Here is a 72,089-nt window from a genome sequence, read left to right as displayed (position 1 = left end):
CATAGATCATGATTCAAAGTGAATGTTTTAAGAGTTGTTTTTCCACTAGGAATAGAATAGCTCTTCAGCGACGCAAATGGCCATTTTGTTGTCAACTACACCACCATGTGGTCATTTGTGGTACAGCTTAGGCGCTGAAAACCATCTGTTGACTGTACCGGGTGACTCTCTCGGTTTACACTAGGTGGCAGTAAAGACCTAAAAATCTGCTGCGGCAGAACGCTGCACTGTGATGTTGTTCAAGTCACTCAGTCACCGAAGTCACTGAACCCGATAATCATTATTCATTTTCGAATCAACTGCCTGCCTGTGACTGCAGCCACACAGCCTACCTACCCATCTTAACATTAACGCTCCGTCAACTCCTTGTATGAAACATTTAGAATATGCACCTGCAAAGTAATGAGCCATCGACTCAAGAGGTCTGCTTGATGGATCGGGCAGACCAGGTAAACAAACACATGCAATACATATATCGGAAGGCAAAAGCCAACAGTAATGCAACATATTTTTGCTTTTTGTTGATCATTTGATTGGTCTCGTAAGTCATACAATCGTCAGTGGTGTAAAGCCTTCCCCTGCTGGGCCTGCACCAGTGGGTCCACTATTTTGGCCTATTGTATAGTAACTACTGTAACCTATTTCTACACTGTTACTAGTTAGACAGGGAAATGGTAAATAGCTGGTATTGGTAGGGTGTGGAGCAGTGAGCAAGGCCAGGGCACATCATTGGGCATGAATCCACTTCACTCAGCACACTACAGCGCTGTATTTCACTCATATCCAGTTGTTTGACTGGCAGTAAAAACTGTAATGATGTAACTTTTCCGAGACTATCACTACCAATTAGTGTTGCTACACCACACATGCACACACACACACACACGCGCGCGCAGACACACACACACACACACAGACACACACACACACACACACACACACACACACACACACACACACACACACACACACACACACACACACACACACACACACACACACACACACACACACACACACACACACACACACACACACACACACACACACACACACACACACACACACACACACACACACACACACACACACAACCCATAATTAAGACATAAAGCTTACATAAACATAGAAATATAATATCTTAAGACTCATTTAGCGGTGAGCGGTGAAGTAAACGTTTCTCCTATTGCATCTGTCAGTTCTCTCAAGCTGATTGCCCTTGCTCTCTGTTCCCTCCCTCCCTTCTTCACTCTCTTTCCTTCTCCCCCCGGCTGATGAAATATGGTGCAGGAAGATGAGTGAAACCCTGCCTGTTGGGAAACACATGGGCTGTTGGAGGAGAGGTCTGGAGGGGATGGAGAGACAGGCTGCAGCAGCAGGTAGTAATAATGCAAGCCGTCTTGAAGCAGAGCAAACCTGGACCTGGTTTTCTTCTTCTCCAGAAGAGAGAGGGTGTAGAATAACACTGTCTGTCCTGGTTGAATGTACCTGAGCGGGGCTAACACCTGTCTATTGGTTGATATAGGGATGAATTCCAGTACAGCAGTGGCAACCCAAAAGGCAATAAATAACTATAGGATTGAAATTCCAAGATGGCTTAGCAGTTCAGACGTCATTTCTGTTTCGTATTGTCGTGTCCTGTATATATATATATTTACACCTTTCTTCGCATATCTTTTATATATTTTATTATCCAAGAACTCAACTACAAAAGCTTTCCTGCAAAAGCTTTCCTGCAACCCGCTTCACCAATTACAAAAAAGTATTATTTACCTCAAATCTGAAAATCCACCGTGGAAGCTAGCCAGGGGCTAATTCAGAAGCTAGCCAGAAAGCTAACCAGAAGCTATCCGATAGCTAGCCAGAAGCTAATCTGTAGCTGCCCAGAAATTAGCCGGTCTGCTGGCTAGCGTTGGTGTCTCAGCTGCCCACGTTTTGTGGTCATCAGCTATTCCTTTAGCTCGATAATCTACCGGCACTTTTGTGCAACGCGACTCGGACCGGAGCATTCCGGGACTTTTTTTTCTCTCAGTTTCCCCGGATTTCAGCCGCAGGCTCTGGACATTTGCAGCTAGCTAGCTGCAAACCGTGTGACTATTGGCTTACGTCGATCCCGGAGCAAACTCAAATCATTCCGGAGCTAGCCAGCTGAGGAGTTCCATCAGCCATTCCTGGGCTACAGTCACCTATCCGGACCCGTTTTTTTTTGTTTTGTTGTTGCTGCAGATACGGAGCCCCGCCGGGCCTTCACGACTGACTGCCGACGTTATCTGCCCGAGGGAGTTATCCAACTGGCACCTCCGTCCCGACGTTACCTGAACGCTTATCTGGGGCCCGCTAACCGTTAGCTGTCTTACCGGCTGCTATCTGAATAAGTATATCGGACAATTATTATTATTATTTTTTTTTTCTTTTTTTTTTCTTGGGTCACTATATCTATTTTGCCAATTTGGATTGATCCCCTCTACCACACGGAACCCCACTAACCTACCGACGGAAACGCACGAGGTATCTACAAATAGACTTCCATACTATGCTATCTCGCTACCGATAGCCATCTACCCGGCCAGCTGTCTGGATCGCCGTGACCCCAACCAACCTCTACTCACTGGACCCTTATTGATCACTCGATTAAGCATGCCTCTCCTTAATGTAAATATGCCTTGTCCATTGCTGTTCTGGTTAGTGTTTATTGGCTTATTTCACTGTAGAGCCTCTAGCCCTGCTCACTATACCATATCCAACCTCACAGTTCCACCACCCACATATGCGATGACATCACCTGGTTTCAATGATGTTTCTAGAGACAATATCTCTCTCATCATCACTCAATACCTAGGTTTACCTCCACTGTATTCACATCCTACCATACCTTTGTCTGTACATTATTCCTTTAAGCTATTTTATCGCCCCCAGAAACTTCCTTTTACTCTCTGCTCTAGAAGTTCTAGACGACCAATTCTCATAGCTTTTAGCCGTACCCTTATCCTACTCCTCCTCTGTTCCTCTGGTGATGTAGAGGTGAATCCAGGCCCTGCAGTACCTAGCTCCACTCCTATTCCCCAGGCGCTCTCTTTTGATGACTTCTGTAACCGTAATAGCCTTGGCTTCATGCATGTTAACATTAGAAGCCTCCTCCCTAAGTTTGTTTTGTTCACTGCTTTCGCACACTCTGCCAACCCGGATGTTTTAGCCGTGTCTGAATCCTGGCTTAGAAAGACCACCAAAAATTCTGACATTTTCATCCCCAACTACAAGATTTTCAGACAAGATAGAACGGCCAAAGGGGGCGGTGTTGCAATCTATTGCAAAGATTGCCTGCAGAGTTCTGTTTTACTATCCAGGTCTGTTCCCAAACAATTTGAACTTCTACTTTTAAAAATCCACCTCTCTAAAAACAAGTCTCTCACCGTTGCCGCCTGCTATAGACCACCCTCTGCCCCCAGCTGTGCTCTGGACACTATATGTGAACTGATTGCCCCCCATCTATCTTCAGAGCTCGTGCTGCTAGGCGACCTAAATTTTAACATGCTTAACACCCCAGCCACCCTACAATCTAAGCTTGATGCCCTCAATCTCACACAAATTATCAATGAACCTACCAGGTACCACCCCAATTCCGTAAACACGGGTACCCTCATAGATATCATCCTAACAAACTTGCCCTCCAAATACACCTCTGCTGTTTTCAACCAAGATCTCAGCGATCACTGCCTCATTGCCTGCATCCGTAATGGGTCAGCGGTCAAACGACCTCCACTCATCACTGTCAAACGCTCCCTGAAACACTTCAGCGAGCAGGCCTTTCTAATCGACCTGGCCGAGGTATCCTGGAAGGATATTGATCTCATCCCGTCAGTAGAGGATGCCTGGACATTTTTTTTAAAATGCCTTCCTCACCATCTTGAATAAGCATGCCCCATTCAAGAAATTTAGAACCAGGAACAGATATAGCCCTTGGTTCTCTCCTGACCTGACTGCCCTTAACCAACAGAAAAACATCCTATGGCGTTCTGCATTAGCATCGAACAGCCCCCGTGATATGCAACTTTTCAGGGAAGCTAGAAACCAGTATACACAGGCAGTTAGAAAAGCCAAGGCTAGCTTTTTCAAGCAGAAATTTGCTTCCTGCAACACAAATTCAAAAAAGTTCTGGGACACTGTAAAGTCCATGGAGAATAAGAACACCTCCTCCCAGCTTCCAACTGCTCTGAAGATAGGAAACACTGTCACCACCGACAAATCCACTATAATTGAGAATTTCAATAAGCATTTTTCTACGGCTGGCCATGCTTTCCACCTGGCTACCCCTACCCCGGACAACAGCACTGCCCTCCCCTCTGCTACTCGCCCAAGCCTTCCCCATTTCTCTTTCTCCCAAATACAGTCAGCTGATGTTCTAAAAGAGCTGCAAAATCTGGACCCTTACAAATCAGCCGGGCTAGATAATCTGGACCCTTTCTTTCTAAAACTATCTGCTGAAATTGTTGCCACCCCTATTACTAGCCTTTTCAACCTCTCTTTCGTGTCGTCTGAGATTCCCAAAGATTGGAAAGCAGCTGCGGTTATCCCCCTCTTCAAAGGGGGGGACACTCTTGACCCTAACAGCTACAGACCTATATCTATCCTACCCTGCCTTTCTAAGGTCTTCGAAAGCCAAGTCAACAAACAGATTACCGACCATTTCGAATCCCACCATACCTTCTCCGCTATGCAATCTGGTTTCAGAGCTGGTCATGGGTGCACCTCAGCCACGCTCAAGGTCATAAACGATATCTTAACCGCCATCGATAGGAAACAATACTGTGCAGCCGTATTCATTGACCTGGCCAAGGCTTTTGACTCTGTCAATCACCACATCCTCATCGGCAGACTCGACAGCCTTGGTTTCTCTAATGATTGCCTCGCCTGGTTCACCAACTACTTCTCTGATCGAGTTCAGTGTGTCAAATCGGAGGGTCTGTTGTCCGGGCCTCTGGCAGTCTCCATGGGGGTGCCACAGGGTTCAATTCTTGGACCGACTCTCTTCTCTGTATACATCAATGATGTCGCTCTTGCTGCTGGTGATTCTCTGATCCACCTCTACGCAGACGACACTATTCTGTATACTTCTGGCCCTTCTTTTGACACCGTGTTAACAACCCTCCAGGCGAGCTTCAATGCCATACAACTCTCCTTCCGTGGCCTCCAATTGCTCTTAAATACAAGTAAAACTAAATGCATGCTCTTCAACCGATCGCTGCCTGCACCTGCCCGCCTGTCCAACATCACTACCCTGGACGGCTCTGACTTACTACAAATACCTAGGTGTCTGGTTAGACTGTAAACTCTCCTTCCAGACTCACATCAAACATCTCCAATCCAAAGTTAAATCTAGAATTGGCTTCCTATTCCGCAACAAAGCATCCTTCACTCATGCTGCCAAACATACCCTTGTAAAACTGACCATCCTACCAATCCTCGACTTCGGTGATGTCATTTACAAAATAGCCTCCAAAACCCTACTCAATAAATTGGATGCAGTCTATCACAGTGCCATCCGTTTTGTCACCAAAGCCCCATATACTACCCACCACTGCGACCTGTACACTCTCGTTGGCTGGCCCTCGCTTCATACTCGTCGCCAAACCCACTGGTTCCAGGTCATCTACAAGACCCTGCTAGGTAAAGTCCCCCCTTATCTCAGCTCGCTGGTCACCATAGCAACACCTACCTGTAGCACGCGCTCCAGCAGGTTTATCTCTCTGGTCACCCCCAAAACCAATTATTCCTTTGGCCGCCTCTCCTTCCAGTTCTCTGCTGCCAATGACTGGAACGAACTACAAAAATCTCTGAAACTGGAAACACTTATCTCCCTCACTAGCTTTAAGCACCAGCTGTCAGAGCAGCTCATAGATTACTGCACCTGTACATAGCCCATCTATAATTTAGCCCAAACAACTACCTCTTTACCTACTGTATTTATTTATTTATTTTGCTCCTTTGCACCCCATTATTTCTGTCTCTACTTTGCGCTTTCTTCCACTGCAAACCAACCATTCCAGTGTTTTTAGTTTTTATTTTACTTGCTGTGTTGTATTTACTTCGCCACCATGGCCTTTTTATATTTTTATTTATTTATACATATATTTGTTTGCCTTCACCTCCCTTATCTCACCTCACTTGCTCACATTGTATATAGACTTATTTTTTTTCACTGTATCATTGACTATATGTTTGTTTTACTCCATGTGTAACTATGTGTTGTTGTATGTGTCGAACTGCTTTGCTTTATCTTGGCCAGGTCGCAATTGTAAATGAGAACGTGTTCTCAATCTGCCTACCTGGTTAAATAAAGGTTAAATAAAAATAAATAAAAAATAGGAGATCTGTGAAGAAATTGGACACTTGTTTTGTACTGTCCATGGATATTCTTCTCAGAGCATCACGTCCACTGATCACATTGAAAGAGAGTATAAAGAGACTAACAAGAGATATTCAAATCGCAAGACCTTCACGTGTTTGAATGTGCGATTGAGGCCTACATCCGATGGGCATGAAGTCCTGTATAATTTTTTTACGGACGAAAAGAGCAATCCGACATGACAGGACGTGTACTACATTAGACTAGACTAGGACTGTCCGTCTGTGTCCAGTTTGTCCGTTTGTCCAGGCGAGTTGGGAATGCAGATTTATGAGCGCGTGCGCCCGTGCAGATGTGGACCGGACAGCAAGTGGTTCGGCGTGTCCCCCTGGTGTGAGTCCACCCTTCCACCCCCCCCCCGCCCCCCGGTCCCCCCCTCCCCCCCATCCACCCATCATGCGGCAGGCAGCATCCCTGCTGGGCCGGGCTTGTTTATCTCTTCCGAAAGCGGCCATGATTAATGAGGCCCTGAACACATCCTCTTTCCCCTGGCTGGACCTGTGGAGCCATACAGCTGAGTAAACAGCCCCCTCTCTGTCCCCCTCTACTCCCCCTGATCGGCATTATTCCACCCTGCCTGCCCAGGACCTGCCCCGGCATGGCAGGCCCAGCCTGGGGAGGTACAGCTACAGGTAGCCAGCCAACAGAGACAACATGCATACACATACAAAAGTAAGCACATGTAAGAGAATGCGCATACACTCATGCATGTAGCCACACACGCATACTGATTTAAAAAAAAAATTGTATAGTACTAAACAACAGCCAACGACTCCCACCGTGCTCATTCAACGGCTACACTGCCATACTTACCATAGCCTTCCCATTGTCTGCTGGAAAGGGAACATAGCCCAGGAGGACTAAAGCCAGTGCTACAATCGGCTGCAGTCTAGAATCAATGCAGGACATGTTCATAAGAAGGCTACAAGCCTAAAACACACCCGATCATGGACAATTGACACACACCCACTCCTGCTCAGAAGTTCCACCGAGAGGTTTAGACGGTCGCTCTTATTCACAGCCATGAGGCTTTTTAATGAGTGTAATGATTAACTGATTTTATGGTGTCTTCTCATTATGAATGTTGTTGTTGCTTGTTTCCCCAGATTAGGATAGACAACAGCATTTCTTACCTCTTAAGGATTAGCCCCTTTTTTATTTATTTTTTGCCTAAAATGACATACCCACATCTAACTGCTTGTAGCTCAGGCCCTGAAGCAAGGATATGCATATTCTTGGTACCATTGGAAAGGAACCACTTTTGAAGTTTATGGAAATGTGAAAGGAGTGTAGTAGAATATAACACAAAAATCTGGTAAACGATAATACAAAGAAAAAAACAACCGTTCTTTTTGTATTTTTTTGTACCATAATCTTTGAAATGCAAGATAAAGGCCATAATGTATTATTCCAGCCCATGTGCAATTTAGATTTTGGCCACTAGATGGCAGCAGTGTATGTGCAAAGTTTTAGACTGATCCAATGAAGCATTGCATTTCTGTTCAAAATTCTGTATCAAGACAGCCCAAATGTGCCTAATTTGTTTATTAAAAGCTTTTCATGTTCAAAATTGTGCACTCTCCTCAAACAATAGCATGGTATTATTTCACTGTAATAGCTACTGTAAATTGGACAGTGCAGTTAGATGAACAAGAATTTAAGCTTTCTGCCAATATCAGATATGTCTTGTCCTGGGAAATGTTATTGTTACTTACAACCTCATGCTAATCGCATTAGCCTACGTTTGCTCAACCTTCCCGTGGAAGGGACACCGATCCCGAAGAAGATTTATTAAAACCTTTGAGTCAGACTATCTTTAATGGATACTGAAGTGCAGGTGCGTGTCATTGTTACTTGTCCTTGTAATTTATTGATGATGCTGAGTTATAAAACAATTTCCCATGTTGGGATCTACTCTGCTCTGTTCTACTCTACTCTATTCTTCTCTGCTCTGCTCTGCTCTGCTCTACTCTACTCTACTCTACTCTGCTATTATTCTCTGCTATACTCTACTCTATTCTTCTCTGCTCTGATCTACTCTACTCTACTCTATTCTTCTCTAATCTACTCTACTGTGCTCTACTCTACTCTATTCGTCTCTACTCTACCCTACTGTGCTCTACTCTATTCTTCTCTACTCTACTCTGCTCTGCTCTACTCTTCTATATTCTCCTCTACTCTATTCTACTCTATTGTGCTCTACTCTACTCTATTCTTCTCTGCTCTACTCTACTTTGGCTATATTGGGGTGAAGTGTCAAACCAAGATGTACCACAAACCACCAGAACATGGGTAGAGGTAGAACCTTATAGTATTGCTTTCCATATGTATTTTGATGCACTTGGGTTTAATTGATCTGCAACAGATATTAGTCATTGATTATGTGGAAAGCTATATATTGAAGACATCCATTGCTGTTGGGGAAACATTTGACATTCTTGGAAGCAAATAGTAGTGTTATTTATCCTTGTAATTCAGTGTGCAGTGTGCAGAGCAAGACCAGATTATTTTAGAGACTTTCGTCTGGCAGTGAGTTTTAAGATGGATTTCTTAATCACTGCATCTTAACAGGCCGGTAAACAAAAATAGATATCGAGTCACAAAAAGCATGACTTGTGTGGAGAAAACAACTTAATCACCTATAGTACATGGAATTTAGAGTAGATTTATTTAGGCTAGTCACAATCACAATTGCCACTAATTTGATCAACACCAAAAAAAACTTCCATGCCTGTAAATTCCTTACGTATCTAATCTAACCTAAAGTTTGGATCAATGTTTTTAGACTTGTATATTTGTTTTCTCATGTGTTTGTTTACGTAGATTTCCGCAAAGCTCCAGTCTTTGTTTGGGAAGACAGTGGTGCCAAAAGTTTATTTCTCATGCGATTCTGCAGTGTCAAAGGTCGTGCTCTATACTCATCAGGTGGGTTTCCCCAGTTACTGACAGGAACTAAATTTAGTGGCCCTTACGCCCGCTATCCTCCTCTTTTTCACAGTTGAAGGGACAAGGGTGCCATATACAGCAGTCACTTTGCATTTGGCCCATTTGTCCACAGGCATTTCCTCTTCCTCGTGTGTTTGTTTTTCACTGGTCAAAGTGTCGGACCTGACACCATTGTGGGGGGGTGAGGGACATTGTAGGAGTGTGTGGGAATTTCCTATTGGCCCCAGGCATGGCGTGGGGTGAAGGAGCGTGGGTGTGTTTGCATGTGTGTGTGTGTGTGTGTGTGTGTGTGTGTTTGCGTGCTTGCTTGCGTGTGTAATGGATACGGTGGTCTCCAGCAGCAGGGGCCTTCTTCCCATGGTTTGTTGGGGCCCTCTCCAGTCTGTCTGTTGGGGGCCTGTCCAGTCTGTCTGCCCTTGGTTGTCCCGTCTGCCTGGCCCCTGCCTGGTCTGAGGTGTGGGGTGAAGGATGGGGAGCAGGCCGAGGTGCAGCCATTACTGGTGACATGGCCAGGAGACGTGGGTAGACACACGCAGACACAGACAAACACTGATATGGTGTTCTGGGGGGAATCTGTCTCCCTCTTCATCACCCTCATCACTGGATCCACTTCCTCTCCCTGCCTGGAGACCCGGAAGAGAGGAACCGCTGTGTCTGAGACGAGACTGAGAAGCATCTGGGGCAAGGTGTGTGTGGAACCTGATGATTTCTTCTTGTAGCTATATTTCTGTGTGTGAGTCCGTGTGTGTGTGTATTTGTGCATGTGCACGTGTGTCTGACATGTTTCTTTGGGCATTGTTATGTGTATATGCAGGTATTTGTGAGGTTGGCTGACTGTGTCCTGTCTGTCTGCGGGCTGTCCCCCAAGGGCTAGGGCTGGTTGGAAAAGCTACATTGACGCTCTTCCTCTCCCTCTCTTTCATTCTCTCTCTCTCTCTCTCTCTCTCGTTCTTTCTCTCTCCCCTCTCTCTCCAGCCCAGGAGAGGAGAACACAAACTGAGGTGCTGCCTGCGTGAGGCACACATCCTCGCTTCCTCTGAAACTTCCAGCAGCTCCACTTTTTTCCTGTCCAAATTCCACAGCCATTAAACTTTCCTGGCAAGCGTTCAGAAAACAACCAAGAGCAAAAACCACCCCCAGACCCCCAGTCCCTCCCCCACTCCCCACCCCTCCTTTGGATAGCACAGATCTTGCGGCCTGGCTCCCTTAAAATAAAGATACAGTATGACTTCATTCTTGTTTTCGCTTGCCGATCGGGTTTCCTCCATAGTGTCTACTGGTGATCACAAAAGGTCACGGTGAGGTGTGCATGAGTGTTGAGCGCGGGGGGCTCCCTTCCCATTCCCCCTGTCTCAGTCAGACGTGTCTGGTGGTGCTCTGCTTCCATCCAGCATCAGAGCTGAGATGATAGAAAACATGGCTGGATTAGTGCAGGGTGAATATTCAATCAGGGCTGTGAGTTTAAGGCTGTTTGACTGGTGGTGTTGCTTTGGTTCAGTTCACTGGTAGCCGTTACAGCACAAACAATATGGCCGCCCTCTTAGTGATACAACAGAACTACTGTGCTGGACATCGTCTTGATTTGGAAATGGTTCGCTTTTCAGAGAAAATTTTGTTCAATAGAGTTGTCAATGTAGCCTTCACAGAAGTATCAATATTGTATATTCTGTCCATACTGTAGACTGTCATTTTGAGAGAGAATAGCTAGATGTTAGCACAAGCATGAGAAATAACACACGAAAACCATACCATCGTTAAACTCACCAACTACCATACTGTACAGCTACAGTATAAACCTTACTTTGTAAACGTTCCTGTATTAAGCACTAACCACAGTCTGTCCAAGACAAACCCCAGCACTTACTCTTAAATGAGGAAAAAATGGATAGGAGCAGATGAGGTGGGAACCAGTCTGACGCACTACCCACAACCCTCTTCACCCCCGTCCTTGCCCCTCCTTGAACAAACTTTAATGTGGGTTTGGTGTTGAGCCTCCAAATGTTCTCTCTGTCACTTACCTCAGAGCTTTATCTTTTTAACAATCCCAAACCCCAAGGGATTTAGTGGACGAGCCCAGCTGCTTGGACTTGTAAAACCTACAGAGGGAAATTGAGAGAGAGAGATAAGGAGAGAGAGTGAAAGGGGAGAGTGGTCTGGTCTGGGTCTGGGGCTGTGTGGGAGAGTTCCCCCAACCTCGCCAGGTCTTAAGGAGAAAAATCTGGAACTGCCTGTGTTTGTCAGACCCAGAGATTGAGAGAGAGAGGGAACGAGGGAAGAGAAGAAGGCAGGGGATGGGTGTAGGGCCAGGGAATTACAGCGCTCGTCAAAAACAAGAAGACTTGACAGGACGGAGGATAAGAGAGGCTGACACCTGCGGCGGAAGCCCCCGGCCAGCCTGCCTTAGGTCTGGCCTGTGGTACGGCTTCTCTCTGCTGTGGTGCTCTGCACTGGGTTGATCTGTCCTGTAATAACTCAGGGGCCTAAGGGGCCAGGGGCGTGAAAGGTGATATAGCCTGGCAGGAGTTGGTTTACATCCAGAGAGCCCTGACCAACAGTCCTGGATGCTGGGCCTGGCCACGTCCCTCCCGCCAGAGACAGACAGAGAAGCAAATTTGAGCGTGATCACTGTAAGACTAGATTTCCTGTTTTTGGGTTTGTGTGGAGATTCATGGAATGGGAAAGGATGGAGTGATGATTCTTAGAGTTGGCTAGAGCTGGTGATGATGATGGATATGGTAAAGATGGTGCTTTTAACCTCCGCTTGCCCAGCTTTTTGGCAGGAGAAATAAAGAAGTAGTACATGCCTTGATCAAAATCTTTAACACCCATTAGCACTACTTCCATTACGCCTTGAGAGGTCTCTATGTGCGTTTTGTATGCCATGTTTGCTCGTATGATGTAAGCAGAAATACCTGTAGTGGGTAAAAAAAGTATCCTCTCCGACTACCCTACCCTAGCCCCAGTGGTGGACTTACAATTAGGACACTGGTTTTCAATCCTAGTCACACCTGATTCAAATCATCAACTCATCAAAAGGCTTTGATGATTTGAATCAGGTGTGTAAAAATGTCCACCCCTTTGGGTCCCCGGGACCAGGATTGAGAACCACTGAATTAAGCAACTCAGGCGATTACCTGGGGCCTCACATAATCAGGGGGCATCATTTAATAATTTCTGTTAACTTGTCTTTCTCCTCCGCTCGAGTCCCTCCTCCGCTCTTGAGTAACCTCCACCGTGCGCTATTTAGCGGTCGTGATAAACGGAGTGGCTTCTGTTTTCGTCCTCTGAATTTCCCTCTAGCTTTTGAATTTTGGCTATTAGCTATTACCTCATTCCTGACAGCTTCAACTCTTGTACATGTTTTCTGTTTCCTTCTACAACGCTTACAAGCTGAGCAGGAGTCAGGACATGTTAGAAGGGACACGTTAGAACACAATGCCTACCCTACCCTATCCTACAATACATTTGCCTACTCCGCCCCCTTCCCTTATTTATTATTGAACCTTTATTTAACTAGGCAAGTCAGTTAAGAACAAATTCTTATTTACAATGACGGCCTAACCCGTCAAACCTGGGCCAATTGTACGCCGCCCTATGGGACTCCCAATCACGGCCGGATGTGATATAGCCTGGATTCAAACCAGGGACTGTAGTGACTCCTCTCGCTCTGAGATGCAGTGCCTAAGACCGCTGCGCCACTCGGGAGCAAAATGATCTTAGCCCCTCGACATAATCATCTACCCGTGTTGTTAAAGGGTCTGTTATGCTGTTGTCTTTTCTCCTCTGCTCCTCTCTGAATGGTGTAGACTAGTGTTTACAGAGTGGTGGGTAAATATTGACTCATGTCCACACTGGCTGGCACAGATGGTCTCAGTAGCTACTAGCTGGCCGTGATCCCGATCTACAGTGTAAATACGCAAACAAACAGCACAGTGACCCCAAGGTTGTTTTGATAGTGTTCATTCAGCCTGCTGACTACCAGAACAAACTGTCCCTACAGGGGCTCAGAACTGCTGGTAGTCAATGATACTCACTTAGGGACTGACGGAAATGTACAGATTGGTTACCTGGAGGAAAATTGGGGAGGGTCATGGTTTTTCAATTTCAATCAAGGGGAGGGTTTAGTATATTTTTAAAAATCTAATCCTGGGGAGGGTCATGTAATTTGTAATTGATGAAATTTCTATTTTTCTCAGTGTTTTAGAATTAGTTGCTTATTAGGCTATATATTTCTGATTCTGCGCTGGGCACGCAATATTAATTGCGCCTATAGGCTATATAGTGTGTTCTCAATCAAATGATCCATAGCCTATAGGCTATAGGCTACGATGTGCATGCTCGGAAGAAGCATAGAGCAAAGTTATTTTTCTGAGATGCCTGCTGGGATGTTGTAAATAGGCTGCATTACACACTGCAATGGATATTCCAACCCTGAGCCCTGGCCTGTTCTGCTCTTGCTGATCAAAAACTTTTTTGTGTGCTGCCTAACCAATAGCTGTGCTGTGTAGGGCTACAGTGGAAGTTCAGGAGGAGAGTCAAAGGTGTCCTGCCCACGATATATTTAGTTATTGACCTCACAATAAGCCAGATTCGAGTAACTTACTTTGTGGTGCTGAAACTGAAAGCAGCAGTCATTCGGAAATGGACAGCTCATGGTGCTGAAAGTAAGAAAATTCGAGTAGGCATAATTAATTTCAACCATCTTAATTTTAATTAGACTTAACTAACAACAAGAGGTCTTTGTGTTGGAGCCTATTTCTTCCTGTTGAGGAAATAAGAGGTAGACCTACCTGTTTGACAGACAATTCCTCCACCCACCATGCCCTCTTTAAATAGCCTAGCTCTGTGTCAGTGAAGGGCTGTTAAATTAAAAGACTCGAATTGAGGGGGTTTGAGAGGGTATGCCATAGGCCTACCTTTTATTCATGAAATAAAGCACAGGCCTACTCCTTGTTAGTTTACGATTTTGAAGAAAGTAAAACGAATCCGATTATATAAAGTGATCTTTGGTCAGCGATGCTTTAAGCTAGAAACAAGCTGTAAAATACCCGGGAAAGACGTGACTCCGATGAATATGGGGATATCATTGATTCCTTTCTTTGACATTCCGAGGCTGAGCTACAACCTTCTATAGCCGAGGAGACCAACAACAAAAAAATACTTTGCTTGCGAGGCAATCTTATTCTGTCACTATCAATTGATGAAGCTATTCACATTCTGTACGATAGAAGTTGTTTAAACCCTGACAGCTTTTAGGGAAACACGTGTGGCCTCTCCTTGGGTGAATCCACAGAAGAAGAGTAGCAAGCAGTTAAAGCGTCCATTTTTCTGTGACAGGTTTTGCCTACTCTGTCTTCAGTGGAAAGGTAGGACTAACTTTTGAAGCAACCACGCTCTGATTCCTAATGAAGTCTCGGAATGTATTATTTGCAAACAAGACACATTGATTTGGAAACATATGATACAACGAGCACATTTTAAATGTAACTAGGCATGTCAGTCAAGAACAAATCCTTATTTACAAGGACAGCCTACCAGGGAACAGTGGGTTAAATGCCTTGTTCAGGGCCAGAACAAGAGATTAATACTTTGTTAGCTCAGGGATTCGATCCAGCAACCTTTTGACTCGCGGCCCAACGCTCTAACCACTAGGCTACCTGCCACACCACATGTAGGCCTAGCTCTCTGTCCATTCTTAGCCTGTAATTTCAGTAATTTGTGTGGTATTAAAAAGATTCTGCTGATATAGAAAATTACATAATATTGCATGAAATGTAAAAAATTATAAATAATCTCACTGCAAGTACGATGATAGATTCATGCAATGCTTTTGATATAAAAGAGATCTTTCCACCCCTACTCTTGTCCATGGTGGTCTGCGAACCCACAACCTTCTGGCTCGCAGCCCTGTGCGCTATCAAAATTCCTGTGTTTCCGTGTAATCCTTACAGTACAAAGAACAGTGCATAATTAAGGCTCTGGTCTGTCCAAGAAGTGAGTGTAAACGGTAGACATGTTCTCTGCTATCCAGTTTGTTTTAATTACAATTTTGGGTGTAGGGGAGGGTCACTTGTTTGTTTTTTCAAGTGTACAGGGAGGGTTTAGGTAAAATATATTTTGCTGAAGGGAGGGTCATCCGTTTTCATTTCAGAGAGGTCCGATTTTCTCCATGTTACCCTTATTATAAATAACGTTCACTCTCTTGGCTTAGACAACGTTGGATTTTAGGTGGACTTTATTGAAATATAATGGAATGTATAATTTGAGTTATACATTTTTCTTGTTTGAAGCTGCAATATGTACATTGTTGGGCGACCCAGCCAAATTCACATAGAAATTTGAGTTATAGAGCTGTCATCCTCATCGAAAGCAAGTCTAAGAAGCAGGCATCTCTTCTATGTGCACTATTTCTATGCTTCCCATTCTTCTGTTTAGTTTTTGCTTCTTTTACTTTCTGTTTTGTACATCAGCTTCAAACAGCTGAAAATCCAATATTTTTTTGTTATTGAAAATACATTTCACAAGTTTAGATGGTACAATGATTCTCTATACTCTACATTTCTTGTTTTGTCACAAACTGAAATTAGGCGAACTATTAGAAATTGATCAACCAGGAAATGGCAGAGCGAGTTCTGCATGTTGTGCCTTTGAGTTAAATATTTTTGCTTGACTTTCAAAAATACAATATTTAGTCAATAAAAAGTAGGTAAGTCACCTGAAAGCAAAGACGTTGGGACAGAATGTCTGCAGTGTATATCACCACCATCCCTGAAAGCCAGTTCCTCTTACCAGCAGAAGAAAACACTCGAATCTAAGTTGTTACATTACACTTTCTCCTTCTCCCTTTACCTCTGTGATATACTGAAGATCATTCCCACAGTTCTGTGTAGTGTCTGTCTGTCTGTCTGTCTGTCTGTCTGTCTGTCTGTCTGTCTGTGTCTGTCTGTCTGTCTGTCTGTCTGTCTGTCTGTCTGTCTGTCTGTCTGTCTGTCTGTCTGTCTGTCTGTCTGTCTGTCTGTCTGTCTGTCTGTCTGTCTGTCTGTCTGCGTTCTATTTATGTGCCTGCCTGCATGTGTGTGTGTGTGTCATAGTGAAAGGTCTGTTAGGACATTCCCACCAGGCCCCACTCCCTCCAGGGAGAAGCCAGGAGTTAAGTCCCACTCTGAGGCCAGAGGGTGTGTACTGTGGAGGTTCCCGGTCACAAACAATGACCCCGGCCGGGCTGACAATGGACTCACACACATATTGTTATGGTTTGGCCCTACTCTTGGTCCCACTGTGATGGATGACTTTCCTCATTCTTTTTGTCTGGCGTGTGCGGCTCTCCGGACCCCAGCGGACCACCGGGACCTGCCCTCACTCCCTGTACCACTGTGACGTTCTTTTTCTATCCTACTCTATTGTGTTTTTCCAATGCTGGCATTGGCTTCTGGCTTCTGGTAGTGCTCAGCTATCTGCTTTCAAACAATAGAAAGGAATGGGAAAGGCTGCAATGTCTTCTGTTTACTACAACTATAAAAGAAGAGGCAGAGGCATCCGGGAACAGACTCTTGTGACATGGCCACAGCCATATCCATCATTCTCGACAGCCACCAGAATCCAAGTACAATAGATCTGATGAATCTAAATCAAATCAAATGTTATTTGTCACATGCGCCGAATACAAGTGTAGACTTGCTTACTTACAAGCCCTTCCCCAGCAATGCAGTTAAAAAGTATGAAAATTAGCAATTAGCAAAAGATTATAGTAACACAATAAAATTACTAAATAAAATAACAACGAGACTATATACAGGCTATACAGTATACAAGAAGTACGGGTACCGATTCAGTGTACTGGGGTACGTGGTAGTTGGGGTGACTGATCGAGGTAATATGTACATGTAGGTAGGGGTGAAAAGCATAAAGTCCAGGTAACCATTTGATTAAATGTTCAGCAGTCTTATGAATTTGGGGTAGAAGCTGTTGAGGAGTATGTTTGGTCGCAGACTTGGCACTCCGGTACCGCTTGCCGTGCATTAGCAGAGAGAACAGAAACTCCAGGTTCCAATTGCGGAGGGAGGTGTTTAATCCCAGGGTCCTTAGCTTAGTGATGAGCTTGGAGGACACTATGGTGTTGAACACTGAGCTGTAGTCAATGAACAGCATTCTCACTTAGGTGTTCCTTTTGTCCAGGTGGGAAAGGGTGGTGTGGAGTGCAATAGAGATTGCGTCATCTGTGGATCTGTTGGGGCAGTATGCAAATTGGAGTGGGTCCAGTGTGTCTGGGATGATGGTGGTGATGTGAGCCATGACCAGCCTTTCAAAGCATTTCATGGCTACAGATGTGAGTGCTACAGGGCGATAGTCATTTCGACAGGTTACCTTGGCGTTCTTGGACACAGGGACTATGGTGGTCTGCTTAAAACATGTGGGTATTACAGACTGGGTCAAGGAGAGGTAGAAAATGTCAGGGAAGACACTTGCCAGCTGGTCAGCACATGCTCTGAGTACACTTCCTGGTAATCTGCCTTGTGAATGTTAACCTGTTTAAAGGTCTTACTCACATCAACTACAGAGAGCATGATCACACAGTCGTCTGGAACAGCTGGTGCTCTCATGTATGGTTCAGTGTTGCTTGCCTCGAAGCGAGCGTAGAAGGCATTTAGGTCGGCTGGTAGGCTCACAGCTGGGTTTCCCTTTGTAGTACGTTATAGTTTCAAAGCCCTGCCACATCCAACGAGCTCCAGAGCTGATGTAGTAGGATTCAATTTTAGTCCTGTACTGACACTTTGCGTTTTTGATGGTTCATTGGAGCACGTAGTGGGATTTGTTATAAGCTTCCGGATTTGTGTCCCACTTCTTGAAAGCGGCAGTGCTAGCCTTTAGCTCAGTGCAGATGCTGCCTGTAAGGGCATGTACGTATTGTCACTGTGCGTATTATGTCGCCGATGCAGTTATTAATGATGCCGGTGAACTCCTCAATGCCATTGGATGAATCCCGGAACATAAAACATGTATTTTCCATGTCCTTGTTCAGCCACGACTTGGTGAAACGTAGGATATTACAGTCCTTCAGATCACGTTGATAGGATAGTCTCGAACAGAGCTTATCCAGTTTATTTTCCAATGATTGCACGTTCGCCAATAGAATGGAGGATAAGGGCGACTTATCCACTCGACCAGCGCATTCTAGGTGTCCCACACTCCGAGTGACGGGGAATTGGGCCTAGTCTGGGATGAGAATTATGTCCTTCGCCTCTGATTCACCCTCATCCAAAACAGGGTTAGCAATCGCTGTTTTGATGTCCAGAAGTAATTTTTGGTAATATATAACGATGGGCGAAACATTATGCTCAAAAAAAGTTAGGATCGGCCCCAAAAAAAACAACAAAATAGCACAATTGGTCAGGAGCCCGTAAAACGGTGGCCATCACATCTAGCTTGCATTTCTGGCAAAACCAAGCTAATCCTATGGACACGTGCCAGCTTGCTAACACATCTACTGCCAAAATCTACTGCCAAAACGAGTCGGTGTGGAAGCTCAGTTTCAGTGAGCTGGGCTGGAGGTGTCACGACAGGCCAGACCAGTATCCCTCACGATGTGTGAGGGAGCTGCAGAGCTGCAGCTGAAGCCTTTACCGCTGTTAGAGCTTTAATCCTGCAGACCCAGGCGGCTCCAGGCCAGACTATAACTTCTTATGGCTGCATCCCGCTGTCGGGATCGATATGACAACAGCCAGTGAAAGTGCAGGGCACCAAATTCAAACAACAGAAATCTCATAATTAAAATTCCTCAAACATACATGTGTCTTATATCATTTTAAAGGTAATCTTGTTGTTAATCCCACCAAAGTGTCCGATTTCAAATATGCTTTTCAGCGAAAGTACTACAAACGATTATGTTAGGTCACCACCAAACCACAATAAGCACAGCCATTTATCCAGCGAAAGATAGCAGTCAGAAAAAGCAGAAATAGAGATACAATTAACCACTAACCTTTGATTATCTTCATCAGATGACACTCATAGGACTTCATGTTACACAATACATGCATGTTTTGTTTGATAAAGTTCATATTTATAACAAAAAATCTGAGTTTACATTGGCGCGTTACATTCACTAGTTCCAAAAACATCAAGTGATTTTGTAACGATCTTCATTGGGAGAAAGAGAGGAGGACCAAAGCGCAGCGTGGTAAGTGTTCATGATGAATATTTAATGGAACAAACCTGAACACTGAAATACAAAACAATAAAGTGAACGAACTAAAACCGAAACAGTTCCGTGTGGAACACACAGACACGGAAGACAACCACCCACAAAACACAACAGAAAACAGGCTACCTAAATATGGTTCCCAATCAGAGACAATGACTAACACCTGCCTCTGATTGAGAACCATATCAGGCCAAACGAAAAACCCAACATAGAAACACAAAACATAGATAACCCACCCAACTCACTCCCTGACCATACTTAAACAAAGAAAATACAAAAGAACTAAGGTCAGAACGTGACAGATTTTGCATAGCCACATCGTTTCAACAGAAATACTCATCATGAATGTAGATGATAATACAAGTTATACACATGGAATTATAGATATACCTCTCCTTAATGCAACCGCTGTGTCAGATTTCAAAAAACTTTACGGAAAAAGCAAATCATGCAATAATCTGAGACGGAGCTCAGAACAATAGCCAAATTAGCCGCCATGTTGGGGTCAACAGAAACCAGAAAATACATGATAATTGTTTCCTCACCTTTGATGAACTTCATCAGAATGCAGTCCTAGGAATCCCAGGTCCACAATAAATGCTTGATTTGTTCGATAATGTCCGTTATTTATGTCCAATTAGCTACTTTGGTTAGCGCTTTTGGTAAACAATTCCAAAGTCACAAAGCGCGTCCACTATAACGTGACGAAATGTGCAAAAGTTCCGTAACAGTCAGTAGAAACATGTCAAACGATGTACTGAATCAATCTTTAGAATGTTGTTAACATACATCTTGAATAACGTTCCAACCGGAGAATTAGATTGACTTCAGAAGAGCGGTGGAACGGAGGTCCTCCTCATGTGAACGCGCATGTGAAATCATGGTCAGCTCGTGGCAGACCTGACTAATTCCTGTCTCCTTCGGCCCCCCTTCACATTAGAGTCATCAGACAAAGTTCTATTGACTGTTGACATCTAGTGGAAGCCGTAGGAAGTGAAAACTCATCAATATTTCGCTGTAATTTCAATGAGGGCTTGGTTGAAAATCTGCCACCTCAGAAAAAATTCAAACAGGAAGTGGAAGTTCTCAGGTTTTTGCCTGCCATATGAGTTCTGTTATACTCACAGACATAATTCAAACAGTTTTAGAAACTTCAGAGTGTTTTCTATCCAATACGAATAATAATATGCATATATTAGTAACTGGGACTGAGGAGCAGGCAGTTTACTATGGGCACCTCTGTGCACCTTTCATCCAAGCTACTCAATACTGCCCCTGCAGCCATAAGAAGATAACATACAACTTGTTCTAACGTGGGGGCTGGTGTAGTGTAAAAACAGGTGTTAATTGGAGCATGGGACTAGGGTGAAGAGGGATGGGGGGGGGGGGGGGGGGGTGAATGGGTGTGACATCACTAACCCCTGTTCCGTCGGGGTGGCTGGGCGGCTGGGACTCTGACAGGTCCTTCATTGTTTTTTCTGCGGCCCCCGGGCTCCATGTGTTAGAAATCATCCTCCCACGTGCTGCAGACAGGGGCCCGGCGGTGAAACTGTACACTAGCAGCTCCTTACCTTCTCTTTGAGCTGTCTGTGAGCCGAAGGACAGGACCTGATGAAAGACAGTGCGGGGATGGAGAATATCACAGGCCAGGAGCTGCAGAAATCCACGCCTGCCTGTCACTCCACAGGCTCGAGCCCGGACTCGGGTTCCGTCTCTGGGGCCTGATTGGAGTTGGAGTGCGGCGGTGGGTGGATGAATGGATGGATGGATGGAGGCGTTGAGAAATGGAGTGGAGTGGAGGACTGGTTCCATGTCTACACGACTCGGCTGTTCATTGCTGTTGTTCCTGCCCAAGACTGATTGGATGAGGGCTCTGTTCCCTGGTGAACATAGTCACACTATTGACTGGAGGTCTTGCTTTAGACTTTGGAAGCAATGAGAAAGAGAGGACAGATGAGAAATGTTTCACTGATGTGGGTTTTAAGACAGTCTGTTTCATTGTAAGACTGTGTTAACATTAACATGAGTAGGGGAGAGCAGGGCTTGTTGTCACATTGTGTAGGGGAAAACGAGGTTATCTGTGACAGTGCTCAAAACAAAAAAACCAGGAGGGTGCTATGAATGTTTACAGTATATCCTCATCATTAGAGATCATCCTTGCTTTTGAGTATGGTCCTTTATCTCCTCATGACTCCAGGGTCGCTGCACTGCGGATGACCGTGTGTTCCCTACAGTGTTTCTGTTTTGTCTGGGGTTGGGAGTAGTAGTGCAAAAGATACATTTCCAGATGGAAACCTGTGAAGTAGTACTACTATTCTATGCATGCCGTTGATCTATGTCAGTGTTGCAAACCTTTTATAGATGAGGACAGCATCTGTGTTTTATATGGCCAAAATCGATATGTTCATGACTTTTATGTTTATGTTCTAAATCTTGAGATATTGTTCTGTCAGTGAATGTGGGACAGAGTTTGTGTAATACATCGACAGGCTTAGTAGTATACAGTAGGTAAGATGAAAGTGGGACAACCAGCCCCACTCTCCCCTAATCCTTGATTTCCGGAGATTTTTATTGCTTGTCATATCCTCAACTAGACACCTCAAAGCAGGGGTTGTTTCAACCACTAAAATGATCCCATTCAGTGAGAGAGAGAGTACCTTGTATGTGGATGTTTTCTACACAGGCATTCATGCATGACACCTGTTTCCCATTTCCCAAGGGTTCCCATGGCTGAACTTTGTCTGGCAGAACTGGGAACCTAAAGCATGCCCTACACTCTACCTGCCCCCTCAAATGCACAAAAATAACATACAGTACATAATGGTTCCTAGTTATACACCAAAATATGAACTTCTGAAGTAATTATGTCACTTCTGAAGGAAAACTCTGCACCATAGATGTGTTGTATTATCTAGTTTGTGGTGTCTTCGTGGCGTGTCTACTTTGACCGTATTTAGGCCTAAGTCAAACGTTTTCTAATGACGGCACCCGATGACATACGCATTTGTACTTAAACATTCCTTCCATTTCTCATCTAAAACTTTGGAAACCTGAATCCTTGGAATTTACTGAAGTAATAAACCGGAGCCTGATACGCAGTAAACTCAGCTATTTATTGATCGACTCACTGTAAAGCCTCCATCCTCACGCTAACATAAATCGCCTTATTGAGATCATCTCTACTGACGCACACTATGAACCAGACTCAGTAGCTTGATGATTTCACAACGATGTCATTCGGTATACCACTGGTGATGCACCAAATGACCCAATAACATGTCACACCAAATTACCATCCAAAGACAACAATGAGAGAAAACCTTCCACCCACAGACAGCAGATCAGTTCCCCAGCCTGAGACACCAGGGTCTTTGTTACACAGAAGTCTACTGTCTTTGACAGCGTAGCACTGATCCCAGGGCACTCAAAGAGCAGTGGTGCTGATGGATGGCTCCTCTACTACCCACCTCCCTTACTGCCAACACCACTTCCTACCACTCCTCAGAGCCTAAGACCTTCTGGGCAATTTGGAGAAGGGATCTCTAGTCTCTGGATGGTAGTAGACTGACTAAATGGGCTTTTGTACAAGATGGGGGAGGATGGGGGCACAAGTACGCAGCTAGACGAGGGATCGTCTTACCTGGAAACAAAGACTACTGTTCTTGCTGTCATTTTGACACAAAAAAAAACGTAAAGATCTTGTTAGAGATCATAAAGATCATTGTTTTATAGGCTTAGACATTATGAGATGGGAAATCAGATACTGTAGACTCTCATATGTGTCTAAAATGAATTGTGTACATCCTTCCGTGCCTGTACTGAACAGGACCCTCCACATCCAACTTGTGGAGCAACAATATAATTGAGTGCTCCTTTGTGTGATGATTGGGAAAGTGTAACTGCTGGTGGCTTTCCTGCCTCCATGTCGGTCGAGGGAAGAGCAGGTCAGCACCACCAGCCAGAGGGAGCAATAGAGAGGGTTGCAGGCCTGCACCGCTGCTCTCCTCTGGGCTAAAGAAACCGTCAAAAGAGCTTTGCAGGAAGTCCCGGATAATTTAATGTCGTGCTCCTCCACTCGAGCCCATCTTTGACTGGCTGCGCAATGGAAGACGGAAGATTTATCTGTCCTGCCGGGGTCCCGAATCACTGCAGATGTGGGGGGTGGGGGTGGAGGGATGGAAGGAGGGTGGGATGAGGGAGGAGGATGCTGCTCCAGTGACTTTCCCTCACCACATCCTACTACATACTGTACATACAAGCTGCTTCGCCAGACTTGCTCTGCTACCCCTAAGGCACACACATACACACACACACACACACACACACACACACACACACACACACACACACACACACACACACACACACACACACACACACACACACACACACACACACACACACACACACACACACACACACACACACACACACACACACACACACACACACACACACACACACTCTTTTTCCTTGTATCCCCCCTTCAACACAACTGCTGTCTTGGGAGGATGGGGAGGATGTGCGGAAGACATCGCACATTTTCTTCTTCTTCTTCTCTTCAGTCTCTGCCTTGCATGTGCGAGGGGGCAAAAAGCAGATGCAGCGGAGGGTAGAGAGATGAATGGAATAGATTTGCATGTGACCTAAAATAACAATGAGGATGAAAAGAAAGAGAGGATGTGTCTTATGTCTCTTAGCCCCTGCGCAAGGAACTTGGGAGGAAGGAGGGTTGGGGGTTTGAGCCAGTCTTATTACGTACAATTTCTCCTGGGCCCATTTGGCTTGACGAAACACAGTGTAGTTCTGTCTCCGTGGCAGTGTAGGATGGAAGAGGTGGAGAGCAAGGTGAGGCATGTCTGGGTCTGGGATAGATCCCACTGTAGAGGTTGGAAAAAAACGAGACCAACAATAGAGTGACTGTTGAATCACTGTTTTCTGATGACAGGCTGATGACAATGTACTCTAAGATACATGTAGTGTATCAAGCAGCGGTAGCTAGATGGTGGAGAACGGATCATTGTCAATGGTGCAACAATACATGTAGGAAGATATAGTGGGACAGAGGGAAACGGAGAGTAACGCTTTGAGAAAGTCTTTGGAGAAGAACCAGCCTTTCTGAAAGTCACCTCTGGTTCTACATTACTATGCTAAATTCATTTGAGAGTGGTTAAATTACTCCAGCACCATCCCTCGGCTTTATAAGTCGAAGCAAGTGGCAATGCTGCCATTGTTGATCAAATTAAAGGGCAGGCTTTTAATGTTAACATTCCATTGACTTTGTCGTTTATTAATATTACACACACACAGCATAATAATAGAGCAACAACGTTCTGTCTTGACTTTGTCTCCACATACTCACGGTGGCGTCCTCCCATGTCCGCGTGTCAGGTTGTAGTAGAGGTGCGTCGATGTCAGAAGGGAAACGTTTCCTCAGTCAGTCAACGATACCGTCATGCAGATGGGCCTGGGCCCGGAGTCCTGAGCTGGGCCTAAAGGATACGCTTTCATTTCAACGGACGCTTCTTAGTGCTGACCTTCACACCTCCGGCGATCCATCAAACTCTCCTTCCCGTCCCAGAGCTTCTCCCTGTTTCCGGCTCATCGCCGGCTTCAAAATCAAAGTGTTTGACCCACTCTCAGGTCTGTTGCTGACATACTGGTCATGTTTCCTAGAAAATCACGTGGACTATCTCGAGAGGTGTTAAAGGGAAGTCTTGCGGCGCGTATGCATTTTCGGTTACATTTGAGTAGATTTCTTCCTGTGTTGCAATAATAAGGGCCTCATATCATTGTTTTATTGTTTTAACAGGGAGAATTTCTAAAAAATCACTCTGGAGTGTAAGAGTGCTTACTTTCTAGGCTGTTTGTAAAATTCAGAGCATTGTCAGACTGTCCGTTCCAAAATTCAGAGCGTTTTGCTCTCAGAGCGTTCAAAGCGCACACTGAATACTCTGGCCGAGGAGTAGGCTGATCCGAGCGTTATGACCTCACAATGACAGTTAAGCAGCCAAGCTAACTGGCTAAAGTTGAATAGCTTGCTAGCTACTTCCAGACACAAATGAAAGAACACCTCACTCTGACCATTTTACTTGCCCTAGCAGAGCTTGTTTTCATTTTATTTCGAGGGTTTATGACTGTAACTGTGTTATTGGCAACAATTTAATTCAGTTTTTTAGCTGATGTTTACTGACTGCCCGCCTGCTCCCTGCAGACATGAAACAAACTACCTCAGCCTAGACCAACGGTGGCAAGTGGCAGAGAGACGCTGCTGACAGTGGCCTTGTGAGGTCAGACATAAGGCAGGTCAGACACAGACCCCCCCCCCTCCAAAAAAACAGACTCTCGGAGAATGAGTGTACAACTTGTAAATAGTCGCTGATATTTCAGTCAGATGGCTAACATAAAACAACATTTATAAAGCTAACATTATCCCTTAGGTCTAGCACAGCAAATACTTGCAGAACAGTGATACCAATATTTTTTCTGAATATTGACAGCAACAAAAAAACAGATACTCAAAACAGACATATTTTTGCCTCTAAAAATAAAAGTTCTATATAAACATCAAATATGGAAAATTGTTGATTTGAAAAATCCTCAATAAAAACCATTCTATCAGATCTTTTAACACTCTAGCGGAGTTGAAGTTAGTAATTTTTCTTCTTCTTTTAAGTGGTATACACAGTAGCAATTTAGTTTTTCCACAGTTGGTTTATGACTGTAAAACCTAATTAAATGTAACATAGTTTAACCAAAATTCATATTCTATCAGGCAGATGGAGTGTGACCAAGATGGCAAGATGGCGCCGACAGAGAGAATCGCCTCGCTTCTAGTTCTTAGGAAACTATGCAGTATTTTGTTTTTTTATGTATTATTTCTTACATTGTTAGCCCAGAAAATCTTAAGTGTGATTACATACAGCCGGGAAGAACTATTGGATATCAGAGAGACGTCAACTTACCAACATTACGACCAGGAATACGACTTTCCCGAAGCGGATCCTTTGTTCGGACCACCAGCCAGGGCCTTTGATCTGAATCCAGAGGCCGAACCAAAACAACGTCACCGCAGAAGAAGTAGACGGAGCGGCCTTCTGGTCAGACTTCGGAGGCACACACCACCCACCGCTTCCGAGTATATTACTCGCCAATGTCCATTCTCTAGATAACAAGGTAGACAAATTAGGGCAAAGGGTTGCTTTCCAGAAAGACTTCCGTTATTGTAACATACTCTGTTTGTCACGCCCTGACAATAGAGAACCGTTGTTTCTCTATGGTATAGTAGATCAGGGCGTGACTAGGGGGTGATTTAGTATAGGTATGTCTATGTTGTATTCTAGTTTATTATTTCTATGTGGGTATTCTAGTTTTAATTTTTCTAGATTGGTGTGCTTGATATTGTTCCCAATTAGAGGCAGCTGGTTATCGTTGTCTCTAATTGGGGATCATATTTAAGATGCATTTTTTTCCACCTGTGTTTTATGGGATATTGTTTTGAGTTAGTGCACATAGCACCTCTGTAGTCAAGGTTCGTTGTTAGTTTATTGTTTATTTGTTTTTGTCTTTGCTAAGTTTCACTTTATCATTAAATTATGTGGAACTCAACATCCGCTGCGCCTTGGTCCGATATTTATTCCAGCGAACGTGACACTGTTTCACGGAAACATGGCTCTCTCGGGATATGTTGTCGGAGTCGGTACAGCCACTGAGATTCTTTATGCGTCGCACCAACAGAAATAAACATCTCTCTGCGAAGAAGAAGGGCTGGGGTGTATTCTTCATTAACCTCTCTAGGGTACGTGAGACGGTAGCGTCCCACCTCTTCAACAGCCAGTGAAACTGCAGGGCGCCAAATTGAAAACAACTGAAATCCCATAATTAAAATTCCTCAAACATACATATATTTTACACCATTTTAAAGATACACTTGTTGTAAATCCAGCCACAGTGTCCGATTTCAAAAAGGCTTTACGACGAAAGCAAACCAAACGATTATGTTAGGTGAGTGCCTATTCACAGAATAACACAGCCATTTTTCCAGCCAAAGAGAGGATTCACAAAAAGCAGAAATATAGATAAAATTAATCACTAACCTTTGATGACCTTCATCAGATGACACTCATAGGACTTCATGTTACACAATACATGTATGTTATGTTCGGTAAAGTTCAGATTTATATCCAAAAATCTGAGTTTACATTGGCGCCTTACGTTCAGAAGTTCCAAAACATCCTTTGATTTTGCAGGAATACTCATAATAAACATTGCTAAAAGATACAACTGTTATGCATGGAATTTTAGATGCACTTCTCCTTAATGCAACCGCTGTGTCAGATTTCAAAAAAGCTTTACGGAAAAAGCAAACCATGCAATAATCTGAGTTGGCGCTCAGAGCCCAATCAAGACACAAATATATCCGCCATATTTTGCAGTCAACAGAAGTCAAAAATAACATTATAAACATTCACTTACCTTTGATGATCTTCATCAGAATGCACTCCCAGGAATCCCAGTTCCACAAGAAATGTTTGTTTTGTTCGATAATGTCCATCATTTATGTCCAAATTCCTCCTTGTTGTTCTAGCGTTCAGTACACTTTCCAAACTCACGACGCGCGGGCAAGTCCATCGGAAAGTACGGACGAAAAGTTAAAAAAGTTATATTGCAGTCTGTAAAAACATGACAAACGAAGTATTGAATCAATCTTTAGGACGTTTTTAACATAATTCTTCAATAATGTTCCAACCGGAGTATTCCTGTGTCTTCAGAATTGCGATGGAACAGAGCTGGCTCTCACGTGAACGCGCATGGTCAGAGCATCGTCACCTCATGGCAGACCTGACTCATTCCTCTCTCCTTTGGCCACACTAAACAGTAGAGGCATCAGACAAGGTTCTAACGACTGTTGACATCTAGTGGAAGCCTTGGGAAGTGCAACATTACCAATATCCCACTGTATCTTCAATAGGAGCTGAGTTGAAAATCGACCAACCTCAGATTTCCCACTTCCTGGTTGGATTTTTTCTCAGGTTTTTGCCTGCCTGATGAGTTCTGTTATACTCACAGACATCATTCAAACAGTTTTAGAAACTTAAGAGTGTTTTCTATCCAATACTAATAATAATATGCATATATTAGCAACTATGACATAGGAGCAGGCCATTTACTCTGGGCACCTCTGTGCACCTTTCATCCAAGCTACTCAATACTGCCCCTTCAGCCATAAGAAGTTAATTACTATATTGTAATTATTTCGCACACTATGGCCTATTTATTGCCTTACCTCCCTTATCCTACATCATTTGCACACACTGTATATAGACTTTTTCTATTGTATTATTGACTATATGTTTGATTATTCCATGTGTAACTCTGTGTTGTTGTTTGTGTCACACTGCTTTGCTTTACCTTGACAAGGTCGCAGTTGTAAATGAGAACCTGTTCTCAACTAGCCTACCTGGTTAAATAAAGGTGAAATAAAAAAAATAAAAAAATGTGGGTATATATTATTATGAGGTGAATGACTCATTCAAAACTTTCGATATAATGGTAATGTAGGCGCCATGACCACTAGATCACAAATACAGTACATCCTTTTTTGTATATAGTAGTGGTGGGTTGCCCTAAATCTCTTTAGTTTAAATCTGCATTATGTCACTTTTTGCGCAACCTGACCAAATTCACATAGAAATGTGAATTAGGGATCTGTCATTCTTATTGAAAGAAAGTCTAAGAGGCAGTATATCTGTTCTATGTGTGTTATTTCTAAGCTTCCCATTCTTAAATTATGTTTTTGCGTCTTTTACTTTTGTTTTTGTACAGCAAACAGCTGAAAAACAGTATTTTTGGATTATAGAAAATATATCCCCCAGCAGTTTAGATGGAACAATGATTCTCTACACTATACTTGCTTGTTTTGTCACGTAAACTGAAATCAGGCGAACTATTCCAATTTTAGCAACCAGGAAATGGCAGAGTGATTTCTGCATAGTGCACCTTTAAATATAAAAATTAGGTCCATTTGGCAGCTTTCACAGTTAGTGTTTTCAGAAAACTTCTCTTCTTTGCTTTGAAAGGCCGTTGAAAGAATGCTCCCGTTGCGTTGCGTTGCAGGATGAAGTCACCAGCTGCTCGTAACGTAGTCAACACTGCTCGCTAGCCAGCTAGCCACCGAATAGCAACACTGTAGAAACTATTACATTCAACGGATCAACGGAACGATTGATTAGTGTAGTGTTAGCTAGCTACATAGTTGTCTTTGCTGTCCTTGTATCTAAGACAATTGTGTAGTTTATACTAATTAACGAGCCAGTTACCGAGGTTACATAGCTAGCTACCGAGGTTACCTAGCCAGCGACACTCTCAAACAAAGTCAACAACGCAGCCACTGCTAGCTAGCCCACTTCCGCAGTACTGTATCATTTTAATAATTTTGGTCAAGAAGATTTCTGCAACGCAAGCTTAACTTTCTGAACATTCGAGACGTGTAGTTCAATTGTCATTCCAATCTCCTTTGCATTAGCGTAGCCTCTTCTGTAGCCTGTCAACTATGTGTCTGTCTATCCCTGTTCTCTCCTCTCTGCACAGACCATACAAACGCTTCACACCGCGTGGCCGCGGCCACCCTAACCTGGTGGTCCCAGCGCGCACCACCCACGTGGAGTCCCAGGTCTCCGGCAGCCTCTGGAACTGCCGATCTGCGGCCAACAAGGCAGAGTTCATCTCAGCCTATGCTTCCCTCCAGTCCCTCGACTTCTTGGCACTGACGGAAACATGGATCACCACAGATAACACTGCTACTCCTACTGCTCTCTCCTCGTCTGCCCACGTGTTCTCGCACACCCCGAGAGCTTCTGGTCAGCGGGGTGGCGGCACCGGGATCCTCATCTCTCCCAAGTGGTCTTTCTCCCTTTCTCCCCTTACCCATCTGTCTATCGCCTCCTTTGAATTCCATGCTGTCACAGTTACCAGCCCTTTCAAGCTTAACATCCTTATCATTTATCGCCCTCCAGGTTCCCTTGGAGAGTTCATCAATGAGCTTGATGCCCTGATAAGCTCCTTTCCTGAGGACGGCTCACCTCTCACAGTTCTGGGTGACTTTAACCTCCCCACGTCTACCTTTGACTCATTCCTCTCTGCCTCCTTCTTTCCACTCCTCTCCTCTTTTGACCTCACCCTCTCACCTTCCCCCCCTACTCACAAGGCAGGCAATACGCTTGACCTCATCTTTACTAGATGCTGTTCTTCCACTAACCTCATTGCAACTCCCCTCCAAGTCTCCGACCACTACCTTGTATCCTTTTCCCTCTCGCTCTCATCCATCACTTCCCACACTGCCCCTACTCGGATGGTATCGCGCCGTCCCAACCTTCGCTCTCTCTCCCCCGCTACTCTCTCCTCTTCCATCCTATCATCTCTTCCCTCTGCTCAAACCTTCTCCAACCTATCTCCTGATTCTGCCTCCTCAACCCTCCTCTCCTCCCTTTCTGCATCCTTTGACTCTCTATGTCCCCTATCCTCCAGGCCGGCTCGGTCCTCCCCTCCTGCTCCGTGGCTCGACGACTCATTGCGAGCTCACAGAACAGGGCTCCGGGCAGCCGAGCGGAAATGGAGGAAAACTCGCCTCCCTGCGGACCTGGCATCCTTTCACTCCCTCCTCTCTACATTTTCCTCTTCTGTCTCTGCTGCTAAAGCCACTTTCTACCACTCTAAATTCCAAGCATCTGCCTCTAACCCTAGGAAGCTCTTTGCCACCTTCTCCTCCCTCCTGAATCCTCCTCCCCCTCCTCCCCCCTCCTCCCTCTCTGCAGATGACTTCGTCAACCATTTTGAAAAGAAGGTCGACGACATCCGATCCTCGTTTGCTAAGTCAAACGACACCGCTGGTTCTGCTCACACTGCCCTACCCTGTGCTCTGACCTCTTTCTCCCCTCTCTCTCCAGATGAAATCTCGCGTCTTGTGACGGCCGGCCGCCCAACAACCTGCCCGCTTGACCCTATCCCCTCCTCTCTTCTCCAGACCATTTCCGGAGACCTTCTCCCTTACCTCACCTCGCTCATCAACTCATCCTTGACCGCTGGCTACGTCCCTTCCGTCTTCAAGAGAGCGAGAGTTGCACCCCTGCTGAAAAAACCTACACTCGATCCCTCCGATGTCAACAACTACAGACCAGTATCCCTTCTTTCTTTTCTCTCCAAAACTCTCGAACGTGCCGTCCTTGGCCAGCTCTCCCGCTATCTCTCTCAGAATGACCTTCTTGATCCAAATCAGTCAGGTTTCAAGACTAGTCATTCAACTGAGACTGCTCTTCTCTGTATCACGGAGGCGCTCCGCACTGCTAAAGCTAACTCTCTCTCCTCTGCTCTCATCCTCCTAGACCTATCGGCTGCCTTCGATACTGTGAACCATCAGATCCTCCTCTCCACCCTCTCCGAGTTGGGCATCTCTGGCGCGGCCCACGCTTGGATTGCGTCCTACCTGACAGGTCGCTCCTACCAGGTGGCGTGGCGAGAATCTGTCTCCTCACCACGTGCTCTCACCACTGGTGTCCCCAGGGCTCTGTTCTAGGCCCTCTCCTATTCTCGCTATACACCAAGTCACTTGGCTCTGTCATAACCTCACATGGTCTCTCCTATCATTGCTATGCAGACGACACACAATTAATCTTCTCCTTTCCCCCTTCTGATGACCAGGTGGCGAATCGCATCTCTGCATGTCTGGCAGACATATCAGTGTGGATGACGGACCACCACCTCAAGCTGAACCTCGGCAAGACGGAGCTGCTCTTCCTCCCGGGGAAGGACTGCCCGTTCCATGATCTCGCCATCACGGTTGACAACTCCATTGTGTCCTCCTCCCAGAGCGCTAAGAACCTTGGCGTGATCCTGGACAACACCCTGTCGTTCTCAACTAACATCAAGGCGGTGGCCCGTTCCTGTAGGTTCATGCTCTACAACATCCGCAGAGTACGACCCTGCCTCACACAGGAAGCGGCGCAGGTCCTAATCCAGGCACTTGTCATCTCCCGTCTGGATTACTGCAACTCGCTGTTGGCTGGGCTCCCTGCCTGTGCCATTAAACCCCTACAACTCATCCAGAACGCCGCAGCCCGTCTGGTGTTCAACCTTCCCAAGTTCTCTCACGTCACCCCGCTCCTCCGCTCTCTCCACTGGCTTCCAGTTGAAGCTCGCATCCGCTACAAGACCATGGTGCTTGCCTACGGAGCTGTGAGGGGAACGGCACCTCAGTACCTTCAGGCTCTGATCAGGCCCTACACCCAAACAAGGGCACTGCGTTCATCCACCTCTGGCCTGCTCGCCTCCCTACCACTGAGGAAGTACAGTTCCCGCTCAGCCCAGTCAAAACTGTTCGCTGCTCTGGCACCCCAATGGTGGAACAAACTCCCTCACGACGCCAGGACAGCGGAGTCAATCACCACCTTCCGGAGACACCTGAAACCCCACCTCTTCAAGGAATACCTAGGATAGGATAAAGTAATCCTTCTGACCCCCCCCCCCCCCCCTTAAAAGATTTAGATGCACTATTGTAAAGTGGCTGTTCCACTGGATGTCATAAGGTGAATGCACCAATTTGTAAGTCGCTCTGGATAAGAGCGTCTGCTAAATGACTTAAATGTAAATGTAAATGTGCTCATCCAAATGTTTTCTTACCAGCGACTTTACTGAGATACCCACAGAAAAAGGTAATATTCACAAAGCCGCAAGACTGGAGTAATTTAAAGAAGGTCCTTCTTCCACTAAAGTCTGCTTTCAAAATCAGAGCTGGATGGATATTGACGGAATGGCCCCTATCCTTATTTTTGGAAGCCACCCCAGCAACTTTTATTTTAATTTCTGTGCCACAGTCAACTAGGATTTTGCCAGAGATGGGAAATGACGATGATCTTAGAACTCAATGTTGCATGACTTCTCCACTGCAGTTCTTTCAAAGTTCCTAGAGAGAATGCTTCTGGTAAACTAATCAAATCTAATACGATATACAAGATTAACCAGGATGAAAGAAAACATTTGTACTCTTTTTTTCATTGTTGCAATAATTCACTGTGATAAGTGGAAGGAATATCTAGTATTTCAATGTTTTTGGCAAACATATGGCTCCCGCAGAACACAATACCATCCAATTAAATGTAATCCATAAATTTGGCCACCCTGTACCTTTTAAAGAAACCTTACTGGTACTAGAGCAACATTCCAAGTTCATTGGTTTACTCAAGTGATATTAATACTATCATTACAATTGGACATAGTTCATTTTGACTACTATTACCGCTAATACAATAATAGTCCCTAATAGGGACCCAATGCGGAGGAAGTGATGAGAGGATCAGCTCAGAGCTTTCCCATCCCCAGCAGATGCTGCGCAGCCTCACCGGGTCAGTGCTACAGTCACACTTGACCCCTATACCGTGGGTGTGTATGGAACCTCTCCCCCAGTTGGTGGAACAGAAAGGGCAATAACCTCCAAAGTCTTTGTTTGGGCCGGCCAGGCTGAGCATAGGCCGGCCATTGTAAGTCCCCGGACTCCTATGCTTTACCTCTTGTTTTCTTTGGGAAGCAGGAAATTGGATGACTGGCTACCTGCTACAACAACATCCTGTACTTGAGAAGCCGTCTTTTCACCCATACCCACCTATTATTTCCCCTTTCCATCATACGCAAGTGGTCAGCCAGCAGACTTCTGGTTCCTAGGGGCCCTCGTGTGGGCTTGTCTGAGTTCCACTCGGGTTGAGATCAAATTGGCCCCAGCCAGATGCTTCCGTTGAAAATAGTTTGGGGGCCAAATAGGGCTTTAGGAGCCAGATTCCACCTTGTCAGGTTAACGGTGCTTTGTGAGCTGATTGAAATGGCAGTGATGATGGTGTGCAAAGCGAATGTGATCATTCAAAAAGCAGGCTGAGATCCACTGTACCACGTCAGATAAATGTACTTCCATCATAGTGATCTTTTGGGGGTTTATTGCTATTAGGAAGAACACCAGAACAGACAAATTCTCAGTGTAAAAACATCCTAGAAGATTATTCTAATATATACCAGGTTTTGTGTGGGTGCAAATCAGTCTAATCAGATCCTACTTAGACATGCTCTGTAACTTTGGCAACTATTAAGTATTTTTTAAACCTCTCGCTTTGGGCTGGATGTGTCAATGTGTAGTTCACACATAATCTGATTCATCATTTGGCAGCTTTCACAGTTAGTTCACACATAATCTATGAGCAGAATTATTGTTTTACCTCAATTAGTCACAAAATCCCTAGTTTGAAATTGGCTGTTTTCTTGGGAGCTGTGCTGTGCCAGCCCCCTAGCAATTCGAGTTGCCAGCCAATGAGCTTCAGCCCCTCGCCATTCGAGTGACAGCTAGCAAGCAGAGTGAGAGAGAGAGAGCAATGATGTGGTGCACACAGTATCTTCACATATGTGACTTGGTATACAATGTTCGGGCACTACTTTTGGCTCGGAGAACTACTTTCAAAACTCCTAGCTAAAAAGTTCACAAATGTACCGGATAATCTCTTTAAAGGACGACTGCACTTTCTAATTTTTAGATTTGGTTATTAAGAAATGCTATGACTGAATTCAAACGTGACTTGGTTTTAGGGTTTGGTTTGATGTGGGTGTGTCTTGTGTGTGTTAGCAGGTGGGAAGAGTTAGCCATATAATTTCGCCAATTAGCTTCAGCCAACTGGTGTGTGACAGTGGAAAAGTTGGTTTGACTTTGGATATCTTATCTCTGGGGATAGTTAGGGGCCGTCAATAAGTTACACAATGTAAATGGGACAATATTTTCACGTTGCACATATTTGAGTTGTTTCTAATACTTGTATATGAATTTCTACGATTTATAGTTGGTTTGAGGTTTTTATGTCATTGACATTGGGAGCTATTGACCTTTTAAAATTTTGTCCCATGTACATTGTGTAATTTACTGATGGTCCCTAATTAGCCCCATAGGGATATCAAATGTCAAACCAAATTGTCCATGGGCATTACGATCAGGTCGTGTGCAACTGCGCTCCAAATTGATGATACTTGGGTGCTGCCAGCTGTAAGCAGGATTGAAATAAACCCAACCCATGGAAAACTCTTACGGTACCCTTCATTCTGTGACATAAAATGTTTCCTATCATCTCGCAAATCTCCATTTTGGACGAGACTGACTTTATGACCAAAATGATCCTATTTTCACTTTGAAGTACATTTTGACACTAGAATAAAGGTTTCTGACTTATATCGATGCCACATAAGCCATTTTCAAAACAAGAAGTTGCTTTTTAGGGGCAGCCGTGTTTTGTATTTCTCTCTCTCTCTCTTTTTCTCGCTGTGTCTCTCTCTGTCCATCTCTCTCAAATCAAATCAAAGTTTATTTGTTACCGTACACAGATTTGCAGATGTTATTGCAGGTGCAGCTCTCTCTCTCTCTCACACACACTCTCAGGCACGCACACAGACAGGAAAAGAAAGAAAGGACAGTTGCGATAGAGACAGACGTCTGCAGACAGTTACCTGTCAATGCCAAAGCATGGGCTATGTCCTATAGTCGTGCCAAGAAGCTCCATGCACTGTCACTTCATAACTCACATGTGGCTGGTTTGGAAGAAATTATCAATGTTTATTTTTTATGATTTATTAATTTTAGCAGATTTCAAATGGCAACATCTGTGTTTTATCAATATCATTCAAATGTAAAAAAAAAAAAAAAAAAAAAGAGAAGAAAAGTACAAAAAAATGTGTATTCTAGGAAAAACCTGACAACACAACTTTGAATACAATCAGATTTTGGGGCACTTAAGGCTTGGCAACGCTGAAACGGTTTGAGTGTCTGCAGGTGGCTGTAGTGAAGCGTCGAGGGCCATGATTACGATGCGAGAACTGAGGAGATGTCCTCGAACAAAATCCAATCGCAGACCTGGCATGTCATCACTGAGCAGCAAGCGCTCACCTGGGAAGGGTGATAAACTCTGCAACTAGCTAAAATTGAGCCATTCCTTCGTTTGTTTATTGCACTACTCCAGCGCAGTCAATGCTCCAGGAGTTAGATTGTAGGGAATACAGAAAATGTTACAACCCCTTTGAAGTTAGATCTAATATTGTCCTCATTTGACAGAGAAGTAAAAAAAAAAAAAAAAGACTTTGGACATTGGCAGACAGAGCACTACAGTATTTACAATCGCAAACACACTGGGGTTCAGACTGCGTACAAAGTCTCTAGAAATGCTTTGTTCCAGCAGCTGACTCTCCAGGGATATTATAGGATGTCTTGTGTTCTCTATGGATGTCCAGTTGGTGTTTGAGGGCCTCCTCTCCTCTCTATGTGTTCACTCTGAGCTGGGTGAGGCAGCAGAGTCTATATCGTCTGTCTCCAGGTCGTTAGGGGAAGCAGGCTGTCCCCCTTTCACTCTCTTCCACTTCATCCTTCGGTTCTGGAACCACACCTTCACCTACAGGACATAAACAGGAAGTGTCACTACATTTTCTACATAGTGATATATGTATTGTTTGGGATACCGAGTGAGCTTGTTCTGATCATTTTCCATATGTTCATATCGTAATGTTTATTATAAATAAGCACAATCCCACAACTTTTCACACGAGTTCAGTACATCATTCAGGTGGGTGTTTCTTTTTGGTGCTTGTGAAGCGCGTGCAGTCTCAGTGTAAAGTATGAATTTAGGTTTGGATTACAGTTAAAGTCAGTATCATATCGTCTCTGTCTGATGAAGACCTTGTAACTCAATTTTTGTTTCGATTTTTTTGAAAGCAGCGACTCCCCTCAGTGTACTCTGTACATTTCATCACTCTAGGACCAATAAAATGGGTTCAAAATAGCTTCTGAAATTTCATAATTGTATGTTCATTAGTGGGCAAATATGCCACTTTTCTTCCATTTCCTGAAAGGTATCCGATTTGTAGATGAGAGGTTGTCATCAGACAGCATCCATATGTAGGTTGCAGTAGCTAATGAGCTCTCTGGATCATTCTACAATATCACTGACATGACTTATGACATCATTTCCTTGGACCCAGTCAGTCGCTATCCTGTGTCGACTGGATCCACATGCTCAGGGGAGGGCAGTGCCTGACCTCCGCACATCCCTCTCAGCATTCCCCACGGCAACACTGGAACAGACTAATCTGTTCCCACACTATTTTTATGAAGACTATCCCCTCGTCTGATACTGTCTGCCACTCGTGACTGAAGGAACGTCAGTCTGCCAAGATGTGTAGGATGTGTCGGGGGGGGGGGAAATCACCAAAAAGTTGAGCCTGAGTTGCAATGGGACTCAGAGCCCGGAGTGTAGGGCTGGAACCTAGCTGGCCTTGAGCACCAGAGGCCTGGGAAATTCATCTAAGAGCAGGCTATGTGCGGTCACTGAGAAACTATGGGCTCGTTAGGAGGAGTGGGGAGTGGGGACAGGGGCTGGAAATGGGGAGAGGAACAGAGGAGACTGCCAAGTCCTTACAAATGTTTGCCTTGTCTCACCAGGTTCTAAGATCTGCTGCCCAAACACAAAGGAAGGCTTCAAACGTCCCCTGCTCCGGTTGGTAACCTATTAGGATGAGTGCTAATTAACAAGAAACGAACTGAGCCAGTAGTTGTAGGCTGCAGAGACTCAACTATGTTCCAGCTCTCTATATCAAGAGCATTGTTAAATATAAGTCCGTTTTTAAAAATAATTTGTAGTTAATAATATTACCCTTTAAATCACATATTCTCATCCAATCAACAGGCTGTTCTCTTATTTGTCAGGCAATCAGCTGAAAACATCCGCTTTTTTCATAGACCTCTTCTTTCTATTCCTTGGGAAAAATGTATGCTTGTAGATCACTAAATACTGTCATTGTGTATAAACATTCTGGTGTAGGTGTTGTGCGCTTGATGCCAGCGGTAGAAAAAGTACCCAATTGTCATACTTGAGTAAAAGTAAAGATACCTTAATAGAAAATGACTCAAGTGAAAGTGAAAGTCGCCCAGTAAAATACAACATGAGCAAAAGTCTAAAAGTATTTGGTTTTAGTATCAAAATTAAATGTAATTGCAAAAATATACCTAAGTATCGAAAGAAAAAGTTAAAGTATAAATCATTTAAAAATCCTTAAATTAAACAAACCAGACGGCACCATTATTATAATAATTTTTTGTTGTTGAATGTATGCATAGCCAGGGGCACACTCCAACACTCAGACATCATTACATACGAAGCATGTGTGTTTAGTGATTCTGACAGATCAGAGACAGTGGGGATGACAAGTGATGTTCTCTTGATAAGTGCGTGAATTTGACCATTTTCCGGTCCTGCTAAGCATTCAAAACGTAACGAGTACTTTTGGGTGTCCGGGAAAATGTATGGAGTAAAAAGTACATTATTTTCTTCAGGAATGTAGTGAAGTATAAAGTATAAATAGTCAAGTGAAGTGCAGATACCACAATAAACTACTTAAGTAGTACTTTAAAGTATTTTGTTTTACTCAAGTTTGATGATCTTCATTACCTGTCTCTCTGTGAGGTCCAGGTTGACGGCGATCTCGTAGCGACGCAGTCTGGTCAGGTAGTTGTGGTGGGTGAACTCTGCCTCCAGTTCCCGGAGCTGCTCTTTGGTGAACGCTGTACGCTCTTTCCTCGCTTTGCAGTTAGAGTCCACCTTGAAGTTGGAGTCCTGGATATCTGGAGGACATCAGAAGAGGAGAGAATTGTTATTTCATTAGCACTGCGTGATTAGCCTATGCTATGATATGCAGTAGTGTTGAGAAATAATTCTGTAAAATTCCGTGCACGCCAGTTTGCCACACCAGGAAAATAATCCTTCAGCAACAGGAAATGTGAATTACTATGTGGATTTTAATTAATGGACATTTTTGAAGGGGTTGATACATTTTCTGTTAGGGCAAATCAAGTCTGAAATTTCAAAGTGCACATTTCAAACTTTAGAAGCCTTTTTTAAACTCAAATACACTACAAGTTTGCATTTCCTGCTTCGCAGGAAAATTCTCATCAACAGAAGAGTGATCAAATTAAGATCCTACATCTATACCTGCATGTATGTGTTGAAGGAGTACCACTTAGACCTACAATGTCTTGCCGTGTATATTGGTTCTGAACTGAATTTGGACACAAGTTGAGTGGTTTGTCTGTCTGGTACTAGGCCGTTTCGCAATGAAGAGGTCAACCAACAAGTCTTTCGAGGCTCTAGTCGTACACTCAGAGAGCGACCGGAACAACACCCTACGTGAGACCTCCGTGACCACACTGACCTGAAGTCCCACTCACTGAGTTACCTCCCTAACCACCAGTGCCGCAGTCAAGTCAACGCTCCTTTGCCCTGCAACAGGGGCCACCTAACCAGGAGGCAGAGGGCTTGAGTTAGAGAGGAATGCAGCGGAACATCGTTAAACCCTCTAACAAAAGAACAAAGGTGGGGATTTGTCGGGCTCAAGCGTGTGCATCTCTGGGAAGATGGGAAGACTTCCCCTCGTGGGCCAGAGGAGAGGAGGCTGAGGGCCGTGGCACAGTAACTCACACACAAGCTGTCAGCCTCGCCAGCCTCTGGAAAATAGGAAGCCTTCTCACCCGTGTAGCAGAGCATAGGAAAGAGTAATTATGAAAGCATGTGCTGTAATTACCACGGTATTCATATATGTGTGCATTGTGTTTATTGATTTAGTTTCATTATAGGTTAATAAAGTTTGTATGACAAATTTGTACGACAGGGAATATGAAGGCTATTGTAAAATGTACAGTATATTAGGATAGAAAATACTGTACATGAAAGACATTTAATAATTCCTTGTTAAAAATCTCAACTTTATATTAAATGGAATGATTCTAGGTAACAATTCTGCATAGGTAGCGACACTAGCTGCTGATGTAATCTCGAAAAAAATTGTTATAATTTGTCAAAGTGAGAAGTTCTGCTTTGTACTTGCCAGAGCGTGAGGCCAGACTGTGAAATTAACTGCAGCGCCTGGTCCAGATGTGACTGGGCAGATCCAGACTCTGTGTGTGTGTGTGTGTGTGTGTGTGTGTGTGTGTGTGTGTGTGTGTGTGTGTGTGTGTGTGTGTGTGTGTGCGTGTGCGTGCGTGCGTGCGTGCGTGCGTGCGTGCGTGCGTGCGTGCGTGTGTGTGTGTGCACATGTGTGTGTGCACATGTGCCCGCGTCCTTCATCAGACACACTGTGTGTGTGTGTGTGTGCACATGTGCCGTGTCCTTGAGTGTGTGCTCGCATGTGTGTGTTTGCATGCGTCTTTGCCTTGCGTGTGCATAGCCATGGGAAGTAGGGGTACCCCCAACCCAAAACATCTTCACGCAGCCAAGACTCCCATTCAGAGAGACCAACCTACCAACCTGTGGTCTATAATGCCTCATGTTGAGAACGCTGTATTATCATAATTAAAACCCAGATAAGGGAAACTTGTTCTACGTATGCTGCTAGACTCTGGCCTGGTGAGGAGGAACTGAGTAGAGAGCAGGTTTAGCATGCTGAACACCTGGCAGGACAGATTTAAATGGCACACACACTGGCCTTCACTAAACAGGCCCTAATAAATATCCTGCACAGCCAGAGCCCGTAAACTGGAGGGGAGCAACTCCTGCACCCAGCGGGACGCCGTAACACAAACAGCATTTGGCATTTCTGGGAGATGGTGCAAAAGTAATTTGTCTTAATTAAACACTGAATTATTAGTTTTGTAAACAAGTGGGTTTTCAGACTCAAACAGAAATGAAAAGGACTGTTTAATTGACGACGTGATTAGTTGGTGTATTAAAGTGGGTGCCAAGGTTTATGAACGTAATAAAACACATGTATCTCCAAGATCTTTTTCTTCACAGTAAAAATGTTGAAATATGTTTCATAGCGGAGTGGTAATATGTATATTAAAGTTCTTACTGAAAGTGTTAAGAGACAAGTTATTATAAAGTTGATAAGTTAACAATGATGTTGGTCAGGATAATGGATTAAAATCACCCTGCAATGTTCATATGTTTAGCAGCACTATAAACCTGTTCTAAATACAAATAGTTACATAACAGGCTCCCACACGTTTCAGTATTAGCACAACAAGGTTCAATAAAGTTAAATGGCTGGCTATGATAAGTATAATAATATTGATAATCAAATTGCAGCACTATTGTAATGGAGTTGGATAAATACAGACGCATTATACCTTACCTTGCTTGATTTAGATGAAACAGAGCTTGTCTAAACTAGTTCTTACACGATGGCTTATAAAATGTATTAAAACCTGTAGATAGACCTGACATTCCTTCAGCCAAAACATGTAATAATCTGCACATCAGTAGAGGTTGAACCTTTTGAAACGGTTGAAAGTATGAATGAAGGTGAATCCATCACCATGTCTTAGAGCTAGCTATATGCTTGTATACAACCTGGCCTCAGAGCATTTTGTAGTATTGTTTATGTAAATCCAAGACACTCCATTTATTATGATATGCTATGCATTAGAATTTGTAGGATATGTTACGAATTGCAATTCGTACTATATGTTACGGATTTGTAAACCGTATGATTTCCAATTTGTTGTTGCTGATGTTAGCTAGGTGGCTAGGTGGCTAATGCTAATGTTAGCTAGCTGGCTAACGTTAGCTAGGCTAGGGGTTGGGTTTAGGGTTGAGGTTAGGAGTCTTAGCTAAAAGGGTAAAGGTTAGAGTTAGCAAGGGTTGTCTAACATGCTATGTACAGTAGGTGCAAAGTAGCTAAAAAGTAATAAGTAGTTGCAATGTTGCGAATTAGCTAAAATGCTAAAGTTGTCCATGATGAGATTCGAACACCCTCCTTTTGTTTTTTTGCCTTAAGTAACCTCATGTCTTATGTAACCATACCAAACGTGACATATCATACTAATTTGAGTGTCATGGATTTACATTTACTATATTACGTCTAGTCTATGAGACCAGGCTATTATATTCTGTAGCATTGTGTCAATGCCATAGATCCCTTTCCTGCAGTCAAATTACCTAGTTGCCACATGGGTGGAATGTTATTCATATTTCTTCAAATTTCGTCATTAATAAACATTTAAAAAATTAACTGCCAAAAATCTGGTCAAACTATTTTGTTATATTTCAGTCTTCTGTGAAGTATATAAAGTGTAATATTGGGATGCAAACTCAAAATTAAATACATTTGAACTCTATATCTGACATGGTACAGGTGTCTGCTTTTTTAAAAAGCAGTATACTTTTCTTTCAAAGTAGATTGAAGACTACCAAGAACCACTCTGTATGACGCTGATTTAGCCCACTGCAGTAAAAGTTTAATACGGGTATTTTCCCAATACTAGGTAAAGGATTCATTGCGGGTTTGAATGGTCATCTATGAAATACTGGGCCGATGCAGTGGTCAACCAAGTTGCATGTGTTCAGTGGGAGATTCTGTTACACCTTAATGACAGGAAAATGTCAATGGATAGGAATGTAAAAGCGGGGTTGCAGGCAAGTGATTTTACCAGACGTGGTCTGGCATGTTTTCACTGGAGTGAGGGAGAGTTACAATAAGGTAACACAAGAAATGGGAAAAAATCTATATTTCTCCAATTAAGTGCCTAAGGCCTATGTCTGCTGCCCTATGAAGGAGACCTCACATTAGACACGTTTATCGAATAATGTCTTCAAGCCCTAAGTGATATTCTAAAGTGAGTATTGCATTTTAGATTTGGCCATCCTAATATAGCCAGTAGCCACTCGATTACTGATCGAGGAGGTAATACATTTATTTATCTTCAAACAATGTCCCCCATTCTAGAGAGGTTTGAAAGTTTGGCTTCCATAGCATGGCTGGAAGCTGAAGGGAATGCCTATAGCAGATGTGCTGAAAAAAAGTGTGGTTCACTTTTCCTCTCTTTCAGCTGGCATGAAATTGGGAGTATATTTCAATAACATATCCACAGCTAGAAAATAAATATAAACAGTTCCCAGTGCCATTAACTAAAATGGCCGGTCATTAAAAAGTGTGTGACTTTTAGGAATTAGCACTTCATGGATATCAGTTACTGCACTAGAAATTTGTTTTGATTTCCTGTCACTGCTAAAAGAGGAGATAAGAGGAATAGATTAGTGAACAATTACAATTCTTTTTTTTTAAGTTAGAAGACTAAACTCTTCACTGAGAATTTGAATATGGCCCTGAACTGAATCATAAATTCATATTTTTTTCCCCCAGTGAATTCTTTCACTTGCATTTGTGTTGCATCAGAAATAATACTCTGGTGACCGGTATAATATCACCATGATATTTAAACATAGTTCCTTAAGTGTCTTTCCCTACGAGCCAAACTTAAGAAATATCCGTTGGTCTTTTGTTGTCATATCATTGCTTACGGTAACAAGTTTACATCAATAATCAATGGGGAATTGCGAGTAATTAACAAGTTGCCTGTTGGTGTTGATATTAAATTGAATAGTTCATGGAGCTTCTAATACTTTTAATAGTAGTACTTTTAAAGACATCTAATGATATATTTGCTATCGTGGACCGTGATACTATATATCATAGGAATATGAGATACGCCAAGCTTATTTTGCTGACAAAACATCTCATTTGATTTATACCCACGGTATCCTGAAAGCCCGTCACGACTCAATGAAACAAAGGACACGCGGATGCAACAAAGAGTTACAGTAGATGTTGCATTAGTCATTTCAACATTTTAAGAGCCCTCAAACAATGAGAGGATGCAACTGGTCCACTCGGAGTGTGTCTTGAGCACCAAGTGTCGTCACCTTTCGCATACCTATCTGTTGAGGCTCTCGGTTGACTGTCTTTTGGTGAGGAAACAGATACAGAGATTCCGTCCCATTGTCAGCAATGACATGGGGCATTAGTGAATGTGATACTGTATCGTGGTCCACTGGTAAAGTAGTCTGGTGAGAGTTTCCCTGCAGAATAACACATCTGTCGAGCATATTCAGGAGGAAAAAGGGGTTTGTCGAAATGAATGTCAACTCTGGGAATCATGTTTTAATTTATGTCTCTGCATGGCATTTGACTTGAATTTGCACGCTATGTAGGCCTGCTGAAGTGGTCACCCATGTCTTTTCCCACATCTTTTCAGTCATGGTATTTACCAGCAGCACACCATAACTGATCCCGTCATGACGTATCATTGACTCACCTATTACGTCCCTCTTCCTCTTGGAGCTCTTCTTCTCTGTGTCGGCCGATGCCATGCTCTGTGGCGAGTACTCCCCCTTCAGACACCTGGGCACTGCCCCTGGCAGCCTCTCCCCACCTGTGCTGTCCATCTCTCCCCCTACGCCCCCCACAACTCCTCCACCAACCACGGCCACGGGCGTCACCCGACAGGCCTCCTGCCCCCGGCCCCGCGTCTCACAGGGGGGGAACTGCCAGTCAGCCCTCTGGAAGCCCGCATGGGGCTCTTGGTAAAGTCTGTCGTCGCGGGGGTAGGCGGTGTGGGACGCGGGCACCAGGCAGGAGGTGGAGAAGTCTGTATAGGAAAGGTACTCAGGCTTCTGGTGCAGGGAGAAGGGGGCCTGCTGGTAGGGCGACTGGAGCCCCGCTCCGGGGTGAGGGTTCCTCACGCACCCCCAGATGGGGCTGCCGGGGTGGGCGCTCCGCATGCAGCTGCTGGTTGTCTGATCCATGGCGATAAACACAATAAACACTCCCTCACACACTTCTGGAGTGAAGTCCTTGCTGAGAGCTGAAAGTCCCTTCAGAGTGTTCTCTGGTTCTCTCAATATGGGGTAATATCCACTTCAGCTTTTTTGATTTTAGAAGCACATCATCTCCCCAGCACATCCAACTCTGGAAGAAGTCACTCTCTCTCTCTGTCTGTCTGTCTTTCTGACCGTGGCTTGTTGACTCTCCTCGGTCCAATGTGTAAGGATGGACACCTTCCTCTGGTTAAGTTGGTCTCTCTCTCTCTCCCCGTCTTGCATGTGTAACGTTGTAGAGAGCAGCACCTCACACGCACTCACACGCACACAACCCGACCCGGCAAGTGGACAAGTGATCTGACTGGCTGTGCTGCTCGAGAAGTGTTAGGCTAACCCCTGCGTCCACACACACACACACACACACACACACACACACAGAGACACACTCTCCTGACCGGGCTGGCTGTTTTCACAGTTCTGAGATATTCCTGACAAGTGGTCCCTCCTCCTTTTTTTAAACGCAGAGGTGGGAAAGAGTGGCAAGTTTATGGAGTGTAACGCGAGCCTGCAGAGGAGGAGCTCTGGCGACCACATGTGGGTACCCTGCGACCAACCCCACCAACTCTGCCTCATCAACTATTAATCACAGGGGAAATGTTATATGCACATCTAATGGGCTTTCCAGACGCGCCGCGCTTTTAAATGGGACATTGTCTGTAAAATATAAACGCGAACACCCACATGGGAGTAAAGGTCCAGCAGGCGGATTATTCTACTCCTTAGCGGGTTTTTTTGACACACAATTTGGCCCGACACTCTTTGGAGGAAAGTTGACCTCCACCCCTTCACTCTACACCCCTGATCCCAGTCTGTCTTCTCCAATCTACATTTTCGTCTCTCCGCATAAGCTAAAGTCCTTCTGTATGTGTTTAGTCTTGAGCCATACAGCCTAATCGGCCTGGCAGGATTCCACTTAGCTTTTGTGTGATAAGTCGGTTGGATTTGGTAGCTAACAACTCTCACACCTCTTAAGTACACTTTACTGTAGTGAGATGGAATATGGGATTTCAGAGCAGAGTTTTAGATTTGAAATGGTCCGTTGTTGATAATTCATTGTTCATTTTACTATGTATTATCTTGGAAAATGCTTTTCAAGATTTCTGATTGATTGTGGTTTTACTGTGTAATATTTCACTTTTTTTTTATTGAACCATGACGTGCACTGAACTGTGACACTTGTGTCAGCTGGTTTTATTTGCTCAGTATTTTCTGAGGGGTGAAAGATAATGAATCACCAAAAATATATGTCTGTTTACAATACAGTCAAATATCTGTAAAATCAGATCTATATAACACTCAAAGCCCTTGGTTATGGTATTGTACAGTAATGTTCTGAGTTATCATTGTATTTAAAATACATTTCTACATTGTTGTTTTTTTTTACCTCAAACTACCATATTGCAGTTACAATTTCACTTTCTCCATTACCCACTAACTTTACACAACCACACTTCCACAGAGGAGAACTGAATGTTTCTGAGGAAACCTGACGTGTTCATAGTTTTAAGATGAGGCTCTGTTCCTCCTCTCCCTGTCCTCATACTGCTCCCGAGCTCTCTCAGCGGACCTCTCTCTCACACACACACACACACACACACACACACACACACACACACACACACACACACACACACACACACACACACACACACACACACACACACACACACACACACACACACACACACACACACACACACACACACACAGCCTGCTTCAGTGAGAGTGTGAAGTGTTTGAGGTCACACACACACACACACACACACACACACACACACACACACACACACACACACACACACACACACACACACACACACACACACACACACACACACACACACACACACACACACAGCCTGCCTCAGTGAGAGTGTGAAGTTTTTTCGGTCACACACAACCCCATTCCATTTACCCAGCAAATAGTTGAGCTATGAAGCATCCTCTCGTTTTTACTGGCAATCTGGGTTCTAGCTCACCGCAGGGTGCAGGGGTTAGACGGCACTTGTGGTCTGACCGGGGGGCCATCTGTGTGTCATGGTCCATGTGTGTGTGTGTGTGTGTGTGTGTGTGTGTGTGTGTGTGTAATGAGTAAGTATAGCTATTGGTTTTAGCTACTGTTTATAGATTGCAAATCTGTACCATTTGATTTATTCAAATCAACCAACTAATATGGTTCAACCCTAATTCCCATAATTCCTATTCCCTTGATGCCTATTTATTGTGTGTGTATGTGTGTGTGCATGCGTGGTTGCTTGCCTGCATGTGTGTCAGTCACTCAAGTCTTCTTTAAAACCTGTCTCTGTCAGTCTGAGCCCACAGTGTTTTGTGTTTTCATCTGATCCATCTTCATGACAGCAGTGGGATTAGTCCCTCCATCAGTCTCTGCTGGCTGACAGGATGACCTGTACTGACCCATACTGCCCTAGGCTCCCTGGGCTGTGAGAGACAAGGCCTTATCTCTGCTGCTGGCCCTCTGAGAGAGGCCTTATTTAGGCTACTGTATTACAGTAGTAGTGTGGCCACACCAATCAGCCAGTACACAGATAATACTTGGTTTAAACCTGAGCTCTACATGAAGTGGGTAGTGGGTGGAGTTAGGCATCAGATCAAATCACAACAGATCCTAATAACTTCGTATCCTGTACCTTATCCTGCACCTTATTGTACCATATCCTGTAACTTTGACCCAAACTGCCAATGTGAAGCCAGCTCACACTGTAGCCTATCTCTACAGCAGGGCACACAGTAGAGTAGCCTATCTCTACACAACTGACTGACGTCCCTGAGTATCACTTACCAGAGGGGCACAGAGGTTGCATGCCAAGAGATCAAACACAGAAAGTATGCTACAGGTCCTGTCAACCACACACTATGCATACTATGAGAGTTCAGTATGGTTAACCAGTATGTCTGCAACTCAACACAACATCTCTGAGCACATTGCTGCGGTTGGCTACTTCAGGACAGACGTTTCAAAAACTCTGCGACATACTGGTGGATCAAACTACCCGAGCGAATATCAAACACATATGATATCCAAACAACATGAAACACTGACAATTTCTAGCGGGGAGAGGTTATGTTAGTTCCACCTGGCCCCCGAAATATACATGTGCTTAGGGGGAAGTGAGATAGGAGTTGTTACTGGACAGGGCCTTCTTCTGTGGAAGTTAGAGCTTTGCAGAGAAAAGCAAATTTAACAGTGTCCTCTAGTGGTCAAAACTGGTACAGTTGACATTCATCTTCCATTCCAGTTCAATGTGAATTTTCTCCTCAATTCGACAGGCAATGAATTAACCAAATATGTCATTTGTTATCAGGCAACTAGATAAGCTTGGTAATATTGAATGTTCGCTGAACGATGACTTGATTTGAGGGACACCTTTGACAAAGTAAGGCAGACAGCATGACCCTTGATTGAACAGGCCTATCCAGTGTTGTGTTAAAACTGTGTCTTAAATATTTTACATTGAAATGGGTTATGCAAAGGTAAGGCTGGGTAAGGTAAGGCTGGGTAAGGTAAGGCTGGTGTCCTATACAGTAAATGGTGGTACAGTAGAATGCACAACGTCTATTTGCGCCCCTGCTGGATGGAAACTACAAATGTAATGGCTGTGCTCAATGCAATGGCACTTATAAATGTAGATCCTTCAAACACCCCCAAACAGGGAAATCGATCCCAATCAAAGGTGTTATCACGTGTAGGTAGTTACTTATCTTATAACTTGTCCTTGTGGTAAAAATGATGTGGGTAAAACAAAGCGCAAATTAAAAGTACAAATTTCTGAGCATCGAGGCACCATTACGTGCAAAAACTCGACTCACCCTGTTGCGGTCCACTTTTTGGAAGCGAACCACTCGATTTCGTCTCTACGTTATATTGGCATCGAACATGTCACCCTCCCTAGGAGGGGGGTGACCTCAACAATTTATTGTTAAAATGAGAGGCTGCCTGGATCTTTAATTTAAAGACCCTTGCTCCCTTCGGTCTCAACGTAGACTTTGATCTGAAGCCATTCTTGTGATTATTGTGATTTTGCTATTGTAAATGTTTGTAGGCTTATGTAGCAAAATTGTAACTATGATCGTACGCTATCCATTTATGTTTTTTGTATGCTTTTTTAATATGAGAATTAACCAATGATATTAGGCCTCACCCGGCCATGATTACAGACACCCGCGTGTCTTAACACTATATAAACGAGTCACCCCGCAGTGTTCGTCATTATACCCTGATGAAGACAGCTTGTCTGTCGAAACGTTGGAAATTACATTTTTGCATCTGAGCTTCTAGATTGTGCGGCTCTCCTTTATTTTTCAACGGTAGATTACAGTATCTGGTCTGTACACACTCATTCTGTAGGCCTACCTGCACACGGGCCAGAGGAAACAAATCATCCAAGCTACAATTTTTATTTTTAAATCAAACTTTACAACCTATACCAAAAGGTATTTACATTTCCAGCTATATTTCATGTCATGGTGTGGGTGGGTGTCAGTGTCAGCCTTCTCTTAGATGTGTGTGTGTAGTGGTTTCTTTCAGTCTGTAACACACAGGAAACTAGATCCTATCTCACCTCAGCTGGTTCTGATCAGGTTGGCTGTAGGACAGTTTAAAATGTGAAATAAATCACAACAAATGGCTGAGGGCCCTTTGGAATCCCCCCCATTGGCGTGGGTGACTGGCGAGGGTGGGTGACTGGCGAGGGTGGGTGTGGTGGACGGTAGCATTGCGTGTTCATGGAATACCTTCCTTCCTGTCAGTCTGTGTGTCTGTCTGTCCTCGTCCTGTTCCAAACAGCACTGGGCTGGACTTCCTCCTTGGGGCCTGGACACTTTGAAGAGACGGACTGAGCGCGCTCCCCAGACGGTTCTCAGGATCAGGCTGGGCCAACAAACAGCCCAACAGGGAACACCCTCGCTGGGCCAAACACTTCCTTAAATGCCAACACCAACAAACACCTAGGGTTGGGTTTACACCCCCGAGACCCATGCAGGAGCAGAGCTGGTCTAACTCCCATGCCAATGCCCCCCAGTACAGGTTTCCGACAACTAGAACTAGGCTTTGATATTGTAAACTGTGCAGAGGGATACATCTCCTGCTCTGCGCAGACAGTCGGTGGTTCACTTTAGTGGTATAGCTTGTATATCTACTGGAACAAATAACAGAGTCTAAGATCTAAGATCAAAACACCTATCAAAGAGAAATGACCATGACAGGCCTGTACATTGAGATAGTAGCCATGCTTACCACAGAAGCTGAAACATGTACAGCACTGTCCGCATGGGAAAGAAATTGGAATCTGAACAGTGGACGAGAAGCCATAGAAATGGTCCTTCTCTATAGTATAGTGAAATATCACATTTGCGTAAGTATTGCTCAGTCCTTTGCTGAAGCACCTCGGGCGGCGATTACAGTCTCAAGTCTTCTTGGGTATGACGCTACAAGCTTGGCACACCTGTATTTGGGTGAGTTTCTCCCATTCTTCTCCCCGCAGATCCTCTCAGGTCTCTCCAGAGATGTTCGATCAAGTTCAAGTCTGGGCACTGGCTGGGCCACTCAAGGACGTTCAGAGACTTTTCCCGAAGCCACTCCTGCATTGTCTTAGCTGTGTGCTTAGGGTCATTGTCCTGTTGGAAGGTGAACCTTCGCCCCCAGTCTGAGGTCCTGAGTGCTCTGGAGCAGGTTTTCATCAACGGTCTCTCTATACTTTTCTCTGTTCATCTTTCCCTCAATCCTGACTAGTCTCCCAGTCCCTTCCACTGAAAAACATCTCCAAAGCATGATGCTGCCACCACCATGCTTCACCGTAGGGATGGTGCCAGGTTTCCTCCAGACGTGACGCTTGGCATTTAGGCCAAAGAGTTCAATCATGGTTTCATCAGACCAAAGAATCTTGTTTCTTATGGTCTGAGAATCCTTCAGGTGCATTTTGACAAAAACTCCAAGCGGGCTGTCATGTGCCTTTTACTGAGGAGTGGCTTCCGTCTAGCCACTCTACCATAAAGGCCTGATTGGTGGAGTGCTGCAGATATGGTTGTCCTTCTGGAAGGTTCTCTCATCTCCTCAGATGACAAACTCCGCAGCTCTGTCAGAGTGACCATCGGGTTCATGGTCATCTCTCTGACCAAGGCCCTTCTCCTCCGATTTCTCAGTTTGGCCGGGTGGCCAGCTCTAAGAAGAGTCTTGGTGGTTCCAAACTTCTCCCGTTTAAGAATGATGGAGGCCACTCTGTTCTTGGGGACCTTCAATGCTGCAGAAATGTTTTGGTACCCTTCCCCAGATCTGTGCCTCGACACAATCCTGTTTCGGAGCTCTACAGACAATTCCTTCCACCTCATGGCTTGGTTTTTGCTCTGACATGCACTGTCAACTGTGGGACCTTATATAGACAGGCATGTGCCTTTCCAAATGTTGTCTAATCAATTGAATTTACCACAGGTGGACTCCATTCAAGTTGTAGAAACATCTCAAGGATGATCAATGGAAACAGCATGCACCTGAGCTCAATTTCGAGATTCATAGCAAAGGGTCTGAATACCTATGTAAATAAGGTATTTATTTTTTAAATTTGCAAAAATGTCTTAAAACCTGTTTTTGTTTTGCATTATGTGGTATTGTGTGTAGATTGATGAGGATATCTTTTTTTAAATCCATTCTAGAATAAGACTGTAACGTAACAAAATGTGGACAAAGGGAATGGGTCTGAATACGCCCCCGAATGCACTGTATATATATATACACTGAGAATACAAAACATTAAGAACACCTGCTCTTTCCGTGACATAGAGTGACCAGGTGAACGTAGGTGAAAGCTATGATCCCTTTTTGATGTCACTTGTTAAATCCACTTCAATCAGTGTAGATGAAGGGGAGGAGACAGGTTAAAGAAGGATTTTCAAGCCTTGAGACAATTGAGACATGGATTGTGTATGTGTGTACATGCATACAGAGAGATGTGTTTTGGTGGTTCAACGTGAAGGATTGTCACACGGTCAGGCAGCTGCAATGTTCTCCTCAGTCAAACATACAGGCGGGCATGACAAAACCATACAGGACAGTACATGACCATGGACAGGCAAACAAAACGTCTACTTTTAGCAGGCTAACGCCTTTTACGATGAAGGATACTGTACAAGCTAGAACACCAGTGAGTCACCCCTCAATCCAAAAAAAAAAAGGAGGAGAGGGAAGAACAGGAAAGAAATTCCAGATGTCAACAGTAAACTTTGTCCAGCTCCGGTCTGTGGCCACAGGAGCTTTGTGTACCTGGCCCTGCTAAAGCAATTACTCTACGGAGGGAACTACACAACAAACCCAGAGAATTCTCGGAAGCCTTTCAATCAGGCCCTCCACTGCCTCTCACTGTAACTCTGTGCCAGGCTTCTGCTCGCCCCCCCCCCCCCCCCTGCCCTGTGAACCACTGCTAATTTGACAGGGAGAGGTGTGTGTTTGTGTATGTGTGGGGCATGTGGGGTGGGGAGGAAGGGGTTGTGGTGTGTGTGTGTATCACAGAGTAGAAGTGGGAAACCTGGATGGAGGGCATTGGCGGAAGCTGTAGATCCGCGCCTACATGGGTCTCGGGGGGGTGTTGTGTTGTGTTGTTGAAAGGTGTGGGAATCTGACTGGAGTTTAAATACAGCACAGCAACACTCTCGACAGATGTACTGCACGGTGCTGTAGTCGTTGTGTCTCAACGTTTTCCTACTAGTTCTTCCCATGGTCTTGCTCCCAGTCTCACCACAGCCCCCACCCATCATGTTGGGAGAGGCATGGCCATCATAATCACTTGGAACTGAAATGAACCAGATCCCTGCTGCAAAGTAAACTGTAAAGCTTTCTTTGGTTTCCCTAATATATCTAGTCCAACAGGGACCCCTGTGGATTACCCATAGAGATTTTGCAATCAAAGAAAGAGAGATATTATCGGATATGGCCCTATCTTTCAGACTAATAGTTTAATAGCATATACATAAAGACCATTATCCTTTGTACTGTGGTCATGCTTGTCAATGTATATATATATATGTATATATATATACATATTCAATGGAGTATATATTCAATGGAGTATATATATATATATATATATATATATATATATATATATATATATATATATATATATATATATATATATATATATATATTCAATGTAGTATTTTTTATAGTACATAATAATGACTAAAAACATATATACCAAGACACAAGGTCATCAGAATTACTGTAACATACATGACTTCAGATATTAGACAACACTGCCATCTGTTGGAAAAGGGAAGAAATACAGTTATTAAACTAGGAAACTCAGGCTAACACACATTCAATACATGTTGATGCATAAATAATGTCATTTAAGTTTGTGATGAAATGAATTGAAACTGTAAATAGTTTAAAAAAAATAGTCATTGAATGAAGACATAATAAAATATTTAATGAGGAAAAAAGTATAGAGAAATATTTAACATGCGAAACAACAACTGTGGTGTGTGTGTTTGTGTGTGTGTGTGTGTGTGTGTGTGTGTGTGTGTGTGTGTGTGTGTGTGTGTGTGTGTGTGTGTGTGTGTGTGTGTGTGTGTGTGTGTGTGTGTGTGTGTGTGTGTGTGTGTGTGCGTAAACGTGTGTGTGCGCGCCCGTGTGTTTGTGTGTGAGCTGAAGTTATCCGCTGAAAAGCTGGTCAGGTTCACACCATCAAATCATCTTCGTATATGCAACAGAAAAGTCGACGGAAGAATCTCATGACTCTACTTTTCTTTGGTTTAATGACCACAACATCTTCTGGAAATGAGAAGGAGAAGATCAATCACAATAGCTTAAATTAGTTACAAATTAGTTAGTTACAAAACTGTCATGTTAAAGTAAAACATTAACTAATACCATATATTACAGAGGGAAATGATAACCTGTCAAAGTGATCTGTGTTAATGTAACTCACCTGACTGGAGGTCAACTGGTTCATCCGTAACCTTAAGGTTGACTGGATTAGTGGCCAGGGGTGTTGTGATGTTGTCCACCTTAACTGGGGCATCAACCAGGGTTGTTGTTGTGTTGTCCAGCACTTTGTCATGGATACTGGTCAAGGGCTTTTTGATGTCTGGCAGTGACAGGGGTTGAAGCAACTCCAACACCTTGACAGGGTGAGGGACAAATTCGTCGGCGATTGCCAGGTTCATGTTCACAGACTGAAAGCAAAAATATTAAATATTTAAGATGTTTATTATTTAACATAACATTTGCAACATTGCAGATTTACTTTTTAATATTTTTTTTTACCAATATTGACAACAATACATTTTTGGATCAGAGATAACTGAATGAGTGGACTTTCATAAAGATAAACACTTGAAATCATTGCTTACTCCATTGCTGCCTGAATCTTCAGCCTCGTCGAAGTCTGCTGCTGAGGGGAGCATCTTGGGGCACATCTTCTTTGCAAACAACTTGGCCACCACTAAACATCTCTCCTCATCATATGTGAAGGCTTCAATCCCAAAGCACTGGGATAATGGGTACATCTTCATGTACTCCCAGTAGAAGGTGTAAGCCCAGTACTGCTTACTGTCAGAGTCGGTACACTTCTCCAGCTCCTCATTAACGATGTTGTGGAATCTGGCAGTGATGCTTTGAAACAGCGTGCAGATACGATCGGTGATAGTCAGGAACTCTGACTCAAGGTTCTCTGACAGAGGAGGGAGCCTCTCCAAGAATAGCAGGACCATTTGTTTCAGGATGACTTTCGTGCCAAAGCCCTGCATGGCATTAGCGGCAAAGCTTGGCGACAAGGTGCAGGTTGCCAGGGAAAAATCTGGTGGTGGGGTGCAGTGTGCCGTGGCAAACCCTGTTGGTGGCGGACAAAGTGAAGATCAGAATTACATAAAAACTTTAAGGCTTTATTGTTGTGGTTTTTACATACATGTTTGGTGATTGACTAGGAATGCCTTGGAGATCGACCAGTCGATTGCGATTGGCCGGTTGGTCACCACTGCTTTAGTGTGTACTTTACTGGATTTATACTTGGGATATCGCTTTTCAACAGGAAAAGTTCAACTATCTCTGGAGGACGTCTTTAACTTAATTACCAAACTGTCTAGTTATAAAACTTTAGCCAGTAAGTTACATTACAGTGAAAAATGATCACCTGTCAAAGTGATTGTGACAGTGTAACTCACTTGACTGAAGGACAAGTGTTTCATCGAAAACCTCAAGGTTGACTGGATTAGTGGTCAGGGGTGTTGTGATGTCTTCCACTTTGACAGGGTTAGGGGTCTCTGGGATTGCCAGGTTCAAGTCCACAGACTGAAGGCAACAAGGACACAATATTTAACAGAACATTTGCTACATTTCATATCTCCTTTTTCCCAACATTGACGTTTATTTGTATTTTTATCAGAGATAATTTAATGAGTAGACTTTCATAAAGATAAACACTTGAAATCATCGCTTACTCCATTGCTGCCTGAATCTTCAGCCTCGTCGAAGTCTGCTGCTGAGGGGAGCATCTTGGGGCACATCTTCTTTGCAAACAACTTGGCCACCACTAAACATCTCTCCTCATCACATGTGAAGGCTTCAATCCCCAGGCACTGGGATGATGGGTACCTCTTCATGTACTCCCAGTAGAAGGTGTAAGCCCAGTACTGCTTACTGTCAGAGTCAGTACACTTCTCCAGCTCCTCATTAACGATGTTGCGGAATCTGGCAGTGATGCTTTGAAACAGCGTGCAGATACGATCGGTGATAGTCAGGAACTCTGACTCAAGGTCCTCTGATGCAGGAGGGAGCCTCTCCAAGAATAGCAGGACCATTTGTTTCAGGATGACTTTCGTGCCAAAGCCCTGCATGGCATTAGTGGCAAAGCTTGGCAACGAGGTGCAGGTTGCCAGGGCGAAGCCTGGGGGTGGCATGCAGGGTGCTGGGGCAAATTCTGGTGGTGGGGTGCAGGGTGCCGGGGAAAAGCCTGTTGGTGGCGGACAAAGTTAAGATCAGTCTTACATAAAAACTTTAAGGCTTTATTGTTGGGTTTTTTACGTACATGTTTGGTGATTGACTAGGAATGCCTTGGAGATCGACCAGTCGATTTACTGGATTTATACTATGGATATCGCTTTTCAACAGGAAAAGTTCAACAAACTCTGGAGGACGTCTTTAACTTAATTACCAAACTGTCTAGTTATAAAACTTTAGCCAGTAAGTTACATTACAGTGAAAAATGATCGCCCTGTCAAAGTGATTGTGACAGTGTAACTCACCTGACTGAAGGACAAGTGTTTCATCCAAAACCTCAAGGTTGACTGAATTAGTGGTCAGGGGTGTTGTGATGTCTACCACTTTGACAGGATTAGGGGTCTCTGGGATTGCTAGGTTCAAGTCCACAGACTGAAAGCAACAAGGACACAATATTTTACATAACATTTGTTACATTTCATATCTCCTCTTTACCAACATTTATTTGTATTTTTATCAGAGAAAATTGAAGGAGTTCTTTCATAAGGATAAACACTTGTGATCGTTGCTTACCCCACTGCTCCCCACTTCATCCACATTAAAGTCTTCCACTGAGAGGAGCATCTCGAGCTGGAGGTTGTTCAGCAATATTCTGCCGATTATGTTGGCCACCACGAAAAATCTCTCCTCATCATATGAGAAGGCTTCAATCCCCTGGGGTGATGGGTACATCTTCATGTACTCGCAGTAGAAAGTGTCAGCCCAGATGCTCTTACTATAAGAGTCGATACACTTCTCCAGCTCCTTGTTGACGATGTTGTTGGATCTGGCAGTGATGCTCTGAATCAGCGTGCAGATATGATCAGCGATAGTGAGTGGTGGCTGGCATGACGCCGGGGCAAAGCCTGGTGGTGGGGGGCATGACGCCGGGGAAAGGCCTGGTGGTGGGGGGGACAATGCCTTGGCAAAGCCTGGTGGTGGCTGGCAGGATGCCTTGGCAAAGCCTGGTGGTGGGGGGAAGGATAGAGGGGCAAAGCCTGGTGGTGGGGGGCAGGATAGAAGGGCAAAGCCTGGTGGTGGGGGGCAGGATAGAGGGGCAAAGCCTGGTGGTGGGGGGAAGGATAGAATGGCAAAGCCTGGTGGTGGGGGGCATGATAGAGAGGCAAAGCCTGGTGGTGGGGGGCATGATAGAGGGGCAAAGCCTGGTGGTGGGGGGCATGATAGAAGGGCAAAGCCTGGTGGTGGGGGGCATGATAGAGGGGCAAAGCCTGGTGGTGGGGGGCAGGATAGAAGGGCAAAGCCTGGTGGTGGGGGGCAGGATAGAAGGGCAAAGCCTGGTGGTGGGGGGCATGATAGAGGGGCAAAGCCTGGTGGTGGAGGACATGATGCCGGGGCAAAGCCAGGTGGTGGGGGGCATGATAGAGGGGCAAACCCTGGTGGTGGGGGGCATGATGCCTGGGCAAAGCCAGGTGGTGGGGAGCATGATAGAGGGGCAAACCCTGGTGGTGGGGGGCAGGATAGAAGGGCAAAGCCTGGTGGTGGGGGGCATGATGCCGGGGCAAAGCCTGGTGGTGGGGGGCAGGATAGAAGGCCAACGCCTGGTGGTGGGGGGCAGGATGCCTGAGCAAAGCCTGGTGGTGGAGTGCAGGATGCAGTGGCAAAGCCTGGGGGTAATATGTATGGTGCCGGGGCAAAGCCTGCAGGTGGAATGCAGGGTGCTGAGTGTTTTACCACAACATTCCCTTGAAATTTGAAGGAGAAGAAAACATTAGCTAATAAGTTATATTACAGTAAGACATGATAACCTGTCAAAGTGATCTGTGTCAATTTAACTCACCTGACTGGAGGTCAACTGGAGTAGTGGTCATGGTTGTTGTGATGTTGTCCACTTTGACGGGATTAGTGATTAGGGGTGCTGTGATGTCCAACATGGGGGTAGTGGCCAGGGGTTGAAGCCAATCCACCACTTTGACAAGGTTAGGGACAATGTGGTCGGTGATTGCCAGGTTCATGTCCACAGGCTGAAAGCAACAAGGACATCATATTTAACGTAATATTTGCGACATTGCAAATCTTCTTTTTACCAACAACAACAACAACAAAAATGCTTTGTATGAGTGGACTTTCATAAAGATAAACACTTGTAATCATTGCTTACCTCACTGCTCCCTGAAGCTGGTGTCACTTCATCCACGTCCTTCAGCTTTACCAGCTCCTCCACCACATGGTGAACCATGTGCCTCGTTAGCATGGTGGCCCTGGCAGATGTTGCAAACTTAAGTACCAGCTCTGTGCCAGTATAGTGGTGAAGATGAGTATGGATGTTTGTCACCATCTCAAGGATCTGGTACCAGCCAATATGCCAGTTGGCCTTGCCCCCTTTCTTTGTGACTTTAACCCCACACAGTGACAGCTGGTGGATTATGTCGTTTATGAGGGGCCAGTAATGAAGGTTGATGTCTTCCTCTAGGTGGCCTTTGAAGACTACATAAACTATCATACCAATGATGTTCCTCAGGAGCTCCGAGGAGATTACCAGCTGGTCGGGGCACTTTGGACGAACCTCGCTCGCCTTGGGCTCTGATAGCCAGCTGCGGATAGAGCTTAATGGAATGTAGTCAGCAGGAGCTTCAAACAGCCTCTGGACTTTGGTGCTCACAGCTTCAATGATGGTGCTGATCAGGGTGGAACTTTGGGTGAAAAGAGCTCTCCTAAGGTCCTCAGGGCTGCTTAGGCACTGGATCTTACGGTTGAGTGAGTGGACCATCCTGACACCAGTGGAACGGGAGTAGTAGACTTGAGCAACAGGAGGAGCCTTCAGAACTCTAGAGAGGTTCTCCACTACTGCCAGCACTATGGTGACACTCATGTCGCTCAGGGCCATGGAGGACCGGTCACAGGGGCTTTCCATCTGGCAGGACCAGAGGGCCTGGAGCAGCCTGGACACGATGTCCACCACCACCTTAGAGGGACAGCACAGCTTGGAGTACGGCTGGAAGGCCAGGCTCTTGGAAATGCTCTTTAGAGCTCTTACAACCTCATCGCAGACCTCAGGGTTTCTAAAATATACAAGCCAGAGAGACAGAGGAAACACTTTTATGCACTTTGAAACGCATCCTCTGTAAGAAATGTGCTACATACAGTAAATGAAGTTTGATTGATATCGGCCCCTGCACTAGTCATTTAATTTAGCATCAGTGGAAGGATAGAATAATACATAGACCAGACAACTGTAACATAAAGAGTGAATGTGACTCACAGGTAGGAGAGATCACCAGTAAAGTCAAGTGAGTCAATGGCCTGACTAAGGTCGGTGGCCAACTCAGTACAAGCCTCATGTTCAACGTCCCTCATTCTGAGTTGAGTGTTCACCTCCCAGGTCTGTCACAGGAAACAGGGGGTGCCATTAATACCCATAGTAGTGAGGGAAACATATTGATATCAACGTACCATGAGCCAATGCTAAATAAGGACATTGTTTATTAGAAAGGATAACTCACTAACTGTATATTATCTCCATTTAACTTATACTGTAGACATCTTTCTAATCTCTTACCAGGTGACTTATGTCATTCCCTTCCTCTGCTTCCTTTCTGAACCTTAAAATCAAATACAGAGCAACTGAACATTCCTGCCTTTTTTCTCCTTCCTCTACTTTCACATTGATTTCCCATTGAGCCTATGACAGCGATTCAGTGGCGTAGCCAGAAATGTGTTGATGGGTGGGCCTGCAGACATTTGGGTGGGCCAGAAACTTCCTGCTAGTGTACACATTTTGCTATGAGGCTGAGAGAAAATGTTGCATTTTTAAAGCTAACCGAAGCTACAACATAGATATGTTGACTGATAAAGACACTGAATTATGAGCTGAAATGTTTGCTAAATGAACAAATGAAATAGGCAGTGGCATGGTGCATATAGCCATAGAAGCACAGTGAAATATGCCTCAATGCAGTCATATTTGTGGCTTATTGGGAGTGTCGCTTTCAGTTAGTTATTTCTGGCAACCCATCCCGTGAGAGTGAATGTCATTCCAGATCATCTGTTCTGTTATATTTCATCAAATTTGTGCACTGATTGCTATGAATTCTATCTGATGGTGTTCGCATGTTTAGGTAAAAAGAAAATCATGTCCCATTCAGAACACAAGCAATAAAAAATATATACATATTTCTTTACTCAAGCCGAGTGGGTGGGCCTGGCTCCCCAGTGGGCATGTCTACGCCCTTGCAGTGAATGACAGTGGTAGTGTACATGGCATTGAGATCCTATAAAATTATAAGGGCTATGTCATAAACCCTCAGTTACAGAATGGGAGGAAAATGGCAGCCGTTGTGGTCAGGGAGAAATCCGGAGTGAATTGCAGTACAGCAGCCTGGCCTCAAATACTAGACGTAACATAGTAAATGTAAATCTGTGACACTCAAATGAGTATGATATGTTACGTTGTACATAAGAAATAAGAATATTTAAGCCAAAAACAAAATGAGGGAGGTTGGTTGGGGAAGTCCCAAAGGTTGCGTGTTCGAATCACATCATTGACAACTTTATAATCTTAGCTAATTAGCAACTTTGCAACTACTTAGAACTTTTTAGCTACTTTGCAACTACTTAGCATGTAATATAACCCTTCCCCTAACCATAACCCCTAACCCCTAGCCTAGCTAAAGTTAGCCACCTAGCTGACATTAGCCACAAATAAGTGGAATTCGGAACATATTATATGTATTGCAAATTCATAACATATTGTACGGACTGCTTTAAAAAAATTCAAAAAATCTCTATTTTTGATGTAAATAGCACGTTACAGAAGGGTCCTGACATTTTTGGGCAATTTGACATGTTTTTGAAAAACTACCCCAACCAGCGATTCACTTCCTCGTCATTGTTTTGCAGTACTGGGGCTCTGAAAAGACATGATCAAATGCTCTCAATATAGTGAAGTTGGTCTTTAGATGTTGTACACATAAAATTGTGTCATTCCAAATGTACCCGCAACGTTTTATTCAATTTTGTGTGAATCAATCTGTTTCCCCTACACAGCTGTTCAATTCTCTGTGTAGCATGCTGCTAGAATGGATGGAGAGATATCCCTCGAGTCGCAACAAAATGTAATATAACGTTGTGGATAAAGTTCGGAATGATACAATTCTGCCCCACCTGCCCTGAATGACGGGTCGCCACTGTAGCTCACAAACATACAAATTCATTGTTGTACACAATATTTTATCATAGCACTGGCTGACCACTGGCTTACCAACTCCCTTACCAAAATGGCTGACTTTTTATAGTGTCATATGAAGTTTCATGTCCACTCTAGTATTCTGATTCCTAATTATATGTACATAGTACAAGTAACTGTACTCACCGCTCCAGGGACTTGTTCTTAACCAGCCAGTTGCTCATGTCCTCCACGGTGGTGTGGTGAGGGACATGACTCTGGAGGCCTTGTCTCTGGAGCACCAGAAACTGCTTCATCAGCTTCTTCTGCAAGACAAATCATGTTGTCTATAAGACAACCTAGAGTTTGCTTTAGCCGGTCTGAATTGACAGGTGGCCGGGGTTTGTACTAGGGATGTGCCAGCAGCATACCACCATGCATCCCACTGCTGGCTTGCATCTGAAGCTAAGCAGGGTTGGTCCTGGATGGGAGACCAGATGCTGCTGGAAGTGGTGTTGGAGGGCCAGTAGAAGGGACTCTTTCCTCTGGTCTAAAAAACAATATCCCAATGCCCCAGTGTAGTAATTGGGGACATTACCCTGTGTAGGGTGCTGGCTTTCACATGGGGTGTTAAATGGGTGTCCTGACTGGTCACTAAAGATCCCATGGCACTTATTGTAAGAGTAGGGGTATGAACTCCAGTGTCATGACTAAATTCCAGATCTGGCCCTCATACCATCATGGCCACCTAATCATCCCCAGCTTCCAATTGGCACATTCATCCCCTTCCTCTCCCCTGTAACTATTCCCCAGGTCATTGCTGTAAATGAGAATGTGTTCTCAGTCAACTTACCTGGTAAAATACATGTGCCTCTTTCCCTTTCAAGGTGATTTGATATGTAGTGTGTCTTGATACAGGAATAAGTACGTTTTAGTTTTAAGCGATTTGATTAGAAGAACAAATCGATGCACTGACATTTGTTGAAAAAACATATACATTTTCCTTTTTGAAATAAAAATGTGTTGTTGTTGATGGAGCTCATGAACTGGACCTCGCTGAGCTGGATCTGTCTGAGCTGACTTCTGTGTGTGTGTGTGTGTGTGTGTGTGTGTGTATATATGTGTGTGTAAATTATGTACAGTGGGTATCATAAGTATTCACCCCCTTGGATGTTTTCAAATTTTCTTGTATTACAAAGTGGCATTTTTTGTCAATGATCTACACAAAATACTCCATAATGTAAAAGTGAAAAGAAACATACTTACAACTGAATAAAAATGAAATAGCTAAAATATAGTCGTTGCATAAGAATTCACCCCCTTTGTTTAGGCAAGACTAAATTAGTTCAGGAGTAAAATGTGGCTTAACAAATCACATGAATTACATGGACGGTGTGAAAAAAGAGGGCATGACCTTGGAACTAAAGTTCTATCTGACATTTAGGTCAAAAATCAGTTATTCACATAGAGATTCCCATTAGGTGGTCCTTTTCATGTGAGATATGTCCGATTATTCTTGAAGTCCATTTACAATGAAAGAAACATGTATAATCTGAAAGTTCTGTCTGAGCAAACACCTTTTAACTTGGTGCTATTAGGTTCTGTCTGCAATCCAATTACACAATACTGGGTTGTCAATCAAAAATAATTGTCTGTAAGGTGATATACAGTGCATTTGGAAAGTATTTAGACCCCTTGACTTTTTTCACATTTTGTTACATTACAGCCGTATTCTAAAATTGATTAACTTAAATGTTTTCCTCATCAATCTACACACGATACCCCATAATGTCAAAGCGAAAACAGGTTTTCAGACATGTTTGCAAATGTATTAAAAGGTAAAAAACAGTAATACCTTATTTACATAAGCATTTTGCTATGAGACTCGAAATTGAGCTCAGGTGCATCGTGTTTCCATTGATCATCCTTGAGATGAGTCCACCTGTGATAAATTCAAATGATTGTACATGATTTGGAAAGGCACACAAGTGTCTATATAAGTTCCCACTGTTGACAGTGCATGTCAGAGCAAAAACCAAGCCATGAGGTGGAAGGATCTGTCCATAGAGCTCTGAGACAGGATTGTGTTGAGGCACAGATCTGGAGAAGGGTACCAAATAATTTCTGCAGCATTGAAGGTCCCCAAGAAGACAGTGGCCTCCATCATTGTTAAATAGAAGAAGTTTGGAACTACCAAGACTATTTCTAGAGCTGGGCACCCAGCCAAACTGAGCAATCGGGGGAGAAGGGCCTTGGTCAGGGAGGTGACCAAGAACCCAATGGTCAATATGAAAGAGTTCCAGAGTTCTTCTGTGGAGATGGGAGAACCTTCCAGAAGGACAACCATCTCTAAAGCACTCCATCAATCAGGCCTTTAGGGTAGTGGCCAGATGGAAGCCACTCCTCAGTAAAAGGCACATGACAGCCCGCTTGGATTTTTTCAAAAGACACCTAAAGGATTCTCAGATCATGAGAAACAAGACTCTCTCGTCTGATGAAACCAAGATTGAACTCTTTGGAATGAATGCCAAGCGTCACATCTGGAGGAAACCTGTCACCGTCCCTACAGTGGTGCATGGTGGTGGCAGCTGTGGGGATGTTTTTCAGGGGCTGGGAGACTAGTCAGGATCGAGGGAAAGATGAACGGAGCAAAGTACAGAGAGATCCTTGATGAAAACCTGCTCCAGAGCGCTCAGGACCTCAGACTGGGGCAAAGGTTCACCTTCCAACAGGACAACCACCCTAAGCAAACAGCCAAGACAATACAGGAGTGGCTTCGGGACAAGTCTCTGAATGTTCTTGAGTGGCCCAGCCAGAGCCCGGACTTGAACCCGATCGAACATCTCTGGAGAGACCTGAAAATATCTGTGTAGCGACGCTCTCCATCCAACCTGACATAGTTTGAGAGGATCTGCAGAGAAGAATTTTGAGAAATTCCCCAGATACAGGTGTGCCAACCTTGTAGCGTCAAAGCCAAGAAGACTCAAGGCTGTAATCGCTTCTACAAAATACTGAGTAAAGGGTCTGAATACTTACGTAAATGTGATATTTCTGTTTTTTTATTTTTTATACATTTGCAAAAATGTTTAATAACCTGTTTTTACTTTGTCAATATGGGGTAGTGTGTGTAGATTGAAGAGGGCAATTAAAAAATATATATCAATTTTAGAATAAGGCTGTAACGTAACAAAATGTGGAATAAGTCAACGGGTCTGAATACTCTCCAAATGCACTGTATTTATTGAGTCATGAAGAGGAAGACATCAATAAACAATTATGAGATCTGGGACTTGAAAAATACCCATTGTCTCCAAACCATACATTTAGATTTTACTTCGATTTTTTTTCAAAACTTTTTCAGAGGAATTTCCATAACGTAGCCACCCCCCCCCCCCACCCCTAAAAAAACAGATTTACAAATGGCTTAGGATTTTGATACTCAGCACTTTAGGTTCCTTTAAAGTGAGGACCTTACTGTGTTATGAAAGAAGAATGAACTACAAAACAGTTCTGAGATCGGCGATGTGAACACTTTGATGCTCAATATCTCAGATCTATGCTTTGCACAAATAGAAACATATAGTCCCAAGGTCTGAAGGGGTTGAAATGATTTTTTAGTGACTACCCTTTCTGCTATCGTAAAGAAGAGCAGTGCTTGGTAGATGGGTAACAATAACAATTAGACATTGAATATCTCTTTAAGCATGGTCAAGTTAATAATTATGGTGGTATATTCAACCACACAAACACATCAAAGATACAGTCGTCCTTTTTGGCCTAAATGCAAAGCCCATGTTTGGGACAAATCCAACACAACACATCATGAAGTAACTGCCTCCTTATTTTCAAGCATCGTGGTGGCTGCATCATGATATGGGTAGGATTGACATCGACAAAGACTGGGGAGTTAATCAGGATAAAAAGAAATAGGACGGAGCTAAGCACAGTCAAAATCCTAGAGGAAAAGCTGCTTTGCACCAGACACTGGGAGAGGAATTCATCTTTCAGCAGGACAATAACCTAAAACACAAGGCCAAATCTACACTCGAGTTGCTTACCAAGAAGACAGTGAATGTTCCCGAGTGGCCAAGTTACAGTTTTGACTTAAATCTGTTTGAAAATCTATGGCAAGACTTAAAAATTGCTGTCTAGGCATGATCCCCATCACCTCCTAGACAGACCTTTAAGAATTAAAACAGTAATAATAATGGGCAAATATTGCACAGTCCAGGTGTGCAAAGCTTTTCAAATCAAAAATCAAATCAAATGTTATTTGTCACATGCGCCGAATACAACAGGTGTAGTAGACTTTACAGTGAAATGCTTACGTACAAGCCCTTAACCAACAATGCAGTTTTATGAGAAAAAAGTGTGAAAAAAGTATTTACTAAAATAATCTAAGGTAAAAAATAAATAGATAAAAATAGAAAAATAACAAATAACTAAGGAGCAACAATAAAATAACAGTAGCAGGCTATACTGTATACAGGGGGTACCGGTACAGAGTCAATGTGCGGGGCTACAGAGTCAATGTGTGTTAGTTGAGGTAATTGAGGTAATATGTACATGTAGGTAGAGGTAAAGTGACTATGCATGGATAATAAACGAGTAGCAGCATTGAGAGTAGCGGCAGTGTAAAAATGAGGGGGTGGGTGGGGACAATGCAAATAGTCTGGGTAGCAACTTGATTTGCTGTTCAGGAGTCTTATGGTTTGTGGGTAGTAGCTGTTAAGTAGCCTACAGTACCAGTCACAAGTTTGGACACACCTACTCATTCCAGTTTTCTTTATTGTTTACTATTTTCTGTAGAATAATAGTGAAGACATCAAAACTGAAATAACTCATATGGAATCAGTGGTGTAAAGTACTTAAGTTAAAATACTTTAAGTCGTTTTGGGGGGTATCTATACTTTACTATTTATATTTTTGACTACTTTTACTTCACTACATTCCTAAAGAAAATGATGTACGTTTTACTCCATCCATTTTCCCAGACACCCAAAAGTTCTAGTTACAATTTGAATGCTTACCAGTACAGGAAAAATGTCCAATTCACACACTTATCAAGATAATGTCCCTGGTCATTCCTACTGCCTCTGATCTGGTGGACTCACTGAACATAAATGCTTCCTGTCTAAATTATGTCTGAGTGTTGGAGTGTGCCCATGGCTGTTAAAAAAAGTTATAAAAAAGGAGTTTATGCCGTCTGGTTTGCCAAACATAAGGAATTTGATGTATAGCATTTACTTTTACTTTGTACTTTTTCTCAAGTATGACAATTGAATGCTTTTTCCACCACTGTACTTAAGTACATTTACAATCTGATACTTTTAGACTTTTACTCAAGTTGTATTTTACTGGGTTTACTTTCACTTTTACTTGAGTCATTTTATATTAAGGTATCTTTACTTGTACTCAAGTATGACAATTGAATACTTTTTCCCACCTCTGTACGGAAGCATGTAGTAACCAAAAAAGTGTTAAACAAATCAAAATATATTTTATATTTGAGATTCTTTAAATTAGCCACCCTTTTTGCCTTGATGACAGCTTGGCACACTCTTGGCATTCTCTCATCCAGCTTCCTGAGGTAGTCACCTGGAATGCATTTCAATTAACAGGTGTGCCTTGTTAAAAGTGCATTTGTGGAATTTCTTTCCTTCTTAATGTGTTTGAGCCAATCAGGTGACATTGTCTGTAATTTATTTAGAATTCAAGGCACACTTAACCCAGCATGGCTACCACAGCATTTTACAGCGATATCATCTGGTTTGCGCTTAGTGGGACTATCATTTGTTTTTTTAACAGGACAATGACCCAAAACACACCTCCAGGCTGTGTAAAGGCAATTTGACCAAGGAGAGTGATGGAGTGCTGCATCAGATGACCTGGCCTTCACAATCACCCGACCTTAACCCAATTGTGTTGGTTTGGGCTGAGTTGGACCGCAGAGTGAAGGAAAAGCAGCCAACAAGTGCTCAGCATATGTGGGAACCCTTATAAGACTGTTGGAAAATCTGGTTGAGAGAATGCCAATAGTCTGCACAGCTGTCATCAAGGCAAAGGGTCCCTACTTTGAAGAATCTCAAATATAAAATATATTTTGATTTGTTTAATAATTTTTTGGTTACTAGATGATTCCATATGTGTTATTTCATAGGTTTGATGTCTTCACTGTTATTATACAATGTAGAAAATAGTAAAAATAAAGAAAAACCCTGGAATGAGTAGGTGTGTCCAAACTTTTGACTGGTACTGTATATACAGGCTACATATACAGTATATACTGTAAATATCTGAAACAGGATGCAATTTGAATGGAATGGATGGAGAGAGACTGCTTGTGCGTGCTCTGATTTAAAGCAACGATATTAGAGTGATAGGCTGTTTTAAAACTCTGCTGCTGCAATTTAAAAATATATATTTCCAATTAAAAAATATAGTGATCCCAGAAAGCCAGATTGAGATGTGTAAATTAGACAGGCATTCAGTCCTTATGTTACCCTAACCTTCTGGCCCAGCCCTGTGTTCTATCAACATTCCCATGTTGCCATTTAATGCTTACAGGATGAATAACAATTTATAAAACTGCATATCTAAAGCTCTTGTCTGTCCAAGAAGTTAGGGTAAAAGGTAGACATGTTATCTGTTATCCACTTTGTTTTAGTAAATATTTCTGGTATATGGGAGGGTCACTATATTTTAAAGTAGGGTTTTAGGTCAAATATAATGTGCTGAAGGGAAGGCCATCCATTTTCAATTCAGAATGATTCGATTTTCTCCATGTAAGTTTTATCATAAATAACGTTCACTCCCTACAACATTCACATTTACTCCACTGTAACATACACTTTCGATATGGTGTAAGTGTTTTCTGAAATGAAGATGATTTAATTTTACCTGCTCATTGTAGTAGCTCTTGTCCCAGCACCGCTCTACAGTCTGCCGGTATTCAGCACTCGGACTGAACATCTTGAGAACAGAAAAACATACCAGTACTAGACTTTCTACAAGGACATAATTGAACGATTAAAACTCAAATAATATATATCATAGGATTTACCTGTGCAGACGTAGAAAGGGCACGCGGAATTTTATTGCTAAAATCCATGAATTATTTGCGGAAATTATAGATCGACTTTTGACAATAACTGAAGATAAAGATGAGTAATCGTAGCTAATTCGCAAAGGTGTTCGTTTGTGCTTGGGTTGGCGCAAACGAATGTTTTTAGCTAACATTCTGACATTCTGGAGAAATCAAACATTCCATCTCCATAGAAATTGATTGTGAACATACTGTTATGGATTGTGCGTATTGTTGCGTATACTGTCGGCTACAGGTTCGATATTGTCACACTGTGTGTGACAGGTGATGCGCTGCGCTCTCGTTCCTCAAGCGTAAAAGCGAATGCAAAAATGCATGATGTTTGATTTGATTGACTCCTGCGTAATTAAATATACAAACATGTATTTATTTCCAAAACATCAATGACAAAGGCAGTGGTTAGCCTATAAATACAGTCTACATTTATTTACACTTGCAAATAGCCTGCATCTATAATTATTTTGGAAATAACAATAACGTATATGATTGTTACAGTAATTGAATACACTGATGCACCGAACCGCACCAGTGTTTTGTGAAATAGGTCTACATGTATTTCAGGAGAATGTTGACAATTATATTTGAGCAGTTTTTCGACTATGGCTCAAAATCTGTGTATTGGGCAAGTGACACAAGGGACAATTTCGTTCATTATATCACCTTCAAAGTATAAACATATCAAATTAATTTCTGTAGCAAACTGGGGCCATTTTCTCAGCTGAGCTGCTTCAGCTCTTCTTGCCAGGTGATTTAACAGTCCCATTGTGAAGACAGAGATGACCATAGAGCACTGATATATGCTACATAGCTGTAGAGAACAGTCTTTAGCATACACCAGAGAGGCTATGAGTTATTGTGGAGGCCAGACATCAACAGCAGTGCATTGTAAACTTGAAACCCACCTCAGTGCAAGCCAGACACTGTGTGTGTGTGTGTGTGTGTGTGTGTGTGTGTGTGTGTGTGTGTGTGTGTGTGTGTGTGTGTGTGTGTGTGTGTGTGTGTGTATCAAAGAGTAGAAGTGGGAAACCTGGATGGTGGGCATTGGCGGAAGCTGTAGATCTGCGTCTGCATGGGTCTCGGGGGTGTTGTGTTGTGTTGTTGAAAGGTGTGGGAATCTGACTGGAGTTTAAATACAGTACAGCAACACTCTCGACGGATGCACTGCACGTTGCTGTAGTCGTTGTGTCTCAACGTTTTCCTACTAGTTCTTCCCATGGTCTTGCTCCCAGTCTCACCACAGTCCCCACCCATCATCAAATCAAATCAAATCTTATTTGTCACATACACATGGTTAGCAGATGTTAATGCGAGTGTTGCGAAATGCTTGTGCTTCTAGTTCCCGACAATGCAGTAATAACCAACGAGTAATCTAACCTAACAATTTCACAACAGCTACCTTATACACACAAGTGTAAAGGGATGAAGAATATGTACATAAAGATATATGAATGAGTGATGGTACAGAACGGCATAGGCAAGATGCAGTTGATGGTATCGAGTACAGTATATATGTAGTATAGTTAAAATGGTTATTCCATCAAACTTCAAATTATTAGAATAGTACACAACGCAGAACAGAACAACCAGGTTGAGGGTCAGTGGCCAAAGCCCGCGAACAGGAATATTCCAAGTGTCTTGTTTTCCACACTTTGTACAAAATAACAAAATGCAGCACTACAGGATATTTCCCAACGTAGCTCTTTATTAGCTAGCTATAACTGACATGTTCACTTATCGCCAACCAGGATCAAACTGCCCATCACCTAACCATTTTGGTGGTCTTAACCAATCATAGCACAGTATGATATGGCGGTAAAATGCATCCAATTAAAAGTCAGTATGGTTACACATATGATATTACACCAAGTTCAGACAGAGGGGGGGAGTCAGATCGCTATGATCGCCAGGAACTTTACTTTTGGTGTCTATTTTTAATTGTTGCGCTACTGGTGCTGCCTGTTGATGTTAGGTAGGCAGCTACAGTAGCTGAATGATGTTAACATCTTCAGGTTTTGTTTCATTAAATGTATTTTATTTCATCCGGGTGCTTGTGTCCCCTACTAACACCCTGGTACTACCCGTAGCTCCCGCTCTCCTCAGTCCGAGAAAACACTGAGTGAGAAAGGTATGTGATGCAGATTACTCCTTTGTAGAAGTCCATAACGTGAAATAATTAAAACATCCCAAGGTTAATGCTGTAGATATTGTTATAAGGGAGTGTGAGGCTATTGAAACATGTCACTTTCAGAGTTTTATTGTTGTTATTAATATAGTTTACAGAGTGCTAAAAGTGCTGCTGTTGCTAGCTAGCATGCCTTTCTGTGATGCAGACGGTTAGCTAAGCTGCCGACTGGTGCTGGCGTGCATTATGGGAGATGTAGTTGGGTCCTCTACGGTTTGAATGGAATATAGGCGATTTCACGTTGTAACTTGTTTATGTTGCAGTGTTTTTGTACATGAGTTGTTGTATTTTGGTACTGTCAACACTGAAAGCACCTAGCAATGTATTGGGGATGTGAGACAGGATATGTGTTTTGCCTTTCTTCAGGCTCCTGTGTAGAACAACTTGTCAGATGGTGCATTGGAGACTGATGTGTTCCTGTCCTGTCTTTTCACAATACTATTGCAGGTATGGTTCTATTGTCTAAGAATTAAGATTATACATTCTTTGTATTAAGGACTGGTTATTATTTTATAGTATACATTATGGCTTTATATATGAATGTGATTGTGTGAGTCCGAGAAAACACTGAGAGAGAAAGAACAACTTGTCAGATGGTGCATTGGAGACTGATGTGTTCCTGTCCTGTCTTTTCACAATACTATTGCAGATCAACGTAAAAGCCTAAAAGACAGCCGTGGTGTCGCTCTTCATTTCTTGGTTCTCCTGTGGTACATAAGAAACCCGCTACATATACATATGAGATGAGTAATGTAGGGTATGTAAACATTATATTAAGTGGTATTGTTTAAAGTGGCTAGTGATACAAGTATTACATAAAGATGGCAAGATGCAGTAGGTGGTATAGAGTACAGTATATACATATGAGATGCGTAATGTAGGCTATGTAAACATTATATTAAGTGGCATTGTTTAAAGTGGCTAGTGATACATTTTTTACATGTATGGCAGCAGCCACTCAATGTTAGTGGTGGCTGTTTAACAGTCTGATGGCCTTGAGATAGAAGCGGTCCCTGCTTTGATGCACCTGTACTGACCTCGCCTTCTGGATGATAGCGGGGTGAACAGGCAGTGGCTCGGGTGGTTGTTGTCTTTGATGATCTTTATGGCCTTCCTGTGACATCGGGTGGTGTAGGTGTCCTGGAGGGCAGGTAGTTTGCCCCCGGTGATGCGTTGTGCAGACCTCTACCCTCTGGAGAGCCTTACGGTTGTGGGCGGAGCAGTTGCCGTACCAGGCGGTGATACAGCCGGACAGGATGCTCTCGATTGTGCATCTGTAAAAGTTTGTGAGTGCTTTTGGTGACAAGCCAAATTTCTTCAGCCTCCTGAGGTTGAAGAGGCGCTGCTGCGCCTTCTTCACCACGCTGTCATTGTGGGTGGACCAATTCAGTCTGTCCGTGATGTGTACGCCGAGGAACTTAAAACTTT

The 72,089-nt window shown here is 43.7% G+C and overlaps 1 protein-coding gene across 1 annotated transcript; it reads right to left on the bottom strand.

Annotated features, from left to right (window-relative positions):
* Window positions 1-36,179: 36,179 nt before the first annotated feature.
* Window positions 36,180-45,683, bottom strand: LOC139581007 (homeobox protein MOX-1-like). The gene is made up of 3 exons (XM_071410291.1): window positions 44,701-45,683; window positions 39,062-39,234; window positions 36,180-37,009 (listed from the first exon to the last, which is right to left on the bottom strand). Exons 1-3 carry the CDS (start codon window positions 45,188-45,190, stop codon window positions 36,887-36,889), a joined length of 786 nt encoding a protein of 261 aa, XP_071266392.1. The 5' UTR covers window positions 45,191-45,683; the 3' UTR covers window positions 36,180-36,886.
* Window positions 45,684-72,089: the final 26,406 nt, after the last annotated feature.

This window comes from Salvelinus alpinus, chromosome 7 (assembly GCF_045679555.1).
Source record: "Salvelinus alpinus chromosome 7, SLU_Salpinus.1, whole genome shotgun sequence".
Taxonomy (NCBI): Eukaryota; Metazoa; Chordata; class Actinopteri; order Salmoniformes; family Salmonidae; genus Salvelinus; species Salvelinus alpinus.
The sequence above is the reverse complement of the archived record's forward strand: the minus strand, read 5'-3'. Positions and strand labels throughout refer to the sequence as shown.

What these genes read in the sequence shown, in the direction of transcription:
- LOC139581007 (XM_071410291.1), bottom strand. Translation starts at nt 45,190, where the DNA reads ATGGATCAGACAACCAGCAGCTGCATGCGGAGCGCCCACCCCGGCAGC. An exon ending in GAGGAAGAGGGACGTAATAG is followed by an intron (nt 39,235 to 44,700) that starts GTGAGTCAATGA and finishes GATGTCCTCCAG; the next exon opens with ATATCCAGGACTCCAACTTC. An exon ending in TGGACCTCACAGAGAGACAG is followed by an intron (nt 37,010 to 39,061) that starts GTAATGAAGATC and finishes TATGTCCTGTAG; the next exon opens with GTGAAGGTGTGGTTCCAGAA.